This window comes from Lithobates pipiens, unplaced genomic scaffold, assembly GCF_037356315.1.
Source record: "Lithobates pipiens isolate NorthernLeopardFrog02 unplaced genomic scaffold, aLitPip1_a1.2 Scaffold_16, whole genome shotgun sequence".
Classification (NCBI taxonomy): Eukaryota; Metazoa; Chordata; class Amphibia; order Anura; family Ranidae; genus Lithobates; species Lithobates pipiens.
Genome location: NW_027507748.1, coordinates 465,233,935 through 465,306,023, shown reverse-complemented (window position 1 = coordinate 465,306,023; position 72,089 = coordinate 465,233,935). Strand labels below are relative to the sequence as shown.

The following is a 72,089-nucleotide window of genomic DNA, read 5'->3' as shown; positions in this document are numbered from 1 at the left end:
GGTTTACAACCCCTTTAGGCAATATATAAATCAAACTAATTGCTTGCAATCACAAAGCCGCAACTAATATGCTCCAAAATCTTTCTTACTGTCAGAAATAAAGAGTTTGTGAACTCTTCCGCTTGTTCATAGCCACCGCCATTACAACTCCGGTCTTCCGCTTCTGTCCAGTTTTTTTTTGTCTGTCTTCAGTATGTTTCTCTGGCCATAATCCCGTGCATTTGCATTATTCGCCGTATCTAAGCCTTGTTTTCTTTTCTGCTTCCTACAGAAACCTTGTGCAGCGAATAGGAGCCGATCCTCTCTCGCTCTGTCTTCGGCTCCACTCTCTGTCTCCACAACCCTTGTGACATAGAGAGTCACAAGAGGTCCAGCATCAACTTCTCAATGGGAAAGGAGTCTCACGGGATCCCAGGGCTGACGCCAACAGTAGGACACAACCCTGGCATAGACCCAGCATTTGTCCGGCAGTGAAAAATTAGGGCTAACAGCGCATGTGCCGGTGACGTTATTTAAAAGAGAAATGAGGGTAGACTCTAAGGTCAATAGTAATGAATAGAGAATGTAAAAAGGGTTGTACCATCATCCAGAAACTTAGAGATAAAGGGATCGTCATTTAACCTCCCTGGCGGTATGATTCAGTCCAGTTTTAGGTGCTGAAAGCGGTACAATTATTTTGCATGGAAATTTGGCGTTTTATTTTGTAGTCCTGTAATTCTTAGGAATAACTCTTAAATCTGTTCAAACCAGAGTCTAGCAGACATCCTGGGTATGATAAAGTTTATAATATAATAAAGAATAATAAAAATTGTTCAATAAAGTAATCAAATCCTAAAACACTGAAAAAGGGACACTTTCTGGTTGCTATGGACAATCTCCAAATTCCAGGCAGAAAAAACAGCATTTATAATATAGAAGTGCATGCAGGGCACTGCACAGACCACTAGGGACAAAGGGGGTGTGTAATTTTTAATACAGCACTGTAATCTGTAAGATTACAGTGCTGTGTGTGTTTTGTGTCTTTTTACTTTTTTGAATTTGCCGCCGTTCTCCGCTCCCGTGCGCCGTAACGTCGCAGGGAACGGAGCTCAGCGGCATTCGGCACTGTGAATCGAGCGGAGGACAGCTCGATCACACAGTGCGGGGGACATCGCTGGATCCAGGGGACAAGGTAAGTAACTCTCCCTGTGTCCTCCCCTGCATCCAGCGATGCGATCCCGAGTCTGGCTCGGGGTTACCGCTCCTGTTAGAGAAATCCCAACCCGAGCCAGACTCGGGGTTACCGCTAGGGGGGTTAAAAGAGAGTGAACGAAATCAAGCGGGTAAGAAGAGATTAAAAAATTGCAAACAATGCTATAGAGTGCAATTATTAATTTAAAGCAAACTGCTCAGAATGGGTATACAACTGCTTTAAGGTAACAACGGCAATAATATCTCAGAGAGTATGCTCACTGAAAGTACACCATTTGTTCCAATAAATAAATAAAGGTATGGTGTCTTATCTTATCCAAATCTTTAGGTCACATATCTGGTCATTGCCTTCATAATCAGCCTGTAAATGATTTCACAGTTCAATTCTGTTCCTTTAACAGATGAAACCATATTTTAGGAAAAATCCTGACAGCTATTGTTTTTTTGTAAATCAATAATTATTTCATGTTTGCAGGCTGCTGCATGGTTGAGTTTTGTCAGTCAATGTGAGTCTGTCTCAGACAAGCAAAACAATACTTAATCAGTCACTAGTGACCACACGTTCAAATGTAATTCTATCCGTGTAGGAAAAAATAGGGTATTGCTGTCTATTCCCATGTTCTTCATTCATCAGTGTATGTCAGCTTTTCCTAAGAAAGAATGTGTTGCATCTCTGAAAAACATTCTTTTATTATGGGGGGAGCTGTGTCCTATATAAAATAAACAATTGTGTCAATCTTACAGGCTTTGATAGAGACATTTTGGGTAGCATAGTAAGAATGTCTTCCCGTTGCTCCTCTGAAATGGTATAGTGCCTATATCTTATTCCCACTGGTATTTACTTTATTGAGGGGACTCATGCAAGTATTTCATAAGTGGGTATGTGTATAGGCGTGATGTTTAGTTGCCTGAACTAGAGCATCAAGTAAAGGGGTAGAGTCAATTTTGCTAGCTTTATTTTGAACTGTGTTTGTATGGCATGGTGTAGCTATAGACATAGAAATATTTATTACTAATTTCAAACTCAGTTTGCATTTGGTCAAATGGTTTCAGGACAAGGTTTGTGTACAACATGAATACCGTGTCACATGTCAATCTTGGCCTGTTGCCATTGAAGGAATATGCCAAGCCTAAGCGGTGAGTCTTTATGCAACAAGGGGGTGTACTTAGTTAAATTCTTATTGCCCAGTAGAAGCCTGACAGCATCCCAAACTTTTCTGACAAGATATAGATTAATGTAGGTAACATACGCTTTGGTATAACAGTTAGTTTCCAATAGGTGCAGTGGGTTTTGGCCCTACAGCTAGTAAGTAATTATTGTAAGAGGACCAGGACTCTCCAGGACTGGAAATCTAGGAAATAGAGCCACAGTTTGGGGGCTGCAAGATCCTCTCAGGTGCTTAGGAAACCATAAGGTCATAATATACTCATATCTTCTAGATACGAACACACCAATTTTTTTTGTTAAGAATGTCTGAGGGATCTAATGTGGGGAGCTATCAAGAATGTAAAGTAATTGTGGCATCCATACCAGTTTAAAATGATTAAAGTATATGTAAGCTTTAACGACTTGCTTACTGGTCACTTTTACCCCTTCCTGCCCAGGTCAATTTTTAGCTTTCATTGCTGTTGCACTTTGAATGACAATTGCGCGGTCATGCAACACTATACCCAAATGAATTTTTTTTATCATTTTTATTACACAAATAGAGCTTTCTTTTGGTATTTAATCACTGCTGGATTTTTTATTTTTTGCTTAAAAAACTAAAAAAGCCCGAAAATTTTGAAAAAACTAAAAACAGTTTCATAGTTTGTTATAAAATGTAAAAACAGGTATTTTTTCTCCTTCATTGATACATGCTGAGGCAGCACAGGTGGGCACTGGTAGGTGACACTAATAGGCAGCACTGATGATGAGGCACTGATATGTACCTGTAGGTGCCGGTGATCGAATGTCAGCGTGAGGGGAAAATAAAAAAATCTGTTGTTTACATCACGTGATAAGCTGTCATTGGCTGACAGCTGATCATGTGGTAAGAGGCTGGGATTGGATATAATAAAATATTTACAAAAATGTTTGGGGTGTACTCACTTTTGTGAGATACTATACATTCCACATTAATAATGATGCTTCCAAAATGAGTGTGTGCTTTAAATTGCCTCTAGCATTGCTCCTTTTTCTTCTTGCTGGAGGCTACCATTTTGCTGAAGCCCAGTGCCCCTGAGCAGCATAAACCATGAGGCTGTCAGCAGACTGGCCTCTACAAATTTGGCAGTGCCTAAAAATAGAGAGCAACTACTGTAACTGAGCATGTGCATAGCAGGATGAGACAGTGGGGTTGATTTACTAAGGGCAAATAGACTGTGCGTGTTGCAAAGCGCAGTTGCACTCTGCAAGGGCAATTGCTCCAGAGCTTAGCAAATGAGCAGAAGCTCTGCTGGCTTCCATCATCCAATCACGTGCAAGCAAAAACACTGTTTTTGTTTTTCCCTTGCATGAGATTGGGTTTTCTTTGCAAAGTGAAGCTTTACCTCATTTACTAAGTCCTGGAGCAACTGCACTTTGCAAAGTAGTCTATTTTCCTTTAGTAAATCATCTCAGTGTATTAGTGGATTATAAACAGTATAGGCACTTATGTTTAATATTGTACATAGCTATACCTGCAAAAGGGGCCAGCCTCAAGTAGCAGGACTTAATTTTCTGACTAAATTTCCACTTTAAGGCAATAAAAATTACTGATTTTTTTTCCTCTATCTTGTGGAGAAGTTGAGGAAGAATCTGCACTGGGAAGAAAGACATATATTCACCTTAACTGAGTCTGTGAGATTACCAGAGCATTTGAAGCCAGCACTAGAGGTCCTGGATACAACAGGGGTAAAGTTGTTGAACTTGGAGACTAGAATGCCCATGTCTAGAGTCCCTCTTGAAAAGAGGAACCTGAACTCTAGAGATACCAAAATCACTACTGAAAAGGCCCGTACACATGATGCAAAAATCTAATGTAAAATTTAATCCGAACAATCTGCCAATTTTCTGATCATTAGTATGTTGCTTTCAACATCTGATTCCGAATTTTTGGATGACATAAACTGGATGTGTAGGCTATAACATTTTTGTCGTACGTGAACACAACATCCGATTTTTATTTAATTAGTACAGTTTTCATACAAAACAAAAAACCATAAGAGCAAGACTACGCATGCTCAGAAACAAAAGAACACAATACAAAACAATTCAACACATTACATCATGTACGAGAATTTTTGTATGTTGAGTAACCTCTTCACTTTCGATATGAGACTAGCATGCAACAAAAATCTGATGAAAATTCACCAGATAATCCGATTGTGTGTACCTGGCTTAAGAGACATAAACATAGCTCCTAAGTATGACAGATTCTGCTTGGTTTTAGAGGAAAATGAACTGCCACACCATAATCAAACAATTTATCACTCATCCACATTAATACATCTTTCTTTATTGAGCCAAACTGTCTGTAAAATTCAAATCGCCATATATACATATCTATAGTTATGCACTCTGGCTTTTATTGCTGGAATATAGGGGTATTAGGCACAGTGTATAGGATACAATATAGTATACTTCCTTTAGCCCTGAGTGTGCCCCCTTTTCAGAGAGAGAGGAGGGTGATGGGGCAGTTTTTTCCCCGGGGGGTGCGATGCAGTCGTGACTACCCACAACCGCACCAAAAACTGCGGAATGTAATGCAACAGTGCATTAACTTGATACTGCATTTTTACTTAAAAAACAGGAAAAATAAAATATTGCATACTCAATTGCAACTATACGGCCATCTGCAAAACTTTGCGGCCAAAACAGGCATCAGCCGATACACTGACATCTACCTTGTAGAACTTGGTAAATGTGTGGACAGATGACCAGGTCGCCGCTTTACACACTTGAGCAACAGACGCTTGGTGTCGGAAGGCCCAAGACGTTCCGATTGCCCTTGTGGAGTGGGCCGTGACAGGAAAGGGGGGCACCTGCCCCTTCAAGGCATAGGCTTGTACTACAATCTGTCCAACAAACAGCAAATCCGACTTCCAAAAGGGAGCCGTGGCAGACAAATACACCTTCAGAGCCCGAACCACGTCCAGAGCATGAAGGGCCACCTCCTTAGGATGTGTCGGCTTAGGACACAGAGATGGTAACACAATGTCCTCATTGATGTGAAACACCGAGACCACCTTCGGCAGAAAAGAAGGTTGCAAATGTAACCCCACCTTATCCTTGTGGATAACCAGATAGGGTGACTTGCAGGACAAGGCCGTCAGTTCCGAAACCCTCCTGTCACTAGAAAGACCACTTTCTGGGAAAGAGTCGACAGAGGGATCTCGCTGATATTTTCAAATGGCGGTTTTTGCAGCGCCAATAACACCAGGTTCAAATCCCACGGGGCTAACGGTGGACGCACCGGAGGGACTACATGTCGCACCCCTTGAACAAAGGTACTCACCAGTGAGTGAGACGCCAGGGGTTGTTGAAAAAAAAAAAGACAGCCATGGCTGATATTTGTCCTTTAATGGTGCTTAACGCCAACTTCTGGTCTGCTCCTTGCTGAAGAAACAGCAGGATCCTGGATATAGAAAAGGAGCGTGGATGCCATGCTTTCTCCTCACACATGGAGATGTAAGCCTTCCAGGTACGATTATAAATCTTCCTAGAAAAGGATTTCCATGCTCTCAACATAGTGGGGATCACCGACAGACCCCGGTTCCTCAACACCTGGCTCTCAATAGCCATGGCGTTAAAGCCAGCGATGGTAAAGCAGGATGACGAATTGGACCTTGAGACAGAAAGTCATCTCGTAACAGCAGTCGCCAGGGGGCGTCTGCCACCAGCCGCACTAGGTCTGCGTACCAAGGTCGCTGAGGCCAATCTGCGGCGACTTACTGGGATCCCCTCGACTTCCACTCTGCGGAGCAGACGTGGTAGCAGCTTTAGTGGAGGAAAGGCATAGATCAGCTGATACTGACCCCACGGGGCCACCAGCACGTCTGATGTGTCTGCCCAAGGATCTCTTGTCCTGGACACGAATCTTGGAACCTTTCCGATTGAGACGGGAGGCCAGAAGATCCACGTCCGGTGTGCCCCACCGCAGACACAGAAGTCTGAATACCTCCGGATGCAACGCCCATTCTCCTGGGTCCAGCATCTGGCGACTCAGACAGTCCGCCTGCCAGTTCTCCACTTCTGGGATGTAAATGGCCGACAGGGCTGGAACATGTCACTCTGCCCACCGAAGTATGTGAGTGACCTCCCGTGCGGCGGCTGAGCTTCCTGTTCCTGCTTGTTGATTGACATACGCCATCACAGTGGCGTTTTCTGACTGGATCCTGATCGGACGCCCTCGCAGTCTCATCGACCATGTGGAGAGGCAAAGCCTGATCGCTCTTAGCCCGAGCAGATTGATTTGGATTCCTCCGTCGACCAAAGGCCCTGAGTCGACTGAACCCCCGACACTCCACCCCAGCCGGATAGGCTGGCATCCGTCGTGATCACTGTCCATTTTAGAGGTAGGAACGACTTCCCGGACTGAAGCACTGGGACCTCAGCCACCAGATCAGTGAATCTCTGACTAACTGGCTCACCTGGATCTGCCGATCCAGGAACAACGGAGATTTGTCCCACTTTGTCAAAATCTCCTTCTGCAGCTTGTCTGAAGGGAGAAAAACTCTCGCTTCCCTGGAGTCCAGCAGCAAGCCTAGGTACTCCAAAATGCTGGGTCGGTACTACCACTGACTTCTTTAGGTTCAACAGCCACCCAAATTCTTGCAGGGTCTGCATGGTGATCTCCACATCCTCTTCTAACGCTGAGGTGGAAGATGCTCTCAGGAGGAGATCGTCTAGGTATCCCACGATCGCGATCCCGTGTTGCCGCAGCAACACCAAAATTGGAGCCAATACCTTGGTAAAGACTCGGGGAGGGCGATGCCAACCAAAAGGGAGAGCCACAAACTGATAGTGGGCTTCCCCGACTGCCAACCGCAGAAACTTTTGATGCCGGAGGCATATGGGTATGTGAAGGTACACATCCTGGATGTCTAAGGATGCCAGGGAGTCCCCTTGATGGAGTGCAGCGACTACTGAGCAAACTAATTCCATTCTGACCTCTGCACTTTCACAAAAGTGATTGAGGGCTTTTAGATTCAAGATTGGACATACCCCTTCCTTCTTGGGAACTACAAACAGGTTTGACTAGAACCCCTGGAAACGTTCTTATTCCGGAACAGGTACAATCACCCCGCGATTCAGCAGGTCCCTTAATGCCCCCAAGAGGGCCTCCCAGCAAGTCGGGAGAACGGGAATGCTAGAGGGGAAGAATCTGTTTGGTGGCCAAGAGAGAAACTATCGTGTAGCCTGAGGAAATCAGATCGCAAACCCATTGGTCGGACAGTCGAGAAGACCATGGGGCTGCAAACTCCCGAAGGCAACCCCCCACCCGAGATATGGGTGGGGGCAAACCTTCATGCAGTAGCACCTTTGTTTGAAGGCTCGTTAGGCTTGCGTTCCCTGGGACGTTTTTGTTCTTCCGTGGCCATCCTGTCGGGCTGGGGACGTTTGGCCAAAGCTCCGGGCAGACGGAAAAGCCGATTGTGAGCGGAAAAGGAGGGCCCTTGCCTACGGCGTGGCTCCTTAGCCTTCCTGGCCTGTGGGAGTAGTGTACTCTTACCACCAGTGGCATTCTTAATAATGTCATCCAAAGAGGAGCCAAAAAGCCGGTCGCCAAGGAAGGCAAGATCCGTCAGGGCTTTCTTGGATGCCTGGTCAGCAGACCAGCATTTCAACTAAATCAGGTGCCTCAGCACCACTGCCGACACTGAAGCCCTGGATAACAGGGGGAGAGTATCCAGGGCCGTGTCACAAACGTACTTAAGGCATTGCACTAGTTGGTTTGCTAGTTCAGACAGGAGAAGCCTGTTCTCCCAATTCGCAGTGCAACAACTTTGCCCACAGTTAGTGTCTGCGACACAAGTGCAGATGCCAGTACTGGTGGCACGGCTGACCCCACAACCGTAAACAGGGAATGAGCCACTGCCTTGGCCTTCCTGTCTGTGGGATCCTTAAATGCAGGAGTCCCCTCTACCGGGATCGTGGTTATTATGTTTAAACTGTTTTAACTGGGGGGTCCACGACCAGAGGAGCCAACCACTTTTTGAGAAGGCTCTCCTCGAAGGGGTAACGCACCGCCATGTATTTGGGGACCGAAAAGGTCCGTTGCGGTCGACCCCATTCCTTGTAAATGAACTTGTCAAAATAAGTCAGATACAGGAACACCTTAGGTGAATGAGCTGGCTTACGGGACCCATAAGGGACTGCTACCTCAGCAGAGGGATCTGCTGGCTCCTGAATCTTCAGGGTATCACACACAGCTGTGATGAGTGCTCCAACAAGCGCTTTGTTGTGCACGGACCCAGACGGGGACTCATCCTAACTGTCCGAACGGTCCTGGTCAGCATCATCTGAAACGACAGAGCAGGGGTCACCAGCCTCATCAGGGCCCGAGTCTGCGTCAGAGCTCTCCCCAGACGGTGGGGGGGGCAGGGACCGCTTTGTAGTACCTTTGTTCCCATGCACTGCCACCATCTTGGCAACAAACTAATCGAGGACCACTGACAAGGTGTCCAAAGGCACTGTGCATTCTGCAGGCGAACCGGTTGCAATTTCCTTGATTTCGGGGGAAGAAACACCAGTTTCTGAAGCCATGCTGACCCTACCCTGTCTGCCACCCGAAGGGACTTAGGACAGTGACAGTCCCACCCTCCTTACTGCTGCTGGCTGAGGGGCTCTTTCCCGCAGGACTCACCACCCTGAAAGGTTCTGCGCTATCCAGCAGGTAGTGCCTGTGGTCTCTGTTGGCTCCCAGGTGCCGAGGAATCAGCTCTGTGTCAGTGGAAGCTGCTGCTAATGGCGCTGAAACCATTCTGCAGTGTGCTCAGGCTCAAAGAAAATGGCCGCCCAGCGTCCAGTATAAGGACATAAAACACAGGGAAAATGACCGCCAGGGCACAGGGGCACATGCTGCCGCTAGAGAACTCTGAAAAAACGTGTTCGGGCTTCCAGAAAATGGCTGCCGGCATCCAGTATACGGACAAATCATAGGGAAAATGGCCGCCGAAGCCAAGGAGAGCATGCTTTCCCTTGCCCACACCTAAGATGACCGCTAATGCAAAAACCATGAGGGACAGAGAGAAACAATGGCGGTGAAACAGTGCTGCAAAGGACACAGGTACAGCCTCACAGGCACCTTCCAGGGACATGAAAACAGGATTTAGGACACAGCCAGCCAGTGCAGCCCCCTCCCCCGTGAGAGCCCCTGCACAGACACACACACACCGCTCTGCAGCATCCCCCACAGGGAGGGAGAGGAAAGATAGGGACAGGGAGAGAAGAGAGGGAGGTGAGGGACCCCCGAATCGACCTCCCAGGGAATGCCCAGCTGCTCAGCCCCACCGAGGCAGGGAGAGCTGTACTTATCAGTCTTGAATAGCTGGGAGACATTCCATTACAGACCCACTCTCTGATCAGTACAGGGTGGCTGCTGGCCCGGCACACTGACGCAGACATCAGTAGCCCGAACATATGTGTGCCCCGGAGCATAAAAGCTCACCGACCAACTCTGGAGCTGAGGTTTTCTTGTGGCCGGCCTAGCGCTCGATGGCCAGGCTGGGGAAACTACAAGGATAAGGGTATCCAGTTTGTCACCCAGCCGGCTGTTGATAGCAGATCACAGGATCTATCATCTTGCGCAGAAAGTCAAGCTTCTGCAGAAAAAAAGACGGACCGATGGGCCTGTCAGGGTTCCTAGGTCCTTCTCCTTCACTAGGCAAAATAAAACCGATGACTGCATGGCAGGCCGGAGGGTTGTTACCTAAGGAACCACCCCTTGGGCGGAACTGGAAAGTTCTGTGTTTTACATAACATGCAAAGCCTAGTATTCTCCTGAAGGTGGCATAACAACCCAATGGCTAAGAGAGGAGCTGTGTCGGTCAGTGAATATAAGAGAAATCTAATTGCGTATATGAGGCTTAAGGCACAGTAAGATGTTTAGGACTGATAAAGCAGGGTCTGTTACTGGAACAGTCCACTTTCTAGTAAATTATTTTCCAATACAAATAGTTGCGCTATGATTCTGAGGATTGAAAACTTGTTGAGGAGAAACCCAATCGTTATAAATTACCCATTCTCTTTATTTTATGGTGAATGTCTTTTTAGACTTTGCCCGTCTCTTAGTAGCCAGAGGGGCCTAGTAGAACTGAGGAGTATCAATCATATTATATGGTTTTGGTAAATCTAAAGGAAAAAATCAGCAGAAAAGCTGATAGTGTATATGGGGCTTAAGGGAGATAGTTCCATTTCTGATTCAGATAGTGAAGGTGGAGAAGCCTGGTACTTGTGGGCCTTGATTGATGGCTGAATTAAGGCTGTTGGTTGTCTGAGAAATTCTGACATGGTTGCAGAGAAACGCACCTTGGTCAGATAGGTCATAGCATGCTTGTTGCATGTTTTTTTTTTTCTAGCCCATCAGGAGAGCAAATACTTGCCTGACCTTTTTCCACAATTTCCATGCACCTAGTTTCCATCAATGCTACAAGTGAGGTATTCCCCTGTAGGTTACTCATGAAGTAGGCTGCAGAAATGAGCTAAGGATGTTCGGAGGAGGATACAAGGCAACCAAATTTTCCATCGTCTTGTAGCGAAGGCCTGGGTAAAAGCTGGTGGTAACAGTGCAACCTGTGGTGTGAAGTAACACCTGAGACTAAGCTGAGTGGTGGAAGTTTAAACATTTAATAAGTGAGGGCAAACAGAATTCCCCATCTCTGGATAGTTTTTAAAAGCAAATACTATTCAAGTGACACTAAGAAGTGTACTACAAGCAGTGCAAATATTAGGTGCCCTATAATAGGGCTACAGGCACAGCCCAATAACACGACAAACCTGTCTTACCTTTACACTTCACTAGTCCCTGTACAAGTCCAGGTTTGCTCATCATGGTGGGTATTACACTAATTGATCCTGCTAGGGTGCTCTCACTTCATCATGTGTCCAAACTACATTAAAAGCCATCACCACAGCATGAAGTCTGGGTACAGTCCCTACGTTTTTACGAAAGTTGCACAAAGCCAAATGCAGTACTTCTTTTGAAGTGGAGGGTGATTATGAGGCTGGATGAAGTCCAAGTAATCAGGAACTAGTTAAGCATAGGAACTTCTTCATAAGAGAAGAGGTCCACAGCATACAGGACATTGAAGTGGGGTAATATTATAGGGGTATGATTATAGCAGCCTATAACCCAGGGTCTATAAATATACAGCCAGTGTCTTGTACCATTTAATGGAGATAATCTTTGTTTAAAGCTAAAGCCAGCACACCCACAGACATTATTTAGCAGTCCCAAACTAAAGTTGAAAGGTGCATTTAAAGTGGAACTTCACTTTTTCAATCAGCATTGACTAGTTTTCAAATTTTAATCCTCATTAGTAAATAGATAGGCAAGTAAGTATATCATATTAAATCTTTCTTTTTTTACATTTCTTTAGTTATTTTCTGGTTTCCAGGCCTAGGCAAATTATGTCATACACTCCAGAAGTCTTCAGAAGGTGAAGAGGAGTTTTGTCATCCAAGCACACCCTCCCATCTGCATGCCTGAGCTAAGGGCAAATGGATTCCAGGAAATAAACGCCACATGAATCATCCGCCCTTATTAAAGATGGCCATTGCCAGAAATGCTAGGATGGATGTTTACCAAAGTGATATTGCAGCAAAATAAATTATAGAGACATAGATGGATGGGTGAGTTTGCGTTGGATGCTACAAATTAATTAGGTAGCGTTTTCAGTTTGTGGTGCTCAGATGCAGTCTAGCTCCACTTAAGTTGGTCATTTTAAATGTTGTCCAACATGAAGCACCACAACGTTGCCACTATTTCCTATTAGCCAGAGAACTCTTTTCTGAAGCCACTTTAACTTTACAAAATTTTGGGACTAAAATTGTATCCATCTGTTTTGGACTGTCCAATAAAAAAAATCCTTATTAGGGTTCTTTTTCTTTGGCTAATAGGTAAAACATATCCAGACAAGCTTATGATGAGGTAGGCCAAAAGGAATCAACAATCCCTAGACTGAACCAGTATGAAAAATTTTTTTTTTTTTTTCTTTAATGAAGCAAAACCTTGCATTGGTTCAGTTGCCTTCCCAAGTTCTACTCCATAGAAAACATTGTTTCTATGTAATGCATTGATGGTGGCCAATAAGCCTCAAAACACCTGTATGCAGTTTAGAATAATCTTATCTATTAAAATGCAACTGTATAAACCAGAAGTTTTGAATGTATATAATTTGCCACAGTGCATACAAAGAATGATTTGCATGACTCCTCTCACTATCCTAAAAAGTGAATAAATCCCTTTGAGAGGTTTGTGATGGAAGTGAGGCATGCATAAACCTTTCACTTTAACCATTTCCAGCCCAAGCATATTCTGGCACTCCTCTCCTACATGTAAATATCTTTTTTTTTTTTGCTGGAAAATTACTCAGAACCCCCAAAAATTATATATATTGTTTAGCAGAGACCCTAGGGAATAAAATGGCGGCCGTTGCAATTTTGTGTCACACGGTATTTGTGCAGCAATTTTTTAAATGTGATTTTTTGGGATAAAAAACAATTTCATGAATAAAAAAAAAAAAAAAGATTGCCCAATTTTATTGTATAATGTAAAAGATGTTATGCTAAGTAAATAGATATCTGACATGTCACACATTAAAATTGTACACACTCGTGAAATGGTGCCAAACTTTGGTACTCAAATCTCCATAGGCTACGCTTAAAAGTTGTTTTTTTACGGGTTACCGGAGTGGATTTGATTTAAATAATGGATTTAAACCACTAGTAAAAAAGCTCAATTTAAATCATAATTTTTAAAGAGCAACTGTCATCTCTGTCCTGCTGTGGCTCCTCCTTTGACCCGCTGTTGACATCCCGACAATCCCATTCACTTTAATGGGATGGCTGGTGAGGCGGCAGTGACAAAACAAGGTGAGGGACGTGGCGGCAGCAGCAGGTGAGTGGATGCCCAGTAACAGCCGCTACCATAATGGATCTGAAATGACAGGCGCTCTTTAAATGTAAGGACTTATTCTTGCTGGTAGTTAGAATCTTTAATATCTGCAAACAGAATTATTAAGCTGTCAGGTTAATACAGCGACAGCAGAACTGACTCAATCATACAGTTTGTAGTGTACATAGATTGGCAAAACAATGGGATAAAGGAATATTCCTGAACTTTGGTTTATCTCATGGTTACTTGTGACATTGTGTGAATGCATGAATGCAATGACTGATTAAATATACCTTCAATTTGTATGCAAAGGAAGTTGAATTAGAGAATTGTATAATGCATGGATAGCTAATTATGCTCATTGAGGTGATTGAAGAACACAAGGCAAAACTGTATTAATTTTTGATAGAGTAAGAGGTCAAGTTTTATTTATGCCATGTCCCATAGGGGAGATATCTTTTACCTTCTTGTCCCATAGCTGAAAGAGAAAGTGAGAGGAAATCCCAGGGTCACCACAACTAGTGTCCTTCATGGGAAGATTTACCCTCTATTACGGTTATACTGGTATAAAACCAAAATTTGGAATTTTCTTTTATTTTCAATGAAAACAGTAAACTGGACAAATAGGGTGGATTTCCGCAGCAGGGGACAGCAAAAAAAAAACAACTGACAGGTGTTCTAATCCTTCACCACTCTACCCAAAAACTAAAAAAGGTTTGGCTTTAGTTACACTTTAAAGGGGTTGTAAATCCTCAATGCCTTCTATGCATTAAGGTGAAAACCCTTCTGTGGGGCTGCAGCCCCCCTTTTACTTACCTGACCTTGATCTTTCTCCAGCCAGGAACGACCACAACAGCTCTACCTGGTGTCTTGTGTCCCGATTGGATAGATTGATAGCAGTGCAGCCATTGGCTCCCGCTCTGTCAATTAAATAGACACAGATGTGGGACTTGGGAGCGCGCCCACACGGGTGTCCACCAAGGAAAACAATTCAACATGGACACTCGATGCAGGGAAGAGCCACCAGTACCATTGAGGGACCCCAGAAAAGGAGAACCAGGGCCACTGTGTGCAAAATAAACAGCACAGTGGAGGTAAGTATGACATGTTTGTTTAACCACTTGAGACCCGCACTAAGTCTATTGACGTCATGGGGTTTCGCTGGTTATATCTAAATGATGCCCGAGTCCACAGACATATATACAGTTATTTACAGTTTTCAGCCGGCGATTCCCTACACCATAAGAACGATCATAGCGGCTGTTCCGCCGCTTGATCGTTCTTACGGGCGGCGGGAGGGGACGCCCCCCCTCCCGCCGCCCTCACGTGCTTCTACCGACTCACCGTTTCTATCGGTGAGTCGGTCACAGGATCCGCCGGCCCCAGCATGTGATCATAGAGATTTCCGGCGGACTAGATTGTCCCCGGAGTCTCTATGATCGTTCGGAGGCCGGGCGCTATGTTATGACGTCACGCCCAGCCTCGGTATTCAAATTAACAGCGCCGATCTGGCTAGGAAGCCATGATCGTTTTTTTTTTTTATTATTCTTCCCAGCCTAGAGGTGAGATATGGGGTCTTATTGACCCCATATTTCACTGTAAATAGGTCCGATTGTGCCATATTCCTATTACAAGGGATGTTTACATTCCTTGTAATAGGAATAAAAGTCAATTTATTTTTTTAAGTGTAAAACTAAAAAAATAAAAAATAAATTTAACAATTAAAAAAAAAAAAAAATTTTAAGCGCCCCTGTCCCCGTGAGCTCGCACACAGAAGCGAACGCATACGCAAGTCCCGCCCACATATGAAAACGGTGTTCAAACCACATATGTGAGGTATCGCCGCAAACGTTAGGGCGAGAGCAATAATTCTAGCCCTAGACCACCTCCGTAACCCAAAACATGTAACCAGTAAAAAATTTTAAAGCGTCGCCTATGGGGATTTTTAAATACCAAAGTTTGGCGCCATTCCACGAGCGTGTGCAATTTTGAAGCGTGACATGTTGGGTATCTATTTACTCAGCGTATCCTCCTCTTTCACATTATGCAAAAAAATTGGGCTAACTTTACTGTTTTTTTTAAGCATGAAACTGTTTTTTTTCTGAAAAAAATGCGTTCGAAAAATTGCTGCGCAAATACCGTGCGAGATAAAAAGTTGCAATGACCGCCATTGTATTCTCTAGGGTCTTTGCTAAAAAAAACATATATAATGTTTGGGGGTTCTATGTAATTTTCTAGCAAAAAAATTAGGAATTTCACATGTAGGAGAGAAATGTCAGAATTGGCCTGGGTCTGAAGTGGTTAAAAAAAATAAACACCACAAGGGTTTACAACCCCTTTAAGTCTTTGTGTGAAATAAGTTACGAAGCAGCATGGTAACCATTTTCTAATATGCAATTAAAAAGCCGAGCATGTACAGTATTCAATACTGAACTAAGCAGTACACATGTAAAATGTATAATTTTCCTATTGCAGCCATTACACTATGAGCCAAGCTGTCCATTAAATAGCTGGCTGATCATAACTGGAAGGGAAATTGCAAGGCTGAAAAAGCAATGTGTTGCTAACTCTTTCCTAGATTCACTATATTTTGATGTAAAACTATTTCACTGTTCACCCAATACCCATGGTGTTAAAAACTGAACAAAACATGGAATAACTTGCGTTTTCTCTAAATGTGCTAGAGAATAGTATTACCATTCCCATTACCAACATTATCCAGTAAAGGTTTGGTTGCACCTGATGAATTCTCTGAAACTTTAAAAGAAAAAAGTTGCACTGGACTGCATTTTATAATCCAAAACAAATAAAAAATACAAATTAATGTGTATGAATGTAGGTCTAGGCAAAGGGCAAAGCCCAAGGTTCAATCAGCCACAGCATTCCAAATTCAGCTTCCATGGCTTGGATCACAGCAGTACTAAACCTGATTTCTTGCTATGGGTTACTGAACTTTGCATTGCCTTACTGAATATGCCCTTATGTACTTTGAGAATTTTAGGGAGAAATAATCCAGTCAGGGCAGCAGAACTGCTTTTAGTAATGGATCCAAACGTCTGCAGAGTCACTTATTACAAAGCCAAGAATGCTGCAATGCACCTTTGCTGCACATTTCATCTAGGTTTTCATTTCATTCACAGGCCCACACCTTTTTAAAATAAACCATGCTTTCCTTACCAAATGAAGTGGTGTAAGCTTACAGATTACTATAACCAAAAACTGTACACCTTCCAAGCACCCCCACCCCCCTCCAAAATGTACGTTTATTTTACAAGCTTTCAGAGCAAGAACACTTAAAATAAATCTCTTCTGCAGAAATGAAAACAAGAACACAATCTAAAGGTTTCTACATGAACAAAAACACATGTACTTCTGTATTATAAAGAAAATATAATTGGTGGACATTTGCATTGATGGGATCTGCATTTTATAGCTGCTGCAAAGTCTGTGCTCCATTTCCAGAACATTTGTTAGGCTCAAAAATCGCAATTTCTATTGAAGATGATGAATTTACTTGATTGCTACTGCATGTAGTTTTATGTTATAATTAGAAGGCGTTAGGTATTCAGGCATTTGTCTACGGCAGTTAAGCCAACCAGCTGTTTAAACATGATACTGCAGCTGTAGCATGGTACTCAGTCAGCATAAACGAACATTCACAAAATAGCAAGCTCGGTATAAAAACTGCACTCAGTTTGTGCTTTGCAAAATGCTGGATGAAGGGAACAGGTTTGCTCATACCAATATAAAATACCTTAATATATTCACAACAGTCCTATTTGTTAAAGAGACATTCAGCACCTATAAAGGTGGGGAAAAAAAACAAGGTGCGCCAAAAACTAAGTGCAGCAGGAGATGGGGGAAGACTTGCGATGCGTCTCAGAGTGTGTTCCATGCTAGTTCCGAGACAAGACAGATATCCGGTCGGTTGTTCCTCTACTCTCGTGTTAAAAGGGGTTGTAAAGCTGTGTTTTTTATTTTCTAAATAGGTTCCTTTAAAGAGGAAGTAAACCCTTCCAAACAACTTGGACCTACAGGTAAGCCTAGATTAAGGCTTACCTGTAGGTCCAAGCAATATCTCCTAAACCTATATGGTTTAGGAGATATTTGCCCGAAAATGGGCACCGCTGTCTACGGCGCATGCGCCGTAGATAGCGGCGCGCAGGCGCACAAAATGCGGCAAATCCATGAATGGATTTGCCAAATTTGTCGACTCCCGTGCGCATGCGCGGGAGTGACGTCATCGCGGCTTCGCCGAGTGGCAGCGGCGGAGCTGCGAGACGCGACTCCCGTGCGCATGCGCGGGAGTGACGTCATCGCGGCTTCGCCGCTCTGATTCGTCGGAGCTGCGAGACGCCACCAGCAACATGGATGCGGCGGACTACAGGGATCAGCGGCGACTTCGCTGGCTCCTGTGTCAGGTAAGTGACACATAATGAGCTACTATGCGATGCATAGTAGTCCATTATGCTTTACCTTTGCAGGGAAAAAAAGAGAAAGTAAACCCATCAGGGTTTACTTCCTCTTTAAGCTAGTGCATTGTTGGTTCACTTACCTTTTCCTTCGATTTCCATTCTAAATGTTTCTTTTTCCTTTGTCTGAATGTCTCACTTCCTGTTTCTCCTCAGTAAACTGCACACCATCATCCGAGCGGTGTTTAGTCAGCCAGAACAGCTTACTGAACAGTTTACTGAGGAGGAACAGGAAGTGAGAAATTCAAAGAAAAAAAAACATTTAGAAGGGAAATCGAAGGAAACGGTAAGTGAACCAACAATGCACTAACTTAAAGGAACGTATTTAGAAAATAAAAGACGAACCTTTACAACCCCTTTAACATCTACTCACCACCATCCACCGAGGACCCGCTGAGTAACTACAGTATTATACTCACATTGGTCCCTGCCCTCAAGGAGCCCACAATCCAAGGTCCCCATTTATATACAAGGGCCAATTTTGGACAGAAGCCAATTAACCTACCTGCATGTCTTTGGAGTGTGGAAGGAAATCGGAGTACTCGGAGGAAACCCATGCAGGCACAGGGAGAACATGCAAACTCCAGGCAGGTAGTGTCATGGTGGGGATTTGAAGCAGCGACCCTTCTTACTGCTAGGTGAGAGTGCTAACCACTACACCACTGTGCCGCTCACACAGTCACAGTCACCCACACAGACGGTCAACATCTTCCTTTCTGACCATGCTCCCATAACACTCATTAGCTTGGGTAACCCTGAACCTGGACCCTGGTGCCTCATTTAACCACTGGGCACTTAAACCCCCTTCCTAACCAGACCAATTTTCAGCTTTCAGTGCTCTCCCACTTTGAGTGACAATTACTCAGTCATGCAACACTGTACCCATATGAAATTTGTCTTTTTTTCACACAAATAGAACTTTCTTTTGGTGGTATTTAATCACCGCTGGATTTTCTACTTTTTACGCTATCAAAAAATACTGAAAATTATGTAAAAAAATAAATAAAAGTGTTAAAATTTAGCAAATTTGTAATTTTTCATCATAAATTTTGGCCAAAATTTATACTGCTACATATCTTTGGTAAAAATTAGTGTATATTATTTGGTCAGTGAAAAAGTTAGAGTCCACAAGCTATGGTGCCAATCTTTAAAAATTGATCACACCCGAAGGACTGATGGCCTATCTCATTTCTTGAGACCCTAACATGCCAGAAAAGTACAAATAAACCTCAAATGACCCCTTTTTGGAAAGTAGACATTTTAAGGTATTTAGAAAGCGGCACGGTGAGATTTTTGAAGTTGTATTTTTTTCCCACAATTCTTTGAAAAATCTAATTCTTTTTTTTTCTGCACAAAATTGTCATATTATCAGGTTATTTCTCACACAGCATATACATAGCACAAATTACACCCCAAAATACATTCTGCTACTCCTCCTGAGTATGGTGACACCACATGTGTGAGACACTTACACAGCGTGGCCACAGAGGCTCAACATGCAGGGAGCACCAGCAGGTGTTCTAGGGGCATAAATTTCAAGTGTAATTACACTTTGAGAGACTGTAGTAGCATGGATGGGAACTTATGTGGGATGGATGACTGAGTTAGCAGAGCAGTTTTTTTTTTTTTTCTAAAGAGTTTAGTGTTATTGTGTAATCATCCCCCTCTCCCAAAAAAAAAAACAAAAAAAACATACAAAATCTACAAACACCAACAAAAGTACCTTCTAGCAGGCAAGTAGATGCAATATACTAAAACAAGATATTCCACCAAAACTCCTTTACAAAATTAAATATATATATATATATATATATATATATATATATATATATATATATATATATATATATATATATATATATATATATATATATTACACATATACATATACACACACACACAATTTTCCATAGTCCTCATTTTAGATCTATACAATCCTGTTGTAACAAGTTTCTGCAGTATACCTTATTCACATCAATTGGTGTACACATGGTATTTCCTAAACTATGGGTACCTATGGAGCACATGATCGCCCCCTTTCATACTTCCCGAGTGTCATAATCCTATCCTTTCAATTTTAAACACTCCACCCATCGATGGGCCCAGTGAGTTTTCACTTCAAAAGGCCTCTCCGCATAACCCTCCACTGCTCCCAACAATTGGGAATACTGTATTCCCAACCATGCCCTTCAACAACCTAAGAGACATGGGCAAAAACAGAGAAACACTTTACAACATGGTCTTCATTGCCATTCCTTACACACTTCAATGGATTCTTTCATCTACCTGTTGCTAGAGCTTCTGACCAACCCATACCTCCTTTTCAACACGTGTATTGAACCAGTATTTGTCAGCAATATGCAACTGCTTCAACTCTCTTCCCTAGGGAAAGGGGTACTAAACCTTTCTTGCAAAAAGAGAGGCCTAATCCATTTACAATTTCTTTATATAAAACATCAAATACCAGGAATTGAGTTACAAGATAGAACAGGGCTCCTTGCCCAGAGTACAATCTTTCCAAACTATCTAAACCATTATTGGCAGTGCCTCTACATTTCCCATCAATGCTACACATTCTGGTTGTGCCCTAAGCTGACATTTCTGGGACCGGGTACACACCATGACAAAATTTACTGTCTTCACCATTCCTGAAAATCATGCCATTTTCTTGCTACATCACAGCTCTTTCCCCATCAAAACATACAAGTGAGAGAGTCATAATAATATGTCTGGTAAATGAGGCTCAAGTGTATTCCTGCATTATGGAAACAACCTACACCACTGACCATATAACATGGCTTAATAGAATAAATGAGATTGAACAAATGGAAGATCTCATCAATTCTATTAAAGGAATGAAAGGTTCCGCACCACTTGATTTTTCTTGGCAGACCAATAGAGGAATACAGATTACGTTTGAGCATGTGAAGAGTCTGAATAACTTGTGTGCAGAACCTCTAAACTTTCATTGGAGTTCCTTGACACCTCCCCTTCACCCTAATATTCCCCCCATTAGCATCTTTCATCATGCCACCCTACCTCCCCCAGTACTCCAGTATTTTAGCTCCGTGCTCATGCCAACCCCCCACACACATTAACATCACTTTTTTCTTTCAATACTCAGTAACCCACCCCCCATAGAGTAAACTCCCTGCCTCCCAATCCTTTTCCTCCACCATCTCCTAGTTATGCTTCCTTCCCAGTTAAAGGATAAGTTAACCTTTAGGAGTATATTAAACCCATCTTTAGGGTGTAACATATAGCATGCTCCTAAATACCCACCTCCTGCCGCTAGAGATTCCCCTCCCTGTGACAGCAAGCAGAGGATCGTCTCCCCACACCCGTTGTCACTTTTTGAAAAAGTGCAGCTCTGCCCATAGAGCCATGTCAATCATTCACAGAGATCTGTGAATGAAAAATCTACAAGCAGTGTCACTGTGCAGACATACTTCTAGTGAATACTGAATGGGCTGTGAGAATACTAGTAGTTTGGTCATTCTTCCTCTAGCTTTGTAACAAAGCCCTAACTGGGATAGGGGCACAAAGCTAAAGAAAGATTGTGCAGGGGCCTGACACTGCACATGTGATCTGCTAATCACATGTACAATGCTCTTCAGGCTACAGTTAAATGTGTTTTAGCCTGTAAAATAATGTGCGTTTATTTATATGTTTTTCTTGAAAGGTGAACTTAGCTTTTAAATTACATACAGATACCAATGGAACGGAACAGTTCACCATAACCCAATCCATATAATAGCTCACCACAACCTCCCCTACCATTCTCACCTAGGTGAGAATGACTTTTCCCCTTCTACCAAAGGTGGCTGGATTAGGAACACACAGCAGCCATGGGCACAGCATGCCTACGTCATCAGGGGCCAGCTGCATAAACCTAAAGTTCTCACTCTGATGCCAACCTTTGCTGACACTCAACGTTATCACATCAAAACCATATTGTATTGAAACACCATAAATAAAAATGCAAAGCAAATATTCACAACATACATGACGCATTTAAGACTTTATTCAGCAAATTTATGTATTTACACTGTGGAAAATTGGATCAGATTGCATCAAAGAGGTTAAAAACAATTCTGCATGGACAATACTGAACTAGAGAGACTCTGAGGTGATTTTGACTATTTGTATCCTTACCTGTACCAGGACTTCAAGTGCAAGTGGAATAGCATCATGGGGACACTGATGTTACAATATACTACAATGTTCCAACAATACTGAGGAGTTGTATGGGTGCAAACTTTAGTTATATATAAAAAAAAAAAATTATCACAAATATTATTCTATCAGTGAAAAAAAAAAAAAGATGCCACTGGGGTTAGTTAAAAGCTTACCAGATCATGAAGAGCAAAGAAGCATAATGCTCCCAAGCTTCTTGTCGCTGTACTAGGGCTCATTTGAGACTACTGTATTTAGTGATCCTTGAAGCAGTACATGAGCAGCAAGCACCTTGAAAAACTGTTCTCTTTGGTGGTCAGACAATGAATACTGAAATTCAGCTGTGTCCACAGCACCACCAAAATAAATGCAGAAGTTGTCAAGATGATCCCAAGGTTCAGCGACAAAATGCTCCTAACACAAGCCCTGAATCTGACCACAGGCATTAAACTGTGGTCAGCAGCCACCCAATTTTGTTTTTCTCTCCTGTGTTGGTAAACATGCAAGCTCATTTTCTATGAACATGTATAAACAATGCTGAAGAGATTACCACTGCACTTACAGTGAACCATTTTCTATCCCACCCAAAAGACCTCCACAGAAGGTGGTGTGTATGTATGTATATATATATATATATATATATATATATATATATATATATATATATATATATATATATATATATATATATATATATATATATATAAGATGTAGAGACTTTCAAAATCCCAGAGTATCTGGCAACTAATACTAAGACCCCATACACACCATTAGATTTTCTGCAGATTTTTGTCTTCAGATTTACCAAAACCATATAATATGAGGTCAGACTTAAAGAGTTTTAATTTGTATGCAATCGGGCAGGCCATTGCACTAAATGGTTTTGGTAAATCTGAAGACAAAAATCTGCAAACAATCTAATAGTGTGTATGGGGTCTTAAGTCCACTTTAGTACAGAAATAACAGTATAAACTCTGTCTAATGATCTGATAAGGATTTAACTTCAATTTAATTGAAAAAAAACAAAAAACAAAAAAAAAAACAATGATACATAAAAAATATAATGTTACGGAGTTTAGAGCACAGCCCCTTTGAGAAATGATATTTGATATTCCAGACATAAAAAAAACAAAACAAAAAAAAAAAACACTTCAACATGAAGCTACCATACAGTCTTGTTTTGGTGTGGAAATAGTTCATGCCTTTTAATCCGGGCTTTTTAACGAGAAAGATAATTTCGGCCTGGACTTTCCCTTGCCCAAAATAATTTTTTGCTCTTCTTTTTGTTGTCTTTGTCTCTCTTGTTCTAATTTCATTCTCTCCTCATGTATTTTTCTTTGTTGTTCAACAATTTTCAATTGCTCCTCAGCCTAGGATTGAAGAAGTGAAATATTAAAGCAAAGCTTTCATAAGTACAAACCCTACACCCTCTAAACAAAAATGTATTACTTTTTTTAGTGTTAGATAAGAGTGAGAAAGAGATAACATTAGTCAGACTTATTCCTGCATTGTGGACATTTTCCCATTATTTCCTTTTCCCGTCTCCTCAATAGAAACCAAGACCACAATAAAAGCCCGACCAAGGCTCCAACCTCTATATGCTGGAATGGGATGGGAAAGCTGACAAGGCATGTCCAAGATGGTCATACGAGTGTTCTCCAACCAATTGGTGGTACATAGTACCTCCAAAATACTTAAGAAATCAAATGGCAAACTTTGCAACTTGGAAAAAAAATAAAATAAAATAATTAACAGATGGATAAAGTTATTTGCCTGCAAGCCATACCAAAAAATATTACTCATTTGTTTGGACACATGTTGCCTTGAGTAACATTAAAAAGTTTGGCTTGGCAAGCATCAGTTTCAAGTGATCCTGTAACCAAATGATGTCCCAATAAATGCTGTGAGGATGAAGAAAAATCGATCCTTGCCGCTTCTGCCACCTACACTACACTTCATTGAAGACAAAATGGCTGTCTGAAGTTTTTGCAGAAATAAAAAGTTTCAGGTTCCAATCTCCTGGTACCCCTGCTGCACTCAGTGGATCCTCCTGCCAACTCATACATCAGTAGCATTTCCACTTTGCCAACAAGTCACTTAAAGTGGTTGTAAAGGCAGAAGGTTTTTAAAATTTATGCATTCTATGCATTAAAATAAAAAGCCTTCTGTGTGCAGCAGACCCCCTAATACTTATCTAAATCCAGCAAGGTTGAACGAGAGACTCGGCTGTCCAGGACTCTCCTCCTCATTGGGCTACGACAGCAGCACAGTGCCATTGGCTCCAGCTGCTGTCAAGTCAGTGAGCCAATGAGGAGAGAAGGAGCAGGAACCAGGCTGCGGCTCTTTGAATGGGCACAGGGAGCTGCGGCTCGACTCCAGTGCCCCAATAGCAAGCCATTTGCTGTGGGGGCACTCAACAGGAGGGAGGGGCCAGGAGCACTGAAAAGGGACCCGAGAAGAGGAAGAACCGGGCTGATCTGTGCAAAACCACTGCACAGAGCAGGTAAGTAGAACAGTTTATTTTTTGTTTTTTTTCATAAAAAAACAAAACAAGAGACTTTAGTATCACTTTAATGCCAGTGCCATTTTTCCATTAATTGAACCACTTATGCTTCAAATTCAGATGTGGACATCATGAACTTATCCATAGCAGTCTGTGCTTAGGTTACACAGTAAAGGTCATATGACAAAGTTTTGTTTTTACAAAGGGCTCAAAGACAGCATTGATGCTTTGAGAAAGTGGATGAAATTAAACAGTTTGGCATAAAAACTACCCGCTGGAGATCCTAGAAAGAGTGGCTGAATTTACAGAACAAACTCAGCTAGTCCAACATACTAATGGCAAGGAAAGGACAGATCAATAATTTCACCAACTTGCTACTAGGGATCAACAGAACAGTGGTTGTAAACCTCATGTACATAATTTCTCTAATACATCAGCACCATTTGATTGTTTAACTAAAAATTCAAACCACTGTATATTACCTTTGTGTTCTCATCTGTAAGCCTGGTCACAGCTCTCTGAAAATCTCCGGTCCATGGACATGCCCATGGACTGGAACTTGGAAGGCAGAGTAATGACATCACTGGCCCCACATCACTGCTGTATACTCACACAAAAGCACCAGCTTGGCAGCGAGCACAATGCTAGAAGTGTGCACACACGTGACACCCTGCTGGGAGGTGGGGCCAGTGATGTCACCACTGCACTGCCCACGGGTCGGAGATTTCCAGAGAGCTGTGACAGGCTTAGAGGTGAGACTACAGCGGTTTGGATTTTTACGTAACTATACAGTGGTGCATGAACTGGGGAACGACTACATAAGAGGTTTACCACTTAAAACAAAACGGTCTGTTACTCAGGCTGGGGCAGCAGGGAACACACACCATTCACTTATGCTTGTGCACAAGACTCCTCTGCATGCCAGTCATTTAAAGGAGAGGAGTGCATGTGTCCATTTTTTTCCAGCTGCAAATCAGGGAGGATTACAGCAGGCGCACTGCTCGGATCCCTGTCAGAGTGCACAAAATGAGTTGTACTGCATTGCCGAATTAGGTAAAATGTTCTATTTCATTTTTGTTATCTGGGCTTGCAAACACTTTCATCTGGAAGAGAAAGGATGATAAACACCACAAAGGCACAACTGGTTAAGAACCTTTCAGATGGGAGTTTACTCAGCTAGAGAAGGAAGTCTTAAGAAACACATTAATTTGGCAATTTGACGTTCATACAGTAAAAAATTTCCAAACAGGTCTTTTTTTTTTTTTTTGCCTAAAAACTCTCTACCATTAACTGCAGGATAAACAAACTGACCAAATGGGCGATTTTCAGACAATTTTTCATCTAGTCTATGACCAGCATATGTCATGGGACTGAACTGGCTTTGTCACCTTTCACATCTCCCATCTTGTTTTTGGACAAACAACATCTACACATGGTGATTAAATTGAATGCTGGGATATCTTTCTGTGACTTATAAGAATTGAATAAGTGGCTTGGAAAAGCTACAAAAAACAAAACAAAAACTTTAACATCACAGAACAAGTTCAGCTGAATGTGACCAGCTACCACTAGCTGTTTAATAACTCACTTAATCTGAACAGACTGAACTGTACCAAATTTATACCATTTTCTCCACCAACATTTCCAATTTTAAACTGATTAGCACAAAACTTTCTTCATGCAATTTAGCACCAATATATTCTTCTGCTCATCTTTACAGAGAACACAAGACTCAAACCAGCCATTGCCCTGAACTGACTGGCAATCAAAATTTTCCAACCATACGCAATAACAATGGACAAAGCGCATCTCCAGTTAAAATGTTTTTGTAATGATTTGTGTTTGAGACACGTTTCCAGTTACTGTGCTCCTCATTGAATAAAGCAAGCAACAATTGGCAGGTGTCAAAGCCAGCAGACACATTTGGACACTTGTAACAAAAGTTAATGAGCAGGCTTCCAAAATATTTCTAAATGAATGCACAATATGTGGAAAGTTTGTATGGCCTGCCCTTTACAATATTCAGGATGTGTTTCGTCAAATCTAAAACCTGCCTACAAAATATGTGAATAGGATTCGACTGGATTAGGTGAGCAACGTCTATGGGTGCCTGTACACACCACCAGCTAACACGGACTGGTGGAAAAAAAAAAGTCAGGTTATAAACCCCATACAATCACTAATGTTTCCTTTATAAGATGAAGGTACCTGCGTGTACCACCACTGCAACCCCTACCTCCCCAGAAAACATGGTCCGAAAAACTGTTCACGTTTGCAGCAGCACAAACACACGAGTGCCAGGACAGATCATGCTTGCCTGCATGTCTGTCTGCTGTCTCAAGTCTGTGGGAATCCTAAACTAAGCATCTATTCAAAGACAGAGCAAACCATAAGCTTAGGACAAAAAAAAATGGTTTCTAGGAGTCAGGGAATAGATGCCAGCTGTTATTCTTAGGAGTACCGGCTACCTGGCTCCTTGGATTTATACAGCACTGTATTATTCACAGATAATTCCTAAGGCATTAGATATACCGTAGATACATCACAACGAGAATACGGAAAAGAAAAATACAATACATGATATTTTAACAAACAGCAACACCAAAACAATCTATGCAGGAATATTATAGACAGAACCCTTACCAGTTTAGCTTGTGCTTCAGCAATTTTACGGTTATTTTCTTCAAGTATTCGCTCCAACTCCTCACGCTTTGACCTTTCTTCTTCCTATATGGAGGATATAATGAGATGTTAGAAACTTGCAAGACTCAAGTGTTCATCTTCCTCTAATTTTCCTCAATTCCTATTAGGACTTACGGGGCGGCAGTACAGCCACCAAATACTTTCAATAACACATCAAACTGCAATCACTAGCATACAGTTTTCTAACACTAAGTTCAGCCTAACCCTCCCAATCCAAACAGCAAAAAAACCCTCCCTATCCTGCCCTGCCAGAGCTGTTTTAATTACAGTCAGACATATCAACAAGGACAACTACAAAACCGGGTAGTGTATATGAAATTAAAGGAAAAAACAGAAATATATAAAGATAAGGGAATAGTTTTTCTCACCAATAATGTATACCTACGTATTATTTACCTATACTCCTTTAATCAGCATTAAAAGTTGAATATTTACTGTCTTGTCCAGTGTCCTGCAGAGTGTGATCCTCAGCTGCCATACGCGCCAGCTTCCTCTTTAAAATGATTTGTACTGTTAGCTTGGCCAACACCTGCCATCAGCAGCTCAACAAATTTTATGAAACATACAAGGAAGGCTGAGCTGAGGAATGCAGATGTTTATCATAAGAGGAAACAAAAATATGTAATTCATCATCATTCCTAAGGCAAACAAGTCATAACAAATAACATTTTATTGTTAGTCAAATGCAATCCATTCTGAGGCTTTGGGGAAAACGCAAGTGTAAGATGCAATTCTTTGAGTGTTTAAAGGTGCAATCCATACTCTTGACAATCAAATCAAAATGTTTATCACCGGTTTTACGTGTAATTTCTTTTAATGTAACATTAATACCAATTGCATGTACCAAGTATGACTGCAGATAACTTTTAGGATTAGAAGGGTGCCCTCTATATTAAAAAAAGATATATAATATATTTGTAGGAGTGCACCTTTAAAGCTACGTTCACATTTAATAAAAATATAAAAACATTAATTTGAGCAAAATAAGAAAACTTTGTTAAGTTTATGTAAAGTTAAAACTTCTCTAGATTGTTCAAAAACAAGTACACATTGGGGTTAAAAAAAAACAAAAACAAAAAAAATGGTACAGAAAAGAAGACACATAACAGGCTACTACTGCCTATTGTTTTAAGACTTCATTTTACTCAACCCCAGTAGATTAGGGTAGGAGACCTAAAAGAAAGCCAAGAACCCTCTTAGCTTAAAAACAAAAGATGCTGTACAGAGAAAGATTTGGCTGGTAAGGAAGGGAAAAAAAGGAAGCGCCAGGCCAATCCTAGTGCAGAATTATTTTAATATAAAAAGGTATTTAAAAAGGTTTGCAGCAAAACATGCACTTACATAGTGCTCAATAGGCAGAAACTTGTCACAACCAGCAAGGAACGACACTGCCACTTGAATCCCTGGGATCTGTAGTCCACAAGCGCCAGCTAACAGTGGTAATACTGTTGCCTTGAGGTTGCTTGGGAGGACGCTGGCCAGGTGATTCAGCATGGAAGAGATCTGAGGTGTGTAACAAGGCAATCGCTAGTCACGGTGGGCCAATCCGAACGCATTTCAGAGGCATGGCCACGCCCCCTTCATTAGCTGATGCTTTGACGCCGACATGGGGTTTATATAGGGAGTGCATTAACACGACGTTTGCCATGGGAACGGCTGGATGAGCAATCACATCTGCAAATGAATGTGAATAGTAAGAAACTTCATGTTTGTGTTCATATATATATGAATATGTACACATGCATTTTTTTATTACGTTATTAAAACATTTTTATCTGCAGATGCATTTGCATGTGTGCACGCAATGCGAGAGCCATTGAAAATTATCAGTGATTGATGATGAATAATTAGGAAACCAATAGAAGTAAAAAAAAATTATAATAATATAGAAAAAGGAGAACGAGTAATTAAAAAAAAAAAAAAAAGAAGAAGAGAAAATGAAAATCCGATGAGGTTGTAGAGGAGGTAACAGAGCAGCAGACACCATCTACCCTCCTCCCGATCTGCTATAAAAATCTTTAATCTGTCATCTAATCAACAGAGTCTGAAATAAGCTTACTTTGCTCCCTCAGAGCCCGCCCCCCCCCCCCCCCCCCAACTTGTTCAACCTATTCAAGGATCTGAACAGATTTGTTCACTCCATCTCCATCATCAGATTTTATCATAACCACAACACACGGAAATCCATCCTCATCCCCAAGGAAGACTTAGTCGACATTGAACCTCAGGAACACTTGAGATCCCTAGATAAATATGCCTTGGACATCCTAAAAGAGCTATGGACAGGACAAGATCTAGAAGATCCATCCATCCTTGAAGATCTGGACGTAGATGAACCATACACATTCCAGCCCTGTCTCAAAAGTTTGTTCCCCATCAAGACAAAGGCCCTTATGTGGAAACATTTTATTCATTGGTTTACAATTAAAGTCTGTGTGCAAAAATAAAATATCACAAAAGAGCAAGCACTCTGGAAGCTACAATCCAATCCTTGTTATTCCAAAAGCGGATAAAAGGAGGAGGAACAGAAATCCTGAACAAAGAGGACTATATAATTGAAGCACAGAAACTTCTATTGGCTCAAAGGACATACACCAAGCTTCCACAAAATCCTATCTTTTGTATGTTAGACACAGCCCGTGAAGGAGTTCTCAACCCCAGTGAAAGGAATTTTCTGTGTTCCAATTTTTTTTCAGCTTGGTATTTCTACTATTTACCGAAGGTCCACAAGGACCTGCTCCATCCACCTGGTAGATCAAAGCAGCCATAGACCAGCCATGTATTGGACTATGTGGATTCCCTTTTTACAACAGCTCCCAGCCTACATACAGGATTCCGGCAATCTATTGGATACTCTGAACATTACTACATCTGGGACACCATCATTGGGTTTCGCTAGATGTCACCTCACTACACCTCAATCCCACATGATGTAGGTATGGAGGCTGCCCATTATTTCCTTTGTAAAGAGGAAACCCTGAATCCCACACAGGCAAAATTCCTCCTCCAAGCTATCAAGTTCATTTTACATCACATCTATAATGAGTTCGAACAAGAATATTTTGAATTCTAACAGACCAGAGGCACAGCGATGGGTGCCAGTTTTGTCAAACTTCATGGCATAATACTGGGAGGACCTTAACATTTGGGCTGAGAATCCCTTTTCACGGCATTTAGTCTATTATGGTAGATACATTGATGAAGTCATCTGGCAAGGTGACACCAACCTAATACAAAAGTTTCTCTAACATTTCAATAGACACATATTCAGTATTCACTTTACATCTTAAGCCCCATACACACTATCAGATTTTCTGCCGATTTTTTTCCTTCAGATTTACCAAAATCATATAATATAAGGTCAAACCTTAAGAGTTTCAATGTGTATGCAATCAGGCAGGTCCTTGCACTACATGGTTTTGGTAAATCTGAAGACAAAAATCAGCAGCAAATCCGATGTCCGTATGGGGCTTTACAGATCCTAACAAGCTCCTATTCTATTCCTTGACCTCAAATTATACCATGATTAAGACTCAAGAATACGCTCACTGGCTTCATTTTAAACCCATAGCTTTACGTATGTAGATAGGAATTACCAGCTATCAGAAAAAAATTGATTAGTAACTTTCCCATAGTCAATTCTGTCGCCTTAAGACAAATTTGTAGCTCCATTGAGGACTACAAAGCACAAGGACAGCTACTTAATTCATGTTCATTACCAAATATAAGACACTGGGCAATTAAGATTTTGGCTAAACATTGGGGGATCCAATGGAATGACCCTAAACTTAAACACACCTCTCCCCTAGCCCATACTGTCCATTATACTTTGATCAGGTTGGTCCTTTCCTCACAGCCGCTTCTCCTTTCTATAGAAGTTAATTTTTGAGACATACTATAAAAACCTATGACCACAGGAAGCCTCCTATTGTTTTTAATAGATTTCTTACATCATACCCCATCCCAAAAACATACATTTGCATAATCACCAAGTCCTATTAAACCTAACAATCCATATAATTTGTCTCTATTTTGATTATCTTTTTTTCTCTCCTTTCAAATTTTATATTTTTACTTCTATTCATTTCTCAATTATCAATTCATCATCAATCACCAATAATTTTCAATGGCTCTCTCATTGCACACACATGCAAATGCATCTGCAGATAACCTTGATCTGATCTTTTTCACTGCACACATCCGCAGACCAAAAAAAGAATACATTTTTATTTAAAATAATTTTTGCTATACAGATTTGATATTTCACATTCTTATATACATCCCTTCACTTATGCATGTGTGTACAAGTGCATATATTTATGAACACAAACTTGAAACACAGCAAATGCTGGGTTAATGCACCGCCTATATAAACCCAATGTCAGCATCAGAGCAGCAGCTGGAGGAGGCGTGGCTGTGCCTCCGAAATACGTTCTGATTGGCCCATAACGACAAGTGGTTTTCCTTGTCTGACACCTCAGATCTCCTCCATGCTGAATCATCCTGAAGCATACTCCCAAGTATCTTCAAGGCAACAGTATTAACGCTGTTAGATGGTGCTTGTGGACTACAGATCCCAGGGATTCAGTGTTTTTCCTTGCTGGTTGTTACACGTTACCGCCTACTGAGCACTATGCAAGTGCCTCTTTTACTGCAAACCCTTTTAAATACCTTTATAATAAAATAATGCTGCACTAAGATTAGCCTGGCACTTTTTCCCCATACCACTCTATCCTTCACAGGACTCGGGTCCCCAGCCTGTGCCTGAAGCAGCCTCGCCACCACCTGCAGTATCCATATAAGAGATTTAAAGGGGCGCACCCCCAAAAAAAGGTTTCCCTATATTGACCATCTTGCTCAGAACTTTCATTACAACCTTATTACAGCTAAAGTGTTTTACTGATATTGCTTTCTAAAAAAAAAACATCAACCAGACCCTTGCCTTGAGTGCGTGCGGCATTCACCACTCTTTTAAACAATCAGGTATTAGCGCCGAGTTTCACACCAGTTTCTATGTGTGTGTTTTTTTACTCTTTACAGTAAAGATTTGGCTGGTGACTGGATATAGAGAAATACAATAAGTGTAATGCTCACAGTCAAGAACTACCAGCATTATGATTGGGACTGCATAGATGAATGGAGTACTCTGGCTCAAAATTTGTGTTAAAAAGTTTGGGCCTCAACCATTTACCTTGCCTACAGAACAAAGCAACAGGTTCACATCAATAGCAGTCACAACAGCTTCATATATTTACTATCCTCCCCCTTACCCATGGAACTCCCTACCCCAATTTGCCCACACATCTCCTACTCTGTCCGCTTTTAGCCGATCCCTGAAAACCCTTCTCTTCAGAGAAGCCTATCCCGTCTCCAAACAACTGTACTTCCGCTTTCTCCATCAGCTCATTGCCCAGTTATTGCCTTTTGTTTCATTTGACCCTCACTTTTACATTGTAAGCTCCAACGAGCAGAGTCCCGATTGCTCATGTACTGAATTGTATTGTAACATTAAGTCTGCCTTCATGTTGTAAAGCACTGTGCAAACTGTTAGCGCTATATAAATCCTGTATAATGATAATAAAAAGAGAGGAAGTCCCATGCAAGCCCCAAGCCAGACCTAAAGTTTATATAAGACTAATGAATCTCTCTCTGTATCCTCGTGTGGTAGAGCAGGTTGCCCGAGGAGCCAATCAGAGACAGGTCTGTCACATGGGAGGAAAGCAAGAAATAAAGTCACTTGCTTCCATTATCCAGATGTACCCAGTTTTTTTTGTCCTCAGAGGCTGAGCCAAGCAGCATGGGAATGAAGAAAACGATAAGCATGGGCTGCCAAGGGTTGATATTAAAGTGAATGTGTTGCTTTCCCCTACATAAGGAAAGCACAGCTCTGTTACAATGGGGAAAATCATTTGATCCCCTGCAGATTTAGTAAGTTTGCCCACTTACAATATCAACCACAAATCAAGAAGAAGCAAGATACAAAAGGTTATAATTGGAGTTGTAGTTCAGCGAGCAAAATAAGGATTTGATCCCTTACCAACAATAGTTCTGGTTTCCAAAGACTGTCTACAGTATGTGCTCCTGTGGTACACAGATTAGTCCTGTCAATTTAAGAAGGTGCTCCTAACAACTCCTTATGTGTATAAAAAGACACCTGTCCACAGAATCTTTCTTCCATTCAAACCTCACAGTCATGTGTAAAACCAAAAGAGCCGTCAAAGGACATCGGGGGCAAGATAGTATAGACCTGCACAAGGCTGGAATGGGCTGCAAGACCATCAGCAAGAAGCGTGGTGAGAAGGATACAACTGTTGGAGAAATTATTCGCAAATGAAAAATACAAAATAACCATCACGCGCCTTCAGTCTGGAGCTCCATGCAAGATTTTGCCTCATGGGGCAAGGATGATCATGAGAAAAGTGGAGGGTTCAGCCCAGAACTACATGGGACGAGCTTGTAAATTATCTTCAGGCAGTAGGGACCACAGTCAAACAAACCACTGGTAACAATACACCACTATAGATTGAAATCCTGCAGCGTCCGCAAGGTCCACCCTCCTCAAGAAGGCACATATACAGGCCCGTCTGAGGTTTGCCAATGAACATCCAAATGATTCAGAGAAGGATTGAGAGAAAATGCTGTGGTCAGATGAGACCAAAACTGAGCTTTTTGGCATGAACTCAACTCGCCATGTTTGGAGGAAGAAAAATGCTGACTATGATCCCAAGAACACCATCCCTCCAGTCAAGCAAGGAGGTGAAAACATTATGCTGTAGGGCAGTTTCACTGGTAAAGTCTGAGTTTGCCGCATCGAGTCGGCAACGGACAGGACCATGTAGTGTAAAATCTTGGATGAAAACCTTCTTTCCTCAGCTAATCACTGAAAATGGGTTGTGAATGGGTCTTCAAGCATGACAAATGACCCAAAACATACCGCCAAGGCAACAAAGGAGTGGCTCAAGAAGAAGCACATTAAAGTCATGGAGTAGTCTAGTCAGTCTCCAGACTTTAAACCTATAAATAATTCATGGAGAGCTAAAAACTTAGAGTTGCCAAGAAACCCTAAAAAGTGGTTGTTAGCCCACTTTTATTAAATGCTCCCATCCTCTCTGCACCATTATAATTGTCCCTGTGATCTGTAAAAAAACAGAACAAAAAAACTGCACGATTGTACCCATATGAGCTCCGCTCAAGGCATCCAGCCGATTCCTTTCCTCTCTTAGCTCACAGATGCAGTAGGCGGGGCCGAGCACTCCCGCTGACATCAGCCAGGGAGGGAGGGGAGAGAGAGCGCCGAGCTGCCAACAATCAGCTGAGCGGCAAGAATGGAGTTCATACAGGTACAATCATGCAGGCACGGACAATTATTATAATGGTGCAGAGAGGATGGGAGCATTTAATAGCTGAAATGAGAGCAGAGACAGGCAGAGAGGAGAGGGGGGAGGAGACAGATGAGGCTGCAGCTGACAGAATCATGCAGACCACAATGTCAGGGCTCGGCAGCCATGGTTATCATGGTCAGTTTGCATAGTTGAGGGTATAGCTAGGTATTTCAGTTGATACAGGGGTCCACATGACACAGCACAAGCACTGTGCTGCTGTATAACATGCTTTAAGGGAACAGGATTTTTATTTTTTGCGTTAAACGCTTTAAGGATTTAGAGAAGATTTGTAAATAGAGGTGGACCAAAATCCCTCCTGAGATGTGTGCAAACCTGGTCACCAAACGCCTTACCTCTGTGCTTGCCAACAAAGGTTTATCTACTGAAAAAAGTAATTTGCTTGGGGGATCAAATATTTATTTTACACCTGAACTGCAACTCAATTTATAACTAACACGTTTTTTTTTCTGGATTTTTGGTTGATATTCTGTCTCCATTATTTAAAATGTGCGTATGATAAAAATGATAGACCATTAATTTCTTTGTAAGTGGTCAAACTTACAAAATCTGCAGAGGATCAAATAATTAATTTTCCCCACTGTGTGTATATTATATAAAATACACACACATATTTTAATATTACATATATTATTACATACACACACACACACACATAATCCATTCTAACCTGAAGGCTTCTGAACCCCAATAAATGCAGAAGACTTCAAAAGCAGAAGATGGTTTTTGTATATTCCAAGACATGCAGAGGGGGAATTTTGGAATATAAAATTTCCTTATTGGAATTCATTAGAAATGAAGAGGACTTTAGTTACAACTGATATAAACTACAACTGCTTCACAGGTTGTTTTGTAATTACATATAATTTTAAAAAAAATACTTTTTCATTTTCATCTGCAGTCAACCATGATTTGATAATTACGGCTGATATCTGAAATTTCACTTCCTTCCAACAGTGTTCTGCTTGTGGACAGGATTTCTATGAACTTTAAATGTACAACATCAGTAAGTGGCTCATTCCATGCCTCAGATTTGCACAGAACCTTGGGTTGAATCAGAGGCAGCCATTCACGTTGCATATGGCAGCCTGGCTAAGTCCTTAGGTTTACTGCACTGGGAGTTTCACAAGTTTGCACATTTAAATGGATTCAAGGTACATATTTCTCATTAAACCATAAAGGAAAAATTTCCAACTTAGCAAATCACTTTAGGAATTAAAAACAGCCTTAGTACTGATAGAGCAGAGAGAGGCATGGGTTTACAATAAACTTTGCAAAAAAAAAAAAAAAAACAGCACAGCAATACATTTAGCCTACTAGAAGGGAATTTACTTTCACAAGGTTGTGGGCTATCAGAATATCACTAATAAAATGTGCTTGTGCACCATTATCTATTAATTTGCTATAAACATACACACAAGCAGCACAAGGAAAATATTTGGAAAATGCCGTTTAAGGATTTCCAGTTTAACAAAAAGGGGTGTCAACTTTTTAAAATTGACAAAAAATGTTTACATTTATAAGAAAATTGGTCCTAATGGCTTGTGACAAGAGTATATAAAACAATAGTAGTCAGTAGCCAATTACTGCCTTTTGTGGATACGTTTTCTGTTTATGCTCCACCTGTTGGAAAGCAATATATTTAAACTTAAACAAGGGCAACTTGATATCTTCCAAGAGATCTATGAGGAAGAAAGGATGTTATGACTACTTGTTCAATATTCGTTAATGATGAGCTGGACAAACAAGTGGGAAGAAAAACAAAGGTTATTTTGAGAATAAGCAGCACATTCAGTGGGTTAGTGCTCAAATGAAGGAAATAAAAAACATCCTCCAACGCAGGGAAGCCAAATTAACTTAGCTCTTTGTCAGTTACTGTAGCATTTAGGCCAACTGTTGCAATTCTTTACAGTGTTTGGCGCATTAGCTGTCAGCAGCTACAGTTTTTTTTTTTCTTCAGATGAATATCTTAAAATAGGATCAAATGTTCAAAACACCACAGCCATGGCAAAAGTTTCAAGTGCATGTCAACAACTCTTCAATACCCCTAAAATGGCATCTTTCAGGAATAAAGTCTCAACAGTTCAACAGATTACAATCCACATGCGATGCCAATCAAACCCAAAGCAGAACAAAGATATTCTTTTAAGACCTCAGTAACTGAGCCAGAAAGAAGCAGAAAGAAATCTGTATATACTATCTGAAAACTAAGAACAAAACAAAAAGAAAGTTTTGCCATGGACTGTCACTACTTTCCAAACGACCAAGCGTTACCTCTCTGGCTTTCTGAGCAGCTAGCTCTGCCTGCCTCTGTCGCTCGAGTTCTTCGAGCAACTGCTTTTCCATGATGCGTTTAGCTTCCTCAACCCTCCGCAGAACTTCTCGTTCTATTTCATCTTTCCGCTTCTCCAATTCTTCTTCTACGCGCTTGGCAACCAGCTCTTCCACACGACGCGCTGTCTCCTCTTCTATGAGCTTTTCTTCAATTTCTTGCTGCCTACTGAAAAAAGAAAATATGCAAAGTATATATTACCTTTTGCCTACGGATATACAGACAAGATTCAATACAAAAGTACATTACTTACTAACGCAAACTAACTCCCTAACATCACATGACTGAAAGGTCAAAAAGATAATTGTTTCAATAAGGAAATGACCATGTTCCCCTAGACCTGCGATGCTTGTTGTTTTTTTGCTTGCACATGCCTGGATATCAGGCAGCGGATTCAATTTATTCACTAAGCTAGATGAAAGTTCTCTTGCAAAGTGAAAAGAATATCAGCCTTTAAGCCTAGTACACGATCAGAAAATCGTACATAAAATACCACTTTCAAAGCGATTGCAACATAATTTGATATTTAGTACACAGCTTTCGCTTGAAATTATCTGAAGGGACAAACAAAAAAATTCTCTCTTAGGATACCAGATCATTCATTTTCGACATGGAGACTAGCATGCAAAGAAAAAGGGAAGAAGAAAGAATCAGTCGTTTGCTAATCTCATTGGGTATCGGTGTACAAAGCTTTAGTAAGCAATCCCCAAGAATCAACCTGGGGTATAGCAAGTTCCTATTACTGAGATCCTGGGGCTGTTATTATCCTTCCCTTCACTGCAGGCAAGTAAACCTTGTATTAAAACTTGATTTCCACCTTGTCTGACTCACCAAGCAGCAAGGATATGCATGTCAGGCTTGAAGCCGACAGCTATAAAAATAAGTCAGCAATAACATTTCTAACTTGATTGGTTGCGTTTTATTTAAACCAGCACCTAGACTACAAAAATTAATTGATGCATTTTGACCAATCGGTAAAAGCACTTTATATAAACCCTTATTCACCTATGCAGCTACATGCATTGTGGATAAATTAACCATTACAGTTCACAATAGAATTTTAGCTCTCGCCATTTCTTCACACACATTAGAACCAAAGAAGTGGCTTAACCACTTCAAGCCCGCAATATGTATAATATAAAATTTATATATATATATATATATATATATATATATATATATATATATATATATTTTTTTTTTTTTTTTTTTTTAAGTGGTTTATGACTGAAAATATCAGCCAGATATAACCCCAGTATGATTTTCTACACCCAGCAGCTGGCTTTCTCTTGAAAGCATTCTGAGCGGCTCATAAGCCACTGGAACGCTTTCAGAAGCATTTGCTCAGGCTTACCCGTTGCCACCCAATCACAGAGAAACAATCTGACTTTGTGGCCGACTAGTCCCAGAGGCAATCAAAGAGTAGATCCTCTTTGATCTCCTCTATGGCCTTCGAGGACCAAAGCAACATAATGACGTCACTCCGATCCAGGCTGAGAAAAATAAATAAATAATTGATTTGATTCCAGATCTCTCCATAAAGAGTACCTTTTATCCTTATCTCTATTACAAGGAATGAGGGGTGATCAGATGCTGTCACAATTTAAAAATGGTGCCGTTTACATTCGGGAAAAACTGAAAGTGACAATATACTAGTTGCTTCCCATTTCTTATACAAACTTTCTTTGAGCAAGGATGGGCTATACACCCCAAAAGGTCATGTTTTCAGGATTTCCCTCAGATGAAATGGCTGTGCCAATTACTAAAGCAGTGAAACTGATCCATTCAACTGTGCAAAATAAAGCCTGAAAACATGACCTGTTGGGCGCCTTGAGGACTGGAGTTGAGAAACACTCTTTTTATCAGTTCTCCGGTAAGTCGGAAAAAGCGTTGGTTTCATTCTGGGCTCGCCAGTGTGACAGTAGAACCCAGAGAGGCACTAGCAGGCAGTGAACCCTCCTGTCACCTGTAGAAGCAATCCAGTGACTAAATAATCCCTAGGATTGATTTTACATAAAAGCCAGACACTGGCTGCAAAAAAATAAATAAAAAATACCAGTATGATTGCCTGTAGTACATCCTGGTGTACAACTTGAAACTGCCAACGTAAAATGTATGTTAGTCAATCTTCAAGCAGTTAAAATAGATCTAAATCCAAAAAGTAAATACAGTATTTGCTATTATAGAGGGACAATTAAAAATTATTAAAAAAGGTGGCGTATGGCCAAAGTGCTTTTGGCCCTACTTCTATGGATCAGAGGAGTGCAGTTAGCTAGCTAAAGCCCGCTGTCAGCTGACATCACTCAGCTGGTCCAGACTAAGACTGATGCTGCAGCATAGAGGTGATTGTGTGTGTTTTGTTTTTTCAAAGTCCACATTTCTCATTTAACTATTTTAATCCTTATGATGCTAGCCTTGTTGAATAGATAGGAAGATATATAGATTTACATGTTTTAAACTTTTTTTTTTTTTTACATTTCTTTTAGTTGCTTCCGTCTTTCTGGCCTAGGTCAAGAGGATGTCATACATTCCAAGAGGCTTTATGGGCTTTTTTTTTCCCCTCTCCTTTCATCTGGAGGAGGGGCTCTCAGCTAAGCACACCTTCCTGCCCTAACAGCAGATGGATTCCAGAAAGTTAATGCTACATAAATCATCTGCCCTTACACAAGATGCCTGACTAGAAATGCTAGGGGGGGTGTTTTTCAAAGTAATTTCTCAAATTAAAGCAAGGAGATATGGATTATACAGCTAAATTCTGCTCTACGCTAGTCATACACTGACCGAAATTCATCCAGTTTAGCAGGCACTGGCCAAATTCTGATTAGTGTATAGCCCATCCTTGCTCAAAGAAAGTTGATCAAAGGGGACATGTTGGAAAAAGTTTTCTGATTGGTGTATTCTGGCAGAAGCAGAAGCCACTGTCAGAATACACTCACTTTTGCAGAAGATTAATCTTTTTTTTTTTTTTGTGTATGACCAGCTTTAGTCCCCTTGAAAATTTTCAAATACATGTGAAATCTACCAATGAATTCCATCTACTGCAACTTTCTGTGATGAGGTGGCAATGATGATCAAGTGCTCTTAAACTAGATCTATAGGCAACATTTTTTCATGCTGGATAGAGTAAGGGAGGGTCAAAACCCCTGTCAGTTTATTTTTTGCCATCTGTGTCCCATTGGGGAGTCCCATAGCCAAAACAGGAAGTGAGGAAATCCATGCCAATTATGGGAATCCTTTGGGGGACCCCCAGGTCACCAGAACTAGTGTCCCCATTGGATGATTTCCCATCTATTACTTTTCTGGTGATAACCCAAAATTTTGAATTTACCTTTTAGTTTTACTTTCAAATGCCAACGATAAACAGGGCAAATAGAGAAGGTGAATCTCTTTAGTGAGGGCAGAGACAGCAATAAAATTTGACAGGTGTTCCAATCCAGATAAGTACACATGTTCACCAGCACACACACTGTGGATCTTCAATTGCAGTCCAAAAAACTTTTACTGCAGAGAGATCATATCAGAACAGAATAAGTGCAAAGTTTCTAAGCCACATAGGACCCCTTCATCAGGCATGTGAAAGGGTCTACAGTTGAAACAGAATATAAATGAACGATCACCAATCAAAATAAAGGAATTAAGTGACACCCCCTCCTCTGACATACTCCCACCAAAAGACCACAGCCTATTGTAAAACACGTCTGTGTTCATAAACATAATGGTAGTGTCCCTGTATATTGAACAACAATTAGAAAGGGGGGGGGGGGGGCACTGCAAGCCCTTCAATGTAAACTGGCTCCACAGCAATCAGGCACACCACCCAGATGTGTCCGATTGTGGTAAACAATCAGCGGAACCCGAACACCGCAAGGTGTTCCAATCCAGCTAGTGTTTTAAATTCAGAGCAGATGTGCCACTCTAATGTAGACTGTGCCTGCTTGCACTACACTGAAAAGATGTTGCAGCACACTTGGCTATCATTATCACTGCTAATTCACTGATTGACCTGTAGCTGGTCAATCAGCACCTGGCCCCACTTAGTCTTGCACACGGATTTCTGGATTGAAACCACTGCCACTGTTGCTGAAACTCTCCCACTGGAAGCTGTAGTGTCTGGGAGGAGGAGCATAAAAGCCAGCCAAAATGTAATGTGTGTGCACTGGGCTTTACTGACATTAAGAAAATATGCACTGATTGCCAAATGAAGCCAACAATTTCCCTGTATTGCCCTTAGTATAGATTGTCCTTGAGCTACAATTTCTAAGCATTTGAATGTACAGCCTATTCATTACAAATCTAAAATGTATGTATATATGTGTGTGTGCGCGTGCGCTCTTGGGGGGGACAAATGTTTAAGGGGACCTGTACCTGTATTGAGAAAACACACAGACTGTTCACCACCGATGCACTTTTCTTTTGAAAACTGGCCGTTATACCAATACAAGGGCTCCATTGGTTTCAGAATCGCTGACCAGGAACAATACATTAGGACTGCAGACTTTCCTCTGGCCTAACTAGCATTTTTGAACGAAGTAACTGACTCAAAGTAGTGAGCCTGAAGGCAAGCCATGCAGTTTGCAATTGTTAAACTTTAATTGAAAATAATATCTATGGGGTCAATTCACAAACATAAATACTGCATGAATTTTTGCCTTAAGATAACTCACGCTGTATTTCTTGCAAAAGCAGCCAATGCACTAAAAAAGAAGAAAAAAAAATAAAATTATTTAACACAATAAATATAGATGTTTTGCAATATTTAGTACTTAAAGTATAGCCAAAGCTGTTTTGGTTAAATTGTGGATCACATGAGTGCAGTTGGTTCTGCACACCTGTGATCTGTTTTCAGCCGACAGTGGGCTCCACCCAAAAGCCTGGACTGGCACTTGGCTCAGCCTCTCAGTGATCCACCTAAAGCCTGAGCCAGCCCCTCCCACCCTCTCCCCAGCACGGCGTTCCAGTGAGCGCTGGTGGGGAGAGGAGAGCAGAGAGCTGGTGACCGACTGTCCCAGGTCACTACAGAGCCAGTGAGGGACACATTTTTTTTGTCACAGGCCAACAGTGCATCAGAGGACGATTGTTCTATAAATGAAAGCATAAAGAAATATTGTATAAGTATGACATCCTTGGGCTTCATGCACACTGGACATTATAAAACCGCCAGTAGTGTTAGCTGTAGAAAACAGTAGCTGTAGAATGAGTTCTGCAGCATTTTTGCAGTAGCGTTCATTAGCAAAACTTTACTCCCACAAAAGCTTATGGCTCTAAAACACTGATAAATGCCAAAAAGCTTTTATTGGAGTTTTTTACAGCTGAAAAACTACTCAACTACTCCTGGACCAAGCCTATTTTTGACACTTGTTTACAGGCTAAAAATCAGTATTTTTTGCTAGAAAATTAATTGGAACCCCCAAACACACACAAATATAAATATACATATATTTTTTCTTTTTATTTTTTTTTTTACACACATATATATATAAAAAAATGTTACGCCGAGTAAAAAGATACCAAACATGTCATGCTTCAAAATTGCGCATGCTCTGGGAATGGCGACAAACTTTGGTACTTAAAAATCTCCATAAGCGACGTTTAAAAATTTCTACAGGTTACCAGCTTAGAGTTACAGAGGAGGTCTTGGGCTAGAATTATTGCTCTCACTCTAACGTGTGGTTTGAACAATGTTTAGATATGTGGGCATGACTTGCATATACGTTCACTTCTGTACGAGGGACAGGGCGCTTTAAAAAAAAAATGTTCTCTTATTTTTTATTTTACTTTATATTTTTTTTTTTTTTTACACTGTCCTGTTAAAAAGAAAAAAAAAAAAAAAAAGTTTGGGTTACTTTTATTCCTATTACCAGGAATGTAAACATCCCTTGTAATAGAAAGAAAGCAGGACAGGGCCTCTTTAATGTGGGAACTAGGTTCAAAGAGACCTCAGATCTCAGTTACACTTAAAGTGGTTGAAAACCTAGTTACACCCCACTTGTACCTACAGGTAAGCCTATGATAAGGCTTACCTGTAGGTACTGTAAATATCACCTAAACCTGCACAGTTTAGGAGATATTTACCATATACGCTTGTGTCGTCGTCATTGGCGCATGTGCTGTGAAGAAACGGCCCATCTTGGCTGACGGCTCCCGTGCACATGCAACGGAAGTGACATCACGCGACTCCGGCCAGTCACGGAGCCGGAATCCACGACACCGGAAGGAAGAGGGGTCAAGATGGCATCGACCACCAGCGGGGACTACATGGGCTTTGTTTGCAAGTGCCACATTGCATACTAGCCCATTATGCTTTTACTTTCCAGGGGAAAAAAAAGAGGAAGTAAAACCCATCAGGTTTTACGTCACTCTTGTCCTCCAAGGGCATAGAGTCGAGTGGGGGCCATCTTGTCCTCACTCAACTTCTTGCTCATTTATCCCAAGGATCGGATCGTTTCCACCACTACCCTAGGCTCCGGTAAGCGGCGGAGACCACCGAGATGCAGCGGGAGGGGCACTGCTCCCGCTGCCCATAAAAGTGATCTTGTGGCGAATCCGCCGCTGAGACCACTTTAACGTTCAAGCGGACTGCCCACTGTGCAAAAAAAATTAGGGTTATGCCAGCTATCTGCTGCCATTACCCTGGTATTTAAAGGTAAAGTAGCCATGTTTATCCATGATGGGCAGTCCAAAAATGTGGGTAACATGCTGGGGAGTTTACTGGCTGCAGAAAAACAAAACAAAAAAAAAAAAAACACCTGAAGCCAAAATCAGCAGCTGTAAACAAGTCCAGTGTGCATGATGCCTTATGCTCTATGCACACAGGATATTTAAAAAAGTATTTCTGGACATTTGATTGATGGCAGGTAAATGCCGATTTAAAAAAAAAAAAAAAAACACTTTTAACAGTGGTTTTTAAATGCCTTTATGCGCGAGTTACAGAATTTTTGGTCGTTTTTTTTTTTTTTAATTATGCCAGCTTACATTCAGCTCTGCAATGTAAACAATGCGCTTTATCCCATTTTCAGCCATTTTTGTGGTCAGAACTGCTCTTGAACTTGATTTTAGGGCTTTCAGACAACAGCCAATAAACTGGACACATGGGATAACAGAGGGGAGTTTAAGTGCTGCTAAACAAAAAAATAAAAAATAAAATAAAAAAACAAACTCACAAAAACATGAGTTTTTTCAGCTTCAGTGTGCATGAGGCCCAAGGCTCAATTCAGAACTCAGCGTTCCTAGATTCGCAATAGCGGCAAATCGCAGGACAACCATGCGTTGCCTGTCAATTTCAATAGCACCCCAAACGCAGTGCAATTTTCCCACAATTAGTGCGATTTTACCAAGATTGTCGCCCAACAGAATCGCGGGATGCTTGTTGCCCAAAAGAAGTACATGAGCTTCTTTTGGGCGGTGGGTTCCAGCGATTCTATTCGCACGATTTTACTGTGATTGTCGCCCCCATACTGAGATACATGCTAGGAACAAGGCTTGTGCCAAAACGCGTTACCCTGTCTTTTTAACTTGGTTATGGTACAATAAAGATCACAGGTGTAAGGTCCAGCAGTGCCCGCCCTCCTATCTGATTTTCTCACTTTTCATTCCTTGAATGTGGGAAGGGCATCTTGAGCCTGAAAACTGGACTTGGGTGTACCTGAATATCATTGCTTAGAGCAGTGTTCACCTTGAGTCTGTTGCCCCCAAATGCCAAGATGTGAACGGAGCCTTAGGCTTCATATACACTGCTGCTGGTAAACGGAAGTTTAGGAGCAGTTTGGCTTTTTTTTTTTTTTTTTACAGCTGCCCCTGAACGCTCCTCTACGTTATCTTATCGGTATATGTCCACCAGGTTGTGAAAACCCCTTCACAGAGGGCGTTTTGCAGGCGCTATAGCGTTAAAAAATAGCGCCTGCAAAACGCCTGAGGGCTTTCACACTGGAGCGGTGCGCTGGCAGGTCTTCAGAAAAAGTCCTGTCAACAGCTTCTTTGAAGCGGTGAACTCACCGCTCCTCCACCGCTACTCCCTATTGAAATCAATGGGGCAGCGCTGTGATAATGTCAGCAAAACGCCGCTCCGGCTGTGTTTTTCGGGCAGATTTAACCCCTTTTTGACTGCTAGCTGACGCCCTAGGCGGCTCAGTGCGAAAGGGGAAGAGGCAGTTTTTAGAAGCATTTTTGGAAAGAAAAAAGGAAATGCATTCAGGACAGATGTTCAGAGGCATTTGAAATGCCAAATGCCTGAAACAGCTTGTAAACTTGGTAACTCCCATTTAGTGGCGTTTCGTTTACAGGTGTTTTTAGTGGAGATACATTTTTTTACTATTTAAAAAAATAAATAAAAAAAACACTTCTAAAATGCAAATGTGCCAACTGCAGCAAAACTAATGTTTTTAAATGGCATTATCTCATGTTAAATTGTTCAGGAGAGGATTCAAAATGTCCCGTGTACATTAAGCCTTAGGCCCCTTTCACACATGCGGACCACCATTCAGGTCCGCCTGTCAGGCAAACATAAATGGACGCTCCATGCAGTTCTACGGAGCGACGGATGTCAGCGGTGACATGTCCGCTGACATTCGATCAATTCAGACGGATGGAAAACCTATTTTCCCACCTGTCTGGCAGATCAGATGAAAACAGACTGGCGGATGCATTTTCATCTGGTCCCCCATAGAGGAGACCTGACAAGTCCGTCTCTCCACAGTAAGCAGCAACAGACCTGTGCTTGGCGAGATCAACAGAGCGATCCCTGCTGAGCAAATGGACAATGTGTGAAAGGGGCCTAAGTGTGAAAAATATTTATGTCAGATGGAATTTGGTGGCCTGACATAAGCGATGTTATAACATGGGACTGATAAAGTGATCAAACTGAACTCCTTATTATATTGTACTAATGTGTGAAAGGGGCCCACGTGACTTCATACACAGAATAATCTCCTAGTGAAATGTTACAATTTCTGTACATTCCTGAGCTCAGGGCAGAACATTTCCAGATTGATACATTGTATACGGACAACTTCCTGGCCAGAGCTTGTTACTTTGTACATTCCTAAAATATTGACTGCCTGAACCATGGGATAAAATAATAAAAATATATTTTTTAGTGAATCAACTTGAGGCTGGGTTAACACTTATGTGACATGGGTGCGGGTTTCTCTGCATCCAATTCGCATGACAGAAGTGTGACCGGCTCTCAATGGAGCTGGTTCACACACCCCCTGGCCACACTGGAAAAGGGTCCTGTGCGTCTTTGGCTCAGTTTTAGGTCTGAACGCAGGCAAAAATTCATACCCGATTCACACCTGAGAGCAGGGACGCACTGGACCCCGCTGCAAGCCACGGCTTCAGCATGTGTGAACCCAGCCTCGAGTTATCTGCTTTTTTTCTGCATTTACCTCAAACGTGACACATTTTTTGATGAATTTACTAGAGGTCGACCGATATGGGTTTTTCTCTGGCCGATGCCGATATTTAGAAATCATGGCGGCCGATAGCCGATATATGATGCCGATTTTTTTGGGCCGATATGTTAGGCCGATTTTATTTTATTTATTTATTTATTTTTAATCCCCCTTGATCTAACACACCTTTCCCACTGGGGCGTTTTAAGGCGCTTTTGGGCTAAAAATAGCGCCTGTAAAATGGCTCCCCTGCAGTCTGTGTGAAAGACAGAGTGCTTTCACACTGAGGCGATGCACTGGCAGGATCTTAAAAAAAAGTCCTGCAAGCAGCACGTTTGGAGTGGTGTATACCGCTCCTCCACCACTCCTGCCCATTGATATGAATGGGCACCACTGCCGAAGCGCATGCAATGCGATTTGGCAGCGGTGCTTCATGGGCGCATTTAACCTCTTCCTTGGCCGCTAGCTGGGTTATATGTGCCCCACTAGCAGCCAAATAGCACCGCTAAAATGATGGTAAAGAGCCGCTAAAACTTGCGTTTTACCATCAACGCCTGCCCACTCCAGTGTGAAAGCAGCCTTCATACGTGATACAGAAAATTTCTTACACTTAAACATTTATTAAACAAAACAAACCTCCAATCAGTTTACTTGTATGTATGATTTAGATAAAAAAAAAAAAAAATATATATATATATATATATATATATATATATATATATATATATTAAATAAAAACAGGTAGTCAAAACTTTTGGACAAAAAAAAAAAAAATGGGCTAACTTTACTGTTTTTATTTTATTTATTTTTTTTAAATGGTGTATTTTTTTCCCAAAAAAATGCATTTGAAAGACCTCTGTGCAAATGCCGTGTGACATAAAATATTGCAACAACCGCTATTTTATTCCCTAGGATCTCTGCAAAAAATATATATAATTTTTGGGGGGTCTAAGTGATTTTCTGGCAGAAAATACAGGATTTTTTACTTGTAAGCAACAAGTGTCAGAAAAGATTTAGTCTTTAAATGGTTAAACTGAGAACTTCTACACACAGAGATGACTTAATTCATTCAAGTGTAAACATTGTATCTTTCTGTTCTTTTCTTGGCAGCCTGCCCAGAGTGGAGGAAAGGGTTGCTATGACGACTCAGTCAACTTAGACCATTCTATACAGAAGTCATTTCAAAGTCCCGCTGTAGTCGGCATTTTATCAGCACAAATCGGCCGATGCCGATTATTTAAAAAACGGCAAATATCGGCCGATATATCGGCCGGCCGATATATCGGTCGACCTCTAGAATTTACTTGTGTGACACTTCCAAAAAAACACATTGCATACAAAAATCATTAGTAAATCCCTGTGTTTCTCTCAGTACAAGTACTTTAAGTAATCAGATGACACTTTATATACTGGTAATTCAATGAGGTACATGCCAACATACCCAATTACAGCATAAGCTGGGACAAAATGGCTGGTTTGTCATTAAACACTACACCAGATCAAATTCATGACAAAGCCAAAATTGTGTGATAGCGCACAATTTCTGTTTGTATTGGCAACAGGGGATCTTAGGCCGCGTACACACGCGGGGACTGTTCGCTCAACTTTGTCCGTCAAACAGTTTCAGCGAACAGTCCGCTCAAAATTAGCATGGACGGACTTGCCCACACACGACGAACGAACAGTCCGCTGAAACCATGCGCGATGACGTGAACGGCACGTACGACGTCCCATACACTGCATTACAACTTTCGGCGTGTAAATCCTTTCTGAGCATGCGCGGAACTTACTTTGACGAACAAGCCTACACACGAGGGGACTGTTCGCTGAAACCAAGTTTCAGCGGACAGTTTTTCGGAATTTCCGAAAAACTTTGTTCAGCAGACTGTCCGCTGAAACTGTCCGCTGAAAGCCCACACACGGGCGGACTGTCCGCCGAAACACTGTTCAGTGGACAAAGTTGGGCGAACAGTCCCCGCGTGTGTACGCGGCCTTAGATTGGAAGCTTCTTTAGTACAATGGCTGATGTGGTATGTTGTAATGTGTGAAGAGAGCAGCAAAAAACTGTCAGCACCATATACTTGTAGTAAACACCGCTCAAATCTGCCACTGGTGCACATACTGCTATAAGGCCTCATGAACTCATACACCGTAACTACACTACTACAGCATAGAGCTGCCCATAGAAATGCAAGGCTACATGCAGGTATGTGCTATACTTGTGAGAAATGTACAACAGTGCAAATCCCTGTTTACGCAAGTATGGCATATACCTGTGTTTAGCCATTCATTACTATGGGCAGTATAGTGGTGTCTCCCCAATTTATAGGTGTACAGCTTCATGTACATGAGGCCTAGGGACCTTCCATGTCAAAGCCTCCTTCCCCATATATGGGAGGCGCATATTTATCTGCTAATGGCTGCACACTTCCTGTTGTGACCTAGTCCCATTCTCCCCTATATTTAAAATCTTCCACTGATGCTCACATTGCTCTCAGTGTATCCTTCCCCATGTATTGGAAAATCCATGTCATTTTCTAATTGGCTGCACAGTACTGACAACCCTGCTGCAGGCTAGGCCTATCTTGCTGGGGATTCCCACCCTCTGGTTCTAATGGAGCACTGTATTGGTCCAGCTGCAGAAGTTTAAATGGTTGCAAAATTAACCTAGGTCAAAGCATCCTTCCCCATGTATAGGAGTCTGACTCATATGTGATCTGCTATTGACTGCACACTACCTGCTGCAGCCTAGTCCTATCTGCCCAGGTGTCCTGCCCCAGCTGTAATGAAGCAAAGTTTCTGTATTCATCCAGGCTGTTATAAGGACATTCTATATAGGGATAAACTTCCCCATGCATGTCTAGCAGGCCCACTAGTATGAAATCTGCTCCTGGCTGCGCAGTGTCCCAACTTCCTAGATATTACCACTCCCCAGCTGTTAATGAAGCACAGTTCCTGTATCGGTCCAGGTTGTTATAAGGACAGTCCATATCAGATCATCCTTTCCCATGCAAGTTTAGAAGGCCCAGTCATCTGTGAGAAGCTAATAGCTGCCAACTACTGACAATCCCTGCTGAGGCCTAGTGCCAACTTCCTAGGGACTCCCACCCTCCAGCTGTAATGGGCATACTGTATTGGGATATGCAGAGCAACCTTTCCAAGGTATGGCCCACTCATCTGTGATCTGCTATTGGCGGCACACTATTGACACATGCGGCAGCCAAGTCCTACCCCAGCTGTATTGGTCCAAGTTGCTAAAAGGGCTATGTCTGAGCACACTTCCACTGGTGTAGGGAGCCATTAATCTATGATCCCTGCTGCAGCCTATTCCCATCTTCCCAGAGAACCTTTTATATCCAATATTCCTTCCCCATGTATATACAGGAGGCCTACTCATCTGTGATCTGCACACTACTGATATATCCACTGTGTCCTAACTGCCTAGGGCTTCCCACTCTCCAGCTGTTATGGGGCACTGTTTCTGTATTGGTCCAGGTTGTTATGGGAACCTTCTAAGTCAGATCGTCCTTCCACAAGGTGGTCCCTACCCGTGTATTGGTTTAGGTTGTTATGGGAACTTTTTATATTAGAGCATATATCCCCAACGTATAGGAGACCTATTCGTGTGTGATCCCTGCTGTGGCCCAGTACTTCTCACTTATCTTCTAAAGGGGTCCCCCCAGCTGGTATGAGGCACACTACCTGTACTTGCCCAAATTTTGATGAGAAGCTTATATATCAGATCATCCTCTCCTATGTACAGGAGGCCTACTAATATGCAATCTGCTTTTGGCTGCACACTATTGACATCCATGCTGCAGCCCAGTTCTACTTCCCCAGGACTTCCCACTCTACACCTGTTATGGGGCACAGTTCCTGTATTGGTATGGTATTCTTGTATAGCAGATCATCCTTCCCCAAGTATAAGTTGCCCAGTCATGTGTGGTCCCTGCTGCGGCCTAGTCCTATCTACCCAGGGATCCCCTACTCAAGCTTTTTATGAGCACAGTTCCTGTACTTGCCCAGATTGTTATTATAAGCTTCTATGTCAGATCATCTTTCCCTATGTCCCTATCTTCCCAGGGATATTATGAAGCATAGTTCCTGCATTGGTCTAATTTGTTATAATAACCTAGTAGATTGAGGGCTAGTCCTGCGTGATCCCTTTATTAGCCTAGTCCTATCTTCACAGGGACCTCCCTCCAGCTAATATGGGGCACAGTTCACCTGCATTGATCAGGTTGTTATAGGAACCTAGTAGATGGAGGCCCAGTCCTGTGTGATCACTATTGTAGCCTAGTTCTGTCTGCTCAGGAATCCCTCCTCCAGTTGTTTTAGAGCACAGTTCCTGCATTGGTCCAGGTTGTTATGGGATTGTAGTAGTCGGAGGCATAGTCCTGTGTGATCCCTTTTACGGCCTAGTCCTATTTTCCCAGGGACCCTCCTCCAGCATTGGTCAGGTTGTTATGGGAACCTAGTACTCTGTGATCCCTATTGTGGCCTAGTCCTATCTTCCCAGGGACCCACATCCAGCTATTATGGAGCACAGTTCCTGTATTGGTCCAATTTGTTATGGGATTCTAATAGATTGAGGCCCAGTCCTGTGTGCTCTCCATTGAAGCTTAGTCTTATCTTACCATGGAACCCCCCCCCCCCCCCTTCCAGCTATTATGGGGAACAGTTCCTGTATTGGTCAGGTTGTTATGGGAACCTAGTAAATGGAGGCCTAGACCTGTGTGATCCCTATTGTGGCCTAGTCCTGTCCTCCCAGTGATCCCCTCCAGCTATTATGGAGCACAGTTCCTGTACTGGTCCAGGTTGTTATAGGATTCTAATAGATGGAGGCCTAGTCCTGCTTTCCGGGGATCCTCCTCCAGCTATTATGGGGCACAATCCCTGTATTGGTCAGGTTGTTATGGGATTCTTATAGATGGAGGCCTAGTCCTGTGTGATCCCTATTGCGGCCTAGTCCTGTCTTCTCAGTGACCCCCCTCCAGCTATTACGGGGCACAGTCCCTGTATTGGTCCAGGTTGTTATGGGATTCTAATAGATGGAGGCCTAGTCCTGTGTGATCCCTATTGCGGCCTAGTCCTGTCTTCTCAGTGATCCCCCTCCAGCTATTACGGGGCACAGTCCCTGTATTGGTCCAGGTTGTTATGGGAACCCAGTAAACAGATGCCCAGTCCTGTGTGCCCCCGATGCGGCCCAGGCCCCCGGTACTCACATCCGCCTCTGTCGCTCATACTCCATCTTCTTCTCCTCGTCCTCCCTCTTCTGCTTCTCATCCAGGCTGCTCCTCTTGCTGACCGTGCGGCCGAAAATATCGATACGTTCGGGCGGAGTGACGGGCCTCTCCCGCTCCCTCCTAGTAGCTGTGTTCGAGCGAGACCTGGAGCGAGATTCCCGCCGCTTGTTCCTCTTACTCTCCCGGGACTTGGAGCGCTTCTTCACACGCTCCTTCTCCCGGGACCGGCTCCGCTTTTTGTTATGTTTGCTGCTCTTAGCGTGCTTAGAGCGGGAAGAACTCCGACTTCGGGAGCGGCCCATGGGTCAGCACTGCCGGGCCTACACACGGTCAGCGAAGAGCGGCGGCCTGGTGGTGGTAGACACTAAGGGACGGAGACAAGATGGCCGACGCCCCCCCAGCCCTGCGCCACTCTACCTCGTACCCACAATGCAACAGGACGCGTTCAGCGCGCATGCTCAGAGCGACCCACAATGCACTGGGCAAAGCGGCTTCCACACAGGCCAGGGATGTGCGCGTGCGCAGCTCTGTACCGGCGTCTAGAGCTGAGGTGCTGCGTGATTGCGGCTGGATTATGTAACATGTAAGAGTAGGATGAAGCCGAGGACAGGGATGTCCTTGGAGGTGATTATCTATTCATCCTCTGTACACTCTTAGCTTGTGTACTGCTGACAGTTATCATTATTGTATAGTCTTTTACACATTTCTTTTTACATGGAAGCTGACCAAATATATAGTGTACTAAAGGGACTTTTTATTGCTGTTTGTGCCTACCAAAGTCCCCAACCACGCCTCAGATGATAGTTTTCTCTATTCCATTATAAAAAAAAAAAATGCCAAAGTTCAAAAACTGTACAAAAATGTGTAAAAATTGTGCGTAAAAATGCACACAAATAAAATGCAAAGACGCTCAGGTGTGAATGCAGCCCAGAGATTCTTTCTCTTTTAGCATCTCAAATTTTGGGTGGTCCCCAGAACATTAATAGAAGGGAGATGTTCCAGTGGGAACCCCAGAAAACATTGGGATTCACTCACTTTGGAGGGATTTCCTCTCACTTCCTGTTTTGGCTCGGACAGGAAGTCAGGAGCAATCTCCCAAAGGGGACACACGGAAAAAAACTGACAGGTAGTAGCCTTCATTTGGTCTATACAAAATGAACCACTTCAATACCGGGCACTTTTCCTGTCCCGGGGTCTTGTCAAATAGCGTCCTTCATCTGATATTGTCCGCTGCGTACTGCGCATGCGCAGTACACAGGAACACAGATTCCGAAAATTGCCGAGGATGAACGGCGCCTGCGCCGTGAGTCCAGGTTCTATCCCCACTATCCAAGTGGACATAGAGTCAGAATAAAAAAGAGCTGAGCGCAGCGAGGCCGAGCCCGAAGCGTGGCGAGCGAAGCTCGCCCGCGAGGGGCCCTCTAAAATTCACAACCCTATGTCCGCTCGGATGGTGGGGCTACCACCTCCACTCACGGCGCAGGCGCCGTTCAGCTTCGGAGATTTTCCGAAGCTTCGTCTGCTCCGTACTGCGCATGCGCAGTACGGAGTGGACACTATGTGATGGCCGGACTCTATTAGGCAGAACACCGGCCATCTTTTAGCGCTGTCACACTTTGAATGACAATTGTCCGGTCATGTAACACTGTACGCAAACTACATTTTTATCATTTTTGTTTGCACAACTAGCGCTTTCTTTTGGTGGTATTTAAAGCGGAGTTCCACCCTCATGTGAAACTTCTGCTCATCGGAACCCCCCACCGGTGCCACAATTGGCACCTTTCAGGGGGGAGGGGGTGCAGATACCTGTATCCAGGTATCTGCGCCCACTTCCAGGAATAGCTAGCTGCAGCTAGCCACAGATGCCCCCCGTTGTGTTCTGGGAAACATAACGGACACAGCGGGGACCAGTGGAGATGCGCAGCGCGACTCGCGCATGCGCAGTAGGAAACCGGGCAGTGAAGCCGCAAAGCTTCACTTTCCAATTCCCTGACAGAGGATGGTGGCGGGGGCAGCGGAGAGATGAGCGATTGCTCGTCATCTGCCGCCGACATCACTGGACCCTGGGACAGGTAAGTGTCCATTTATTAAAAGTCAGCAGCTGCAATATTTGTAGCTGCTGGCTTTTAATCATTTTTTTTTCACATGGCGCCCTTTTTAATCACCACTGTTTTTTGTTTTGTTTTTTTAAATAAACAAAAAAAAGACTGAAAAGTTGAAAAAAAAATGTTTTTCTTTGTTTCTGTTATAAAATTTGTAAATAAATAATCTTTCTTCATAACTTTATGTCAAAATGTATTCTGCTACATTTCTTTGGTGAAAATAACCCAAAGCAGTGTATATTATTTCATCTGTAGGAAGGTTATAGAGTCCACAAACTATGGTTTATATCTGAAAATGTGTTAGTCCTGATGTATTGATCTCATTTCTTGAGGCCTGAAAATGTCAGGACAGTACAGACATCCCCCAAATTACCCCTTTTTTGGAAAGAAGGCTATCCAAGGTATTTAGTAAGAAGCATGGTGGGTTTTTTGAAGTTGTAAATTTGTGTCATCATTTATTGTAAATCATTTGTTGGATTTTAAATTTTTTTTGTCAATTTGTGTCATCATTTGTTGGAATTTTTTTGTCAATTTTTTTTTGTCAATTCGTGTAATTTGTTGGATTTTTTTGTCAATTTTTTTTTGTCAATTTGTGTCATCATTTGTTGGAATTTTTTTGTCAAATTTTTTTTGTCAATTCATGTAATTTGTTGGATTTTTTTGTCAATTTATTTTTGTCAATTTGTGTCATCATTTGTTGGAATTTTTTTGTCAATTTGTGTAATTTGTTGGATTTTTTTGTCAATTTTTTTTTTGTCAATTTGTGTCATCATTTGTTGGAATTTTTTTTTTTTTTTTTTTTTTTGTAAATGTGTGTCATCATTTGTTGGAATTTTTTTTTGTAAATTAGTGTCATCATTTTTGGGATTTTTTTTTTTTTTATATACTGCGATCAGTGCATTTTTTTTACACATTATGATTGCTTATAGCAGGAGATTACTGTACTTGGCTACAAGCAAGCATTTTGTTGAATGAAACTGATTCATTCAGTTTGTTTTGTTGTGATTAGCTGTGATTGGTCAAAGCTAATCATATGGTACAGATGAGCTATGATTGGCCCTGTCTGTACCATGTAATCACATTGACCAATTACAGCTAGCAACACAATTGTACACAATGGATGGCATAAAAGGAAGCCATCCATTGTTTACAACTGTCATTGACACAGCAGGTGACAGATCGCGCTGCTGAGAGGGGGTCATTCTGCTATAGGGTAGGTGTTAAAAAATACAAAGGGTTTTGCCTTAAAGCTGAACTCCAGCTTTTGATAAACATTACATAGTTGGCCCAAACAAACTATGTCCTTCACTAACACGAGGCCCCTGGATGTGCTGTATAAACTGTATGTAGCTGAGTTCTGGGTTCAAGCCAAGATTTCTGGTCTCAAACCCGAAACTCTTTGACTCAGCCAATTAGAGGAAGCGTTGTATTCATTGCTAGAATACATTGCTTTCTCTGAATGGCTGAGCACTGATCAGGCTCTACTGTGTTGCGGGGTATGAGACAGGGAAGTCTCAGCTGGAATCAGGAACACAGTGCAGTATGCTGTATGTGGCCTCAGCTACATTTAGTTTATACAGCACATCCATGTTAGTGATGGAGTTTGGGCAAACTATATGAAGTGTATTAAAAGCTAGAGTTCAGCTTTAGCTCTACTTTAATGCCCCTTTCACATGATAAGCCTGCTTGGATTTGCCTGTCCATTTTTCAGGTGGATCTGAGCGGGCCACCCATTGACTCCTATGGGCAGGCGATTATCAGCGGAGATGTGTCCGCTGACACCCGTCTGCCATTCGATCCACTCAAAACAGACGTATGGTGTTATGTCTGCCATCTGTCTTGGTGGATGAGATCTGATGAAAACGGATATGCTGTTTGTTTTCATCCGATCCCCCCATAGAAATCAGCGGGGCTCTGAAAGGTCCCTCCCTGCTCAGTGAGCGGAGACGGACCTGTCATCTGACGGCTCAGCGGAGATCCACGGAGCGATCCCCTACTGAGCTGGTGGACTCCACTGAGCAGATCCGCCTCGTGTGGAAGGGGCCTAATACACACAATATTGTAAAGTTTATGTATAGCAAAAGCTTTTTCTTTGTTCTGCAGCCCAATAAAGCCTTAAAATTGAATCAAACCTTAAAAGTAAAAAAAATTGCTGACATGTAGAATATTTTTTATGATAGAGTCCCTTTTATGATAGAGCCCTTATCGGTCTCTTTTAACATAAACATTTCCCCCTGCCTCTCACCATTTATGTAAACCGAGCTGCAAATGTGCAAATCAGAGTACATTTACGGCACTTTTCTGTTGCAATGGGGGTTATTTACTAAGGGCAAATCCACTGTGCACTTCAAAGTGCACTCGCTGTAAATCTGATGGGGAGATCTGAAACGAGGGGAGGCTCTGCTGATCTCTATCATCCAATCATGTGCAAGCTAAAATGCTGTTTTTTATTTTCCATGCATGTCCCCCTCAAATCTACAGCGACTGCACTTCCAAGTGCACTTGTAGTGCAAAGTCAATTTGCCTTTAGTAAATCAACCCCAATGTGTCTCTTGTGTGCATGCACGGGAGTGATGTCATCGCAGCTTGGCCAATCAAGCAGAAGAGTCCAAACCCAGAAGAAAGACCAAAAAAAGATGGAAGCCTCCATGACAGACTCGAGTGCTGACAGCATTGGAGAGGATTGCTCGCAAGGTGAGCCTGCCATAATCTACTAATATGTAGTGCATACTAGCACATTATGACAATATGGCTAAAAGCTCCACGGGCCCATGTTTTCATTTTTATTTTCAGAGGTTTTATTCCTCTTTAAATCAGAATGTATTCACATGTCTCATTCCATCCATAGTTCCTTCTCACTATTAATGATGATCTGGTTTCACTCCAAATGCAGTTTGACTGAACCTTTGGGAAGTTGTGTGATTGCATCCCTGTCAGCCCAAGCAGCTGCAGACATTCCCCACCCTACAGCTTCACATACACAAAGGGGCTAATGACAGCATTGACCTAATGTGTCCCTGTCAATGAAGTCAATAGCTTCCCCACCCCTTTGTGTCCCTGTAGGGAATGCCCTTGGCTGCAGGTGGTTGGGCTAGCAGGGATGCGATTATGTGACAGCTTCCCAAGGGTTCTGCCAAACTGGATTCCAACCAAAGCCAGCTTACCTCTACTCGTTACGACCTGTATGGTTATACTGTCACATTGGGTCCCAAGGCCTACTCAGCTATGTTTCCATACACTGCACTGATAACTGACAAAATGCCAGAAATACTGTAGCTGTGTGCAGAATAAATGAATGTATAATATTATACTATATTTGCACTTATCTACCAGCCCTTTTCAATGTGCATCTGGTGAGTGGAGTGTAAAGGAATGATTTGCATGTCCTGAAATAAGGAAATATCCTTCTCTTTGGGGGGGGGTTGTGGGGGGTTGAGATATGTGCTCAGTGTACATTCCATAAAGGGTGAAAAACAAGCACATAGGTTTCTTTTATGAAGAGCCTGCCTGCATTCATTTTTTTACATTTTCTGTTTACTTCCTCTTTAACACTGGCGTGTATGTGTAAAGAGTTTGCTCCTTTTTTGCTGGGAGTTATTTCCTTTTACAGTAAACACATTCACCCATCACCTGCTCATTCTGCTGTTGAGATAACATTTATCAATGTTCACTTCAGGTTGGTAGTGGTTGTTATAACATTTGTCTTTTTTATAACAATGCAGGTGTTTCATTTGCTTCATTATTGTCAGATACTTTTATTTTGCACATACATCAGATTTAGGTTGTGCACCATCATATTTTAACAAAAAAAAACGTGCAATTGCCCAGGAGACCCTTTGCCCATTGAGGGTTTTTTTAATTACTTTTCTAGAAATGAATTGCCCCTACCAGCTCACCTTGTGCAGCAGATATGCAGGTTGGAATCTCCATGACAAGTTACCCCTTTTCTTACTGTTATCAGCCCACATGCCTTTCAGCATGAGTGCAGTTCCGATGGGTCTTCAAAGTGCATACACTTCTGTGTTGTTTATGGGCAATTAGCTTTTATACACCTGAAATGTCCAGGCAAGAGTGCAACCCCCCAAGTGGGGAAAATGTTCCAGGTTGTGAATCCCTAACTTTATGTGAAATGTATTAGAAAGTTTTTCATGGGTACAATACCGTGAGACAAGAATTAGGCAATGCTGGAACATGGTTGATTAATAGATATACTCAGACACAGGATCTACAAGGACAGGAGAAAAAAAGCTAAAGAATTAAAGTGGTGTTGCCATTTAAAAAATAAATAAATAAAAGTCAGCAGCTACAAATACTGCAGCTTCTGACTTTTAATAATCGGACACTTACCTGTCCAAGGGTCCAGCGATGCAGGGGCTCGTAGCCCCGCTCATCTCCCCCTCCGTTCGGCGGTGCCGGAATTGTAACTGTGGGCGCCGCACTGTGGCATCACAGTCGGGCACCCACTGCACATGCGGGAGCGGCACCGCGCACTGTGATTGGCTGCACAATCATCTGGGACCTGTCACGTGTCCCAAATGATTGACACGAGGGAGGGGGCAGAGATGAGCCTTCCTGCACTGAGGGGAAGTGATGTCACAAGACCAGGCACTGAAGGAGGCAGACTATGAGGAACCTCCTAGCAACAGGCATTTAGAGGTGGATCACTTACCTCTCTTCCTGACAGTCAGCTGGTGGCCGATCTACAGAATAGTGCCTGGGACGAACACCGCATGCACCGTATGTAGTAGCACAACAGATGATTTTACGATCAGCTGTTGTGTCGGCGAGATGGTGCCTGCGCACAGTAGCCGACTGAAGACATTTTTCAGTCAAATTGTTCCTCGCGCTGCTGAGGAGTGTTCATGTAGGTGAGGGGCGGGATTTAACACGAAGGGCGTGGATATTTTCAATGATTGTCAGTGCTGCAAAGATGGGGGCAGAATTTTTAACAATGCCCAAACAAATCTGCTGAACAAATCTTTATCTGCTATTCTTCCTGGAGGACCTATTTAGCTAGCTAAATGTTTACAATTCTGCCCCCATCTTTGCAGCAGTGGCCATCCTTGAAAACATCCGCCCCCTTCATGTTAGATCAGCACTGGCCTTCAATAAAAACATCCACCCCCTTCATGTTAGATCAGCCCTGGCCTTCAATGAAAACATCCACCCCCTTCATGTTAGATCAGCACTGGCCTTCAATAAAAACATCCACCCCCTTCATGTTAGATCAGCACTGGCCTTCAATAAAAACATCCACCCCCTTCATGTTAGATCAGCCCTGGCCTTCAATGAAAACATCCACCCCCTTCATGTTAGATCAGCACTGGCCTTCAATAAAAACATCCACCCCCTTCATGTTAGATCAGCACTGGCCTTCAATGAAAACATCCACCCTCTTCATGTTAAATTCCACCCCTCACCTACATGAATGTGCCTCGGCACAATCTGAGTGAAAAATGTCTTCCGTCGGCTATTGTGCGCAGGCGCCGTTTCGCTGACACAACAGCTGATCATAAAATCAGCTGTTGTGGTATTACGTATGGCGCATGCGCAGTTCGTCCCAGGTACTATTCGATAGCGGGCACTTCTCAATAGAACTAGGTGGGCGGGGTGTTGGGCAGATCCTTCCTCTGCTCTGCTGTCCTGTGTTGTGCACGCTGGGCTGCAGCAGCATGTGGGGGAGAGGAGACAGAGAGATAAAGCTCCCAGCCTCTGCCACCCACCTGCCTGAGGGCCATTTGTAACCGGCCCGCAGGCCGGTACTGTGGGACCCCTGGTGTAGCTTGTATACAGCCAAAGAATCCAAGGCATCTATGATATAATTACAGCTACAGTTGAACCAGTGTAGTTGACATGTTCTTCAACACAAAATTCCACACACAGTCTCTATCAATTTAACAAAAGAAGAGGGGGTATAGAGTAAGGAGTAGGCACCTACCCAGGAAGAACAGGGAGAGAAAGAAAAAAGGGAAATGGGGAGGACGGCACAAGCAGAGGAGAGTGGGGTGACATCCAGGTGTCATAGCAAGACAAATCTGGGAGCATGCAATTAAGTACAAGTTTCAAAGTGGACCCAGGGATTGCACACTTACTCATAGGTAGATAGGGAGGTTGATATACTAAAGGCAAATATACTGTGCACTTGTAAGTGCAATCGCTGTAGATCTGAGGGGAAGATCTGAAATGAGGGGACGCTCTGCTGATTTCTATCATCCAATCATGTGCAAGCAAAAATGCTGTTTATTTTCTTTACATGTTCCCCTCAGATCTACAGCGACTGCACTTCCAAGTGTACTTGCAGTGCACATTTAGTGCACAGTGGATTTTCCTTTAGTAAATCAACCCCAGAGTGTTATTCAATCTGGCTGTATGGGCTTCCTTGAGCTTAAAGAGGTTGTATGCATTGAGGTAAAAAACCTTCTGTAGTGCAAGAGCTCCCCTTTTACAGACACACCCCACTTTTAAGTACACAATGGGGTTTATTTACTAAAGCTGGAAAGTGCAAAATCAGGCTCACTTCTGCATAGAAACCAATGAGCTTCTAACCTTGTCTTGTTTAACCTCCCTGGCGGTATGATTCATTCTGGTTTTAGGTGCTGAAATCAGTACAATTATTTTGCATGGAAATTTGGCGTTTTATATTGTAGTCCTGTAATTCTTAGGAATAACTCTCTTAAATCTATTCAAACCAGAGTCTAGCAGACATCCCGGGTATGATAAAATTTATAATATAATAAAGAATAATACAAATTATTCAATAATGTAATCAAATCCTAAAACACTGAAAAAGAGACACTTTTTGGTTGCTATGGACAATCTCCAAATTTCAGGCAGAAAAAACTGTATTTATAATATAAAAGTGCATGCAGGGCACTGCACAGACCACCAGGGACAAAGGGGGAGTGCAATTTTTTAATACAGTACTGTAATCTGTAAGATTACAGTACTGTGTGTGTTTTGTGTACTTTTACTTTTTTTAATTTGGCGCCGATCTCCGCTCCCGTGCGCCATAACGTCGCAGGGAACGGAGCTCGGCGGCATTTGGCACTGTGGGAATCAAGCGGAGGACAGCTCGATCACACAGCGGAGGACATCGCTGGATCCAGAGGACAAGGTAAGTAACTCTCCCTGTGTCCTCCCTGTATCCAGCGATGCGATCCCGAGTCTGGCTCGGGGTTACCGCTTGTAATAGTAAAATCCCAACCCGAGCCAGACTCGGGATTACCGCTAGGGAGGTTAATTAAGCTTTGGTAATAAAACCTCAAAGCTCGTTGGATTCTATGCAGAAGTGAGCCTCATTTTGCACTTTCCACTCTATAGTAAATAAACCCCATTGTGTACTTAAAAGTGGGGTATGCCTGTACTTACCTAAATCCGATCTTTCCAGCGATGAGAATGAGCCCAGCAGCTCCAGCCACTGTCTCGGGTCCTCATTGGTGGGATTGATAGCAGCAGGAGGCATTGGCTCCCGCTGCTGTCAATCAAATCCAGTGACCTGCTGGCGGAGCCGAATCCTGCTGTCTGTGTCAATGGTCACAAGGCCCCTAACATCCAGCAGCTCTGTGATGTCATCATGGAGAAGTGGAAGAGGACTCCAGTAGCAACCTGTGATGTTCTGGTGAACTCCATGTCCAAGAGGGTTAAGGCAGTGCTGGAAAATAATGGTTGCCACACAAAATATTGACACTTTGGACTCAATGTGGGCATTTTCACTTTGAGGTGTACTTACTTTTGTTGTCAGCAGTTTAGACATGAATGACTGTTTGTTGAATTATTTTGAGGGGACAACAAATTTACACTTATACAAGCTGTACACTCACTACTTTACATTGTAGCAAAGTGTCATTTCTTCTACCCCTTTCAGACTGAGGTGCTTTACAGGCGCTATAGCGCTAAAAATAGCACCTGTAAAGCACCTCTCCTCTTACTCCAGTGTGAAAGCCCGAGTGCTTTCACACTGGAGCAGTGCGCTGGCAGAACGCTCAAAAAATTCCTGCAAGCAGCTTCTTTGAGACACTTCAGGAGCGGTGTATACACCTCTCCTAATGCGCCCCTGCCCATTGAAATCAATAGGCAGCGCCACTTTGCTGGTCCTTTTTCACCCGCTAGCGGGGGTTAAAAGCTCCAATAGTGGCGCTTTCCTGCCGATGCCCGGTGCTGCTCAGTGTCTAAGAGCCCTTCAGTGTTGTCACATGAAAATATATAATAAAATATTTCCAAAAATGTGAGGGGTGTACTCACTTTTGTGAGATACTGTATGTGCAGATTCCCATATACTGTTCTATTCCTCTCATAATTTCTCTTTCTAGAAAGGGTTCCATTTAGCCATGAAGTTGTGTTTCAAGGAAGAGTTGGAGTTGGCAATCGTAAGAAAATGATATATTATATATCTTGTAGGCCAGGTCTTTGACACATGTAAAGCAAAGTTCATTGCAAAGGATTGTGCAAAGTGTTTTATTTGGAGTTACTGTAGTAAAAACAGAGCTATAAGGAAGGTTTTAAAGCTCTCATAAAGTACAGAAGGGATGAAGGGTTTGGTGCAAGTGTCTAGGATTTTGCCAACGTGAAAAGGAGATTTCTATTGTAGCACCATATGACGAGTTAGGCTTTCTGGCATGAAGGAAATCTAAAGAAAAGAGGATAGTGGGGATGCGGAAACATATACACTCACCGGACACTTTATTAGGTACACCTGTTCAATTACTTGGTAACACAAATTGCTAATCAGCCAATCACATGGCAGCAACTCAATCCATTCAGACTGGGTTCACAGCTATGCAAATTGGAGGCGGCTGCAGAGCGGCTTGCACAGGAATGCTGTGCGTCTTTTGCTCTGTTTCAGACCAAATTCATGCAAAAATCCATCCCTGAAATGGAGAACAGGGATGCACCGGACCCCTGCTGAAGCCCCATCTGTCAGAGGTGTGAACCCAGCCTGAGGTGTCTAGATATGGTGAAGACGACTTACTGAAGTTCAAACCGAATATCGAAAGGGGATTTAAGTGACTTTGAATGTGGCATGGTTGTTGGTTCCAGACGGGCTGGTCTGAGTATTTCAAACACTGCTGATCTACTGGGATTTTCAAGCACAACCATCTCTAGGGTTTACAGAGGAGAGTGGGCAGACTGGTTTGATGATACAAAGGCAACAGTAACTCAAATAACCACTCGTTACAACCAAGGTATGCAGAAAACCATCTCTGACGCACAACACATCAAACTTTGAAGCAGATGGGATACAGCAGCAGAAGACCACACCGAGTGCCACTCCTGTCAGCTACCTGTCAGTTTTGGAACCTGCAGCCTGGAGGTTTCAAAGTGATGCGGGTGGGATGAAATCTCCAATTCTGGGTCCAGGTTGTGTGATCAGCCAACACACGAATTGATCAGGTGTGTGCTGGGCTGTTAGTAGTCACTTCCCCATGGTTCTTGGCTCCAGACAGAGAAGATCTTTGCCCAGGAGTATTTCACCTAGGAGAGAGTTGGAAGCAAGTGCAGCAAGGGGCTGCTAGCTGTGTGCACAGAGTTGTGTAGGAAGATGATCTGTGGGAGGCAAATGCCTAATGCCGCGTACAAACGACAGGACTTTTCAACTAACTAGATCCGACGGACTTTCGGCGGAGTTCCGACTGACTTTCCGAACGAACGGACTTGGCCACACACAATCACACCAAAGTCCGACGGATTCGATCATGATGATGTATGACCGGACTAGAATAAGGAAGTTCATAGCCAGTAGCCAAAAGCTGCCCTAGCGTTGGTTTTCGTCTGTCGGACTAGGATCTGGACTCAATCCGTCGGAAAGATTTGAAACATGTTTTATTTCTAGGTCCGTCAATGTTCCCTTGTTTTGATGGAAGATAAATGTTGAAAACCCCTGTTAGGGAAAACTCATGTTTTGTGTTTTCTGGAATGTTCTTTTAATAAAAGTGGGCAAGAAAAGCCCTTAAATGAAGAAGGCTCTACATGCTAGTTCTCACATATATAATATAGTATGGACCACAGCATAACCAATCTAAGGTGGAACATTCAGTAATATTAAATGAGAATGCCAATCTGGGTTCACATTTATGCAAATTGGATGCAGGTTTGCCCGCATTCCATTTCGCATGACATGAAAGTGTGACTGGTTCTCAATGGAGCCGGTTCACACATCTCCGGGGTGGCTGCGGAGCGCACTGCAGAAGGGTCCTGTGCATCTTTGGCTCCATTTCAGGTCTGAATTCAAGCAAAAATTCAGACTTGATTTGACACAAAGAACAGGGACGCATCGGACCCCCTGCTGTGAGCCGCTCCACAAACAGTTTAAACCCAACCTTAAAGTGATTCTAAAGGATATATTTTTTTAAAATAACAAACATGTCATACTTACATTCCTTGAGCACAGCAGCCCACATCCTCCTCCTCTGGGATCCCCTGTCTGAAGGCATCCAATATGTGGATGGGGGAATCAGGTAATTTTTTTCGTTCAACCTTCTAGTAACACATGTGTCAAACACAAAGCCTGTGGGCTGAATCCGGCCCTCTAGGCCATTTCATATGGCCCTCCCACCTCTCCTGCAGCTGTAAGAGAGCGCCCACCCTTCTTTGGTCCTCCTCCAGACCCTGCACTTTCTGCTTCCCAGTAGTGCCCCAGCCTCTTCCCAGCAGCAGCACAAGGTAAGGGAGGTGTACTGTGAGGTAAAGGAGGGTGGGGGACTCTTGAGTTCTAATGGCGATGGGCTCTTGACATATGATGTAAGGGGGGGGGGGGGGGGTGCTCTGAACATGTAGTATTACAGATACAACTGGCTCTTTGAGGGCAACCATAATGCTAAAGCAGACTGCTATTAAATTGAGTTTGACACCCTGTTCTAGTTGATAATAAAAAAAAGTATAGCAGCCCCCCAGAGCCCCCCTTTTACTTACCTGAACCCAGTCTTTCCAGCGCCAGTGACAAGCACACCAGCTCCAGCCAGTGTCTCGGGTCCTGGTTGGATAGATTGATAGCTGCGCAGCCATTGCCTCCCACTGCTGTCATTTGAATTTGATGTAGCAGGAGTCGGGGGGGGGGGGAGTCCTGCTGTCTGTATCAATGGGCACATCAAGCAGGACTCGAGAGCACGCCCGCACAAGTGTCCCCAGGGTGCACTCGATGCGGGGAGGAGCCAGGAATGCCACGGAGGGACCCCAGAAGAGAAGCAGCAGCTATCTGCCATAACCCGGTATCCCCTTCTTCAGCGGGCGGTCCGCTACTAAATAAAAGTGGTCTCTGGCGAATTCGCCATGAGATCACTTTTATCAGTGGCGGGAGAGGGGCGTCTTGTCTCCTGTTTGGTATGGAGACGAGTGAGGGGAAGATGGCCCCCACCTGTCTCCATACAACTGCTGGGTGAAAGCGACTTACGCCCACAGCTCTTAAAGGGCCAATTTTTTAAATGATTTTTTTAAATTACAATTTTTTTTTTTTTTTTGCATTTTAGTGTAAATATGAGATTTGAGGACTTTTTGACCCCAGATCTCATATTTAAGAGGGCCTGTCATGCTTTTTTCTATTACAAGAGATGTTTAAATTCCTTCCCGCCGAGCTCGCGTGCAGAAGCGAACACATACCTAAGGAGCGCCCGCATATGAAAACGGTATTCAAACCACACGTGTGAGGTATCGCCACGATCGGTAGAGTGAGAGCAATAATTCTAGCCCTAGACCTCTGTAACGCAAAACATGCAACCTGTAGAATTTTATGAACATCGCCTATGGAGATTTTTAAGGGTAAAAGTGTGTCGCCATTCCACGAGCAGGCGCAATTTTGAAGTGTGACATGTTGGGTATCAATTTACTCGGCGTAACATTATCTTTCACAATATAAAAAAAATTGAGCTAATTTTATTGTTGTCTTATTTTTTTATTCTAAAAAGTGATTTTTTTCCAAAAAAAAAGTGCGCTTGTAAGACTTCTGCGCAAATAAGGTGTGAAAAAAAGTATTGCAATGACCGCCATTTTATTCTCTAGGATGTTAGAAAAAAAACAATATATAATGTTTTGGGGTTCTAAGTAATTTTTGAGCAAAAAAAAAAAACAGAAAATTGTACCATACTTACCGTAATTTTCTTTTCCTGGTGCCTATCCATGGCAGCATACCTGTGACAAGCTCCGCCTTGGCTCCTCCCTCAGGACTAGTGAATATTATAAAAGAAAAGGTTAGTACAGCCCCCGCATTCTCCGTAATATAGAATACCGAGGGTGGGATTGTATACTGCCATGGATAGGCACCAGGAAAAGAAAATTACGGTAAGTATGGTACAATTTTCTGTTTTCCTGGTGCCTCCATGGCAGCATACCTTTGACAAATAACTAGCTGAGATGGGTTGGGATGCTTAGAAGTCTATTTTAAAGAAATTATTATTTAGAAGAAGCGAGGGCTGATTTGACTGCCTGTCTGCCAAACTCCACCGATGCAAGAGCTCCTGGGTCCACCCTGCAATGTTTCAGAAACGTATGTCGGGATGACCAAGTCGCTGCCCTACAAATAGTTTCAATTAACACATTCGCTCTTGCCGCCCAAAAGGCAGAAACTGCTCTGGTGGAGAGCGCCCTGACCGCCAAAGGGGGTTCCAGCCCCTTTGTCCTGTACACCTTGTGGATGAGTCTAACGATCCATGAGGCAATCGTTCTTTGCTGACGCCTCCTTGCCTTGGTGTTTGCCCCAGGGAATTATAAACAGCCTGATGGAATCCCTGAATGATGCTGTGGCCTGCAGATAGCATTTCAAAGTGGAGGCAATGTCTAGCTCATGAAGAGAACCAGAGTCCTGTTCTGAAAATGTTGGGAGTGCCCAAGGTTCTGACATGTTTAAGGATGATGCGACTTTGGGAATAAATCCTCGCACTGTTCTGAGTTCTACTCTGTCCAGATAGAATATGATATGATTATGATCTGCTCCTAAAGCTTGGAGCTCTGAAACCCGTCTGCCAGAGGTTATAGCTATCAGGAAGGCTAGCTTCTAGGCTAGATTCCAAAGCGATGCTGACTCCGAAGGGGCAAAAAGGTGGACTGGCTAAGGACTCTAGGAAAATAGCAAGGTCCCAAGTGGGAAAAGATTGTTTAGTTGCCGGTCTGATCTTTTTGACAGCTTTGAAGAATTGTATTATTAATGAGTCCTCGGCCCATCTTCTACTGGTTTGCCAATGAAATTGCTGATACCTGTACTTTTAGTGTACCTAGTGCAAGACCTAGGTCTAGGCCTGCCTGCAAAAACTCAAGAATTTGAGAGGATGATGGGGAATCTGGATCACAGCTTCTGCCAATCATGAAGGCCCTGAACTTTTGTTTGTGGATGGTTTTCTTGCCTTGAGCGGGGTTGCGATCACTTTGTTGGAACACCCTAGAGATTTGGAACCTTTCCCTTTCAGCTGCCAGATGTGAAGATCCAGCCTGCGGGGATCTGGAAGGGTGTGACATCCTTGCGAGAGGCAAAGAGGTATTATTGGAACCTTGACTGGAAGTCGGGTACTTAGATACATTGCTGTGGGGAACCAAGGACGTGTTGGCCAGTACAGTAGGACCGTTATCACTGTCGAGGTTTCTATCATAAGCCTTGACAGGAATCTTGGAATGAAAGGCCGTGGAGGGAAGGCATAGGCCCGATTGCATGCCCAGGGGGCTGAGAGGGCATCTAATGCCTCCGCTTGGGGTTGAGGAAGCCTTGAGATGCACCTTGGAAGCTTGGTATTGAATGCTGTTGCAAATAGGTCTAGCTCGAGGGGACCCCACTGGTTCACTATCCAGTCGAAAATCTCCGGGTGTAGAGACCATTCGATGGCATCCGCAAACTTGCGGGAAAGGCGGTCGGCCCTCAAGTTGAGATGACCGGGCAGATAAACTGCCCTCAGGTCCTTTAGATTCCTTTCTGCCCAGAGTATTATGGGTTCCACCTCCTTCAGGAGGGACCTGCTGCGTGTCCCCCCTTGCCGGTGTACATAGGATACCGCAGCCCTGTTGTCCATTCGGAGGAGAACAGGTTTTCCTGTAATCTCGAACCTTAGGGCTAGTAGCGCAAGGTAGGCCGCTCTGACCTGCAGGACATTCGACACCAGGCCTGTTGTATGGAAGGACCATCTACGCTGCACTGAGATCCGGTTGCAGTGTGCTCCCCAACCTGCTGCACTGGCATTGGTAGTAATTGTGATCCAGTCGACATTCCCTAACGGGCGTGATTTCTGAAGTGTCTGTTTCTTCATCCACCAATGCAGACTCCTGAGCATCAAGGTCGTCAAGTGTATGGGTTGGGATAGATACCACCTGTTCCACAGTCTTTTGCCAGGAGTAGAAGGTCGTCCAAGTAGTGGCATACCCGAAGCCCCAATTCTCTCAGAGGGGCTATGATGGCAATTGGGGTCTTTGTGAAGACTCTTGGCGATGTGCAGAGGCCCAATGGAAGACTCTGGAATTAGAGATGTACCTGCCCCACCGCCAATCTCAGATACTTCTGGAAAGGAGGGAGTATGGGTATATGCAGGTAAGCGTCCTGCAAGTCTATTGACAACATCCAGCCCCCTGGTTGGTCTACACAAATAATCATTCGTAGTGACTCCATTTTGAATCTTACTAGGAAGAAATAACGATTTAGACTTTTTAGGTCTATCACGGGTCTCCACCCTCCATTTCTCTTGGGGACTGGAAACAGGGTTGAGTAAAAACCCGAAAATCTCTCTGATGGAGGCACTGGAACTACCGCTTGCTGTTACTGCAAGGAGAGAAGAAATTGCTGTAGCACTTCCGTTTTTTAGGGGGGAACCTTGACACCCTTGTCAGGGAGAAGAAGACATTGGGAGGTTTGTCTAGGAACGACCAGAAATGGCCGTATTTGACTGTGGAGACTACCCAAGAATCCCTGCACTTTTATTCCCAGATCTTTGAGAAGTGTTTTAGCTTGGCCCACACAGGAATCGCTTGGGCTGGCCAGGTGTCAAAAGGATTTAGTAGAATCCTGTGGGGTAGGCATTGGTCTCTGTCTTCGGGTTTTGAGGAACGTGGACTGTGTGCTTTCCCAATTATGCCTGAAGCCTTTTCTCTGCCTGGACTATCGGTAATCCTTATTCTTGGAGTATTGGAATCTGGGTGCGATTGTCCTGGAGCGCCTAGATCACCTGTCTTGGGGTAGCAGGTCTGATTTTCCACCAGTGACTCGAGAGATGTCCTTGTCCAGTTTTTCCCCCAAACAAGGCTTCACTATCAAATGGTATCTTGCACCAGTTCTGTTTGGAGGCGATATCTGCTGCCCATGGTTCCAGCCACAAGGCCCATTTGGCCATAACTGTGTGGAGCATTGCCCTTGCGGAGCAACGAATTGAATCGATGGCGGCTTCACCAATAAAGTCTGCTGAGAACTTCAGCTCATCCAAGGCCTTGATTATATCCTCCTCTGGGATGTCCTGTTGGATTGCTGACTCTATATTATCTGTCCAGACGCGTAGCACATTGGACACTGATGTCAGGGCTATGACAGGTTTACAGGCGTTGTCTGCCATCTGGCACGCTTTCTTGAGATCGAGATCCATCCTTCTGTCCAGTGGAGCCTTAAAAGAAGTTGAGTCTTCCAGGGGCAACGTGACATTCTTTGCCAACCTTACCACTGCTGCATCGACCACTGGAGAACCCTCCAGCATTGCGGAATCATGCTATGAGAGAGGGAATAACTTTCCCAACCGATTAATAGAGAACATTTTCTCTGTCTTTTCCCACTCTTCCTCAATCACATCCCTGATCTCGTCCATGAGAGGAAAAACGGAGATCTGGCGTTTGAGAAAGGGGAAGTACGATTTAGACTTCTTAAACCTCGGTGTTGGTCTCTCCCAGCCGATCGCTTGTTTAGCTGCCTGTACATAAGGCTGGACCGTGGCGAAAGCAAAGCCAGAGGCATCTAGGTCATCAGATGATTCCTCTGAGATGGCATTCTCTTCCTGATGTTTAGAGGAGGATGCCGGCGTCAGACGAAAAATTCCACTTGTGGACAGCCCCGGGATGGAAGCCTCAGCCTCAGCCGTTTGCTCCTGAGGAGGAGACGCTGGTTGTTGCATCATCATTGTGGCTACCAATTCCGCAAGGGAGTCCTTTACTGCTTTCTTAAGTAGGTCCGCCATTTGCAGACCTTCAGATTCTCTGTCCGCTGCATCGTCCCTGAGGCAATCTCAAACAGATCAGTTTGTCTGAAAGTGGGGCAGCTCCACACGCCTGACATCTTGGAGATCTAGGTCTCGGGGAGCATGAGTGATAGCGCCTTTTTGGCCATTCTGCCACTTCTATAATCCCCATGCCAGGACGACCTGTCTCTGCTGTGACTAGAGTCATCATCGTCTACATGTCGCCTTGAGGTCCTCTTAGACATCTTCTGGCGTACAGGACTGAAATACATAAAGTACCAGCCTGAGTGCACTCTTTTTTTTTTTTTTTTTTTTTTTAAAGTGTATCAACTTACCTGGATGTAGGTCCTTACCTCAGGTGTAGAGTAGGATCTTGTGCGGGTGGCGAATGGCTCATACTAAACGGATTAGCAGAAGCAGCAGCTAAGAAAAGAGTTTTTAGAGGAGAAAAATCAACCAACCGTGTCCTTGACTGGAAAAAGGGACTTCGATAAATACATCTAAAATATGTCTAAATCTACATTCTGTCTTCTTGTCCCTTTTTTTTTTTTTTTTTTTTGGGGGGGGGGGGGGGGGGGTTAAATTATATATATATATATTTTAATTATTTTTTTTTTTTGTAAATAAAATATAATTTATTTAATTATTTTTTATTAATTTTATTTAATAATTTAATATGTTTATTTCATTTATACTATTTAATTAATTAATTGATCCATCTTCTCTTTTTTTTTTTTTTTAAAAGCTCAGAGTTGCAGTTCTCCCTGCAGCCACAGGCGTCCCACTGAGGCCATCAGGGAGATAAACAGTAGAACAGGAGAGGCAGGGCACGCCTCTATCCTGTCTTTGACATTTTGAGGGCATAGACGTCACTGTGCCCTTATCAAAGATGGCCGCCGCGGCCTCCGAATCCACTGCGCATGCGCCGATCGGCGGAACAGTAAGCTTGAAGCCTCACACCGCCGGCGCATGCGCAGAGCACGGCGGGGAACGCCGAAGTAAAATAAAACGCCGGCGCTGAGCGCGCGCGGCTCCTATGGAGCCGGGAATAGCGGCAGGGGCTAAGAGGGAGATTTTCTTTTTTTTCTCTGAGAGAAACAAACAAATGGGAGGTCAAAAGAAAAGAAAGAAAGAAATGGAAGGTTGGGGAGGGGGGAAGAGAGCAAAAGAGAGAGGGAAGAGAAAAGGGAAAAGATAAAGATATAAAACCTAAACGGGAAAGGAAAGGAATGAAGAAAAGAGAGAAGGGAGAAAAAATAAATGTAGAAATAGCTGCTGCCTCCGTTACCATGAATGAGCTGGTGCCTGATCAACTTGCAGGTAAAGCTCTTACTTAAGAGACAAACTGCTTGTCCCAAAAGATCCTACAGAAGGGACTTCCAACCTTATAAGCGCGTTTAGCTGCCCAAGAGAAGGAACTGCGTCCGGGAGAGGCTTGAACCCGGACGGAAGCTGCCGAATGCAGAAGGTAAGGACGCCGACCAGGATTCACTGCCATGAGGTATGAGGAAAAAAAGGAGAATGCGGGGGCTGTACTAACCTTTTCTTTTATAATATTCACTAGTCCTGAGGGAGGAGCCAAGGCGGAGCTTGTCACAGGTATGCTGCCATGGATAGGCACCAGGAAAAATGTTTTAAACATGTAAACACCAAAATCTCAAAACAAGGCTGGTCGTTAAGCCTGGGCTCACACATGTGCAGTGCGAATTGAAGCTCAGGTTTCCCTGCGAAGAGAAAAATCAGTTGTTCAGCGTTTTTTGATTAGTATCAGCTCAGGATTGCATCAGTATTTTATCCTGTTCACAACGGAACACATCTGCGAATCAGATGCGTGTCCATAGAAGATAATGGGCCTGAATTCGTACCTGAGCTGGACCGCACACATTTTTTGTGCAATGCGGAGTGCGAATACACCGCAGATATGTGAACCAGCCTCATTAAAATGAATGTACTTTTAAATGTCCTGCGAATTGGATGCAGTGTAAGCTGCATGTAATTCGCATAGGTGTGAACAGGGCCTTAGTGGTTAATAATCTTTTTAACTTTCTGAAAGCGGGGCACACTTCTCACAGATCAACAATATAAGGGTCTTTTTCCCACTGACCACAAAATAAGATACCACTAAAATGACCACCGGTCACACCAGCGTGACTTGTCATGCAATTTGATAGTTTCAAATCGCATGACAAGTCGCACCCTGTTGTCCGCGATGGAAGAGTTGGAGTCGCACCTCCATTTAAAGTAGTTCCTGCACTACTTTTTGCAGGTTCAGGTGCAACTTGCATAGACATCTGTGCAAGAAGTCGCATAGATGTCTTCCAAGTCACACTGACATTGACAGTGACTTTGAAATTGTGCTGCTTCAAGTGAAGCC

General features: G+C 42.9%; 1 protein-coding gene across 2 annotated transcripts; it reads right to left on the bottom strand.

The window, feature by feature from the left end:
* Positions 1-21,745: 21,745 nt before the first annotated feature.
* Positions 21,746-51,919, bottom strand: ARGLU1 (arginine and glutamate rich 1). 2 transcript variants are annotated; one of them, XM_077482911.1, is made up of 5 exons: positions 51,472-51,919; positions 41,522-41,551; positions 36,800-37,025; positions 27,066-27,149; positions 21,746-23,289 (listed from the first exon to the last, which is right to left on the bottom strand). In XM_077482911.1, the coding sequence occupies exons 1-5, from the start codon at positions 51,792-51,794 to the stop codon at positions 23,125-23,127; spliced, it is 828 nt and encodes a 275-aa protein (XP_077339037.1). In that variant the 5' UTR covers positions 51,795-51,919; the 3' UTR covers positions 21,746-23,124. The 2 variants fall into 2 exon arrangements, with proteins under 2 accessions (XP_077339037.1, XP_077339038.1); XM_077482912.1 differs by lacking the exon at positions 41,522-41,551 and having other exon boundaries at positions 51,472-51,918.
* Between the last annotated feature and the right edge of the window lie 20,170 nt (positions 51,920-72,089).

What these genes read in the sequence shown, in the direction of transcription:
- ARGLU1 (XM_077482911.1), bottom strand. Translation starts at nt 51,794, where the DNA reads ATGGGCCGCTCCCGAAGTCGGAGTTCTTCCCGCTCTAAGCACGCTAAG. An exon ending in TATGAGCGACAGAGGCGGAT is followed by an intron (nt 41,552 to 51,471) that starts GTGAGTACCGGG and finishes CTTCTTTTTTAG; the next exon opens with TGCATTGGCTGCTTTTGCAA. An exon ending in CTGCTCAGAAAGCCAGAGAG is followed by an intron (nt 27,150 to 36,799) that starts GTAACGCTTGGT and finishes TCCTCCATATAG; the next exon opens with GAAGAAGAAAGGTCAAAGCG.